This window comes from Sorghum bicolor, chromosome 6 (genome assembly GCF_000003195.3).
Source record: "Sorghum bicolor cultivar BTx623 chromosome 6, Sorghum_bicolor_NCBIv3, whole genome shotgun sequence".
NCBI classification, from domain to species: Eukaryota; Viridiplantae; Streptophyta; class Magnoliopsida; order Poales; family Poaceae; genus Sorghum; species Sorghum bicolor.
Genome location: NC_012875.2, coordinates 53,628,728 through 53,679,262, shown reverse-complemented (window position 1 = coordinate 53,679,262; position 50,535 = coordinate 53,628,728). Strand labels below are relative to the sequence as shown.

Genomic DNA, 50,535 nt, shown 5'->3' with positions numbered 1-50,535 from the left:
ACCGTTGCATTTTGCACCTTACCGGCCAGAGTTTGAACCCTTTCGAAGGTGGATTTGTTGGCCGGAAGAGGCACAATTTATCTACGTGTTGAAAAAAAAATCACCACATCTGACTCACGCAAAAGCATATGTCTAAGGCCAGTCTACTCTCACGGGAAACTACGGTACTGCTATGTATGGGTGGGATATAGGTTCGGAGGTTTTCTCAACCTACGTGAGAAGGTCCTCTTCTTAAGTATAATGTCTGGGTTGTCTTATCTATCCCCGCGGATCGACTTTATTTTTTATGTATAGAATGAGTGTGTGTTGTGGTAGAGAGAGCTAGATCACGAGTTTGATATCTCGACTCGAAGACAATGCAAAATTATCCACATCTAAATCATTACAGTAGGCCATGCATGGTCTCATTCGCTGCTGCGACTCACTCTGTCAAGAAATGTACTTAGTATCTTTAACATCGAGATTTTATCCACAAATGCAAATATTTGTAGCATAATCAATTCATTCTCATCTATCGTAATTGAATTGGGGGGGGGGGGGCAGTTTCATTTGTGTGGTAATCATATTTTGCTTCAATACAAATTTTGGTAAATTTTAGTGCAAGCAAATCATTTTTTATATATACCAGAGAAAAGATAGGCATTGTTACAACTCCATAATCTTGGTGATAGATTGAGCGCCATCACAATTATTTTGTCATATGATCACTGATCAGTGAAGATTTAGGTAAACAAGAGGCACGCACGGGACGACGGTGCTACTGCAAATCCCTCCTCCATCGGTAACGTGCTGCTGTACTAGCCAAGCACTGTACCAACCACACGTACACGTAACCGATCCACTAACTTGCTAGCTACTATACTGTGCATTTACAAAAGTTGATTGCCACAATTTTCTTAAAGTAGGAAACTAAAGCAACACCTATACGATTGCATATTAGTGGGCTATACAAGCTTCTTTTCCTTTCTATTTCTAGGTAGCTTGCGTCGCGCGCTTAATTACCAAACATGACATAATCAAATTGGGGAAAGCTAGCTCAACCTTTTCTTGGCACTAGAGTCATAATATGACTTCTATCAACGCATAGTCGCTTGTGTTGCTCCACGTAGGCGTCGTCCACCTCCTAAACTCATGAGCATATGACGTGGCATATGACTTTTGTCAATGCATCGTCGCTTGTGTTGCTCCACGTAGCCAACGTCCACCCCTGAACCAATGACACGTGCCAGGGCGACTCTGCTGGCCGTGTGTGATGTATATATGTCGAGATTGGGGTATATTATGACGATAAGAATGTTTGTAGTTCCGATAAAAGGAAAAGGCACACAGATATTAGTTTTTCTTAGTCAGAGCACCTAACCTAAACGATTAGTGCAGTTTTTTTTTCTCTGGACCGAATGACGAGAATCATGAGAGATGTAGCAACCGCAACCGCAATCACTAAAATGCAGAGCTTGTGCGCTTACCGAACTAATAAGCTAATCCGATCAGAGAGCCTAAACCGAACTAAGCTAATCCGACAGCCTAAAAGACTTTCCGAAGGACACTAGTGATCGAGTGTCGCTGCATACAGTAAATTGCCACGAGTCCACGTTTTCTTTTTTATTTCGTCATTTGTTCGGTTTGCATCATCTCATCTCCGACCGGACCTTAGCCATACCGTTGTTAATTTTTTTTTGAGTTAAATGCACCTTAGATCAGCTGATTCCTTGTGATAGAACTTGCCTATTCGAGTTCAACATAAGGTTCGTATTTTTCTAGATTTATTTTAAGATTTAATGGCGCTATATTTTCAGTGGTAAGTGACGTGCCCGTCGACAGTGAGACGCCTGTGATGACTTTATATCGATCTCGAAAATTGCCGATCCAACTCAGTTCTTCGGAGGTACTCATAGTAGTAGGTTGTGCGTGCTTACATTTATAGAGACGAGTGTGTACTCGTGTTTATGAGCGTCTGTATCTGTAACTAGGTCTCGTAAGAAAAAGATGTCCATTATTGTGAGAAGAATTTAGTTAGGTTTATCTACTTTGAAAGTGGATTTTTTCGTTCATAATTTTATATGTCGTATCACTAAGTCCATATCTGTGTTCTACTCAAAGGTCTTGTTTACTTCCACCCAAAAACTTAAATTTTTCAAGACTTTTCATCACATCAAATCTTTAGACACATGAATGAAGTACTCCCTCTGTCCCTGAAAGCTTCAATTCCTAGAATCTGTGTCAGTCAAACTTGTTTAACTTTGACCAACTTTATAGAAAAAAACATCAATATGTATAACATAAAATGAGTATCTTATGAAAATATATTCAATGATAAATCTAATGGTATTAATTTGGTACTATAAATCTTAGTGTTTTTTTTCTATAAATTTGGTCAAAGTTTTAAAAGTTTGACTTAGGACAACTCTATAAGTTGCAGCTTTCAGGGACGGAGGGAGTATTAAATATAGACGAAAATAAAAACTAATTGCACAGTTTGGTCGGAATTGACAAGACGAATCTTTTGAAACTAGTTAGTCTATAGTTAGATAATAATTACCACAAATAAACGAAAGTGCTACATTGTCGCGAATTTTTTCCTTCGGGAACACAAGACCAAAATCTAAAAACTTTTCAAAATTCTCATCACATCAATCTTACGATACATGCATGGAGAATTAATATAGATAAAAACAATAACTAATTACGCTAGATGAATATTTTAAATCTAATTAGTTTATAATTAAATAATAATTATTAAATACAAATGAAAATGCTACGACCCAACAAATAAACAAGGTCTGACATGGTTTGCTGAAGTCAAGCGGTGCATGCATGGCACGGAAGTCGAGCTTGAGGTGACCAGGACCAGGAACACGTGTCGAGCACCACGGTGCTCCATGGCAGGTTCCGTTTGAATCGAGGCATGGAGCTCATCCCTCTCTCGCCCATGGCGGCGTGCGAGCGTGGCAGTGTCGGCTCTCGCTCGTAGCGGCCTATGCACGAGGCGGAATAGCTGCTCGCCTGCGGGCCACGATGACGTGCGGGCAAGGCAGAGCACCGCTTCTCGTCTGCGGCAACGTGCACGCGCTCGCCGTCTTGGGCCCTCGCGGTTCCGTTCGCTTATCCCTCACCGCCTTGGAGCCATCTGCAACTTCACGCGGTTCCGTTCGCTTATCCCTCACCGCCTTGGAGCCATCTGCAACTTCACGCGGTTCCGTTCGCTTAGGCCCTGTTTAATTTCCCACCCAAAATTTTTTCGTCCATCCCATCGAATCTTTAGACACATACATGGAACATTAAATATACATAAAAAAATAAACTAATTACACAGTTTAATTGAAAAACGTGAGACGAATCTTTTAAGCCTAATTACTCCATGATTAACCTTAAGTGCTACAGTAACTCACGTGTGCTATTGATAAATTAATTATGCTTAATAGATTTGTCTTGTAGTTTCCTTATGAGCTATGTAATTTGTTTTTTTATAAGTTTCTAAAAACTCCTCCCGACATCCTTCCGACACATCCGATGTGACACCCAAAAAATTTTCATCTCCAATCTAAACAGGGCCTTATCTTAGACTCGCTCTGTCAAAAAAAAATATCGCTTTTAGACATCTTGTTTGATCATCCGTTTTATTTAAAAATTTTACATAAATATTATATATTTTGTTAAAATTTATTTTATCATTAGAGATACTTTACTAACGATTTATTTATTTTATAATTTATCTAAAATTTTTGAATAAGACGAACGGTCAAACAAGATTTCTAAAAGTCAAAAACGTCATTCTTTTTAGGACAGAGGGACTAAGCTCAATTTTGTGTGTTAGTCAGCAGTATTTTTCTTCATCAATAAATTAAAGAATAATATTTCAGTCATAACTTTTAGCTTTTACAACCAAAACTTTCGGAAAGAAAATCTAAAGGTTTTTGGTAACGTAGGGCCGTGTTTGGGTCTCGGTGTAACTGCACACGCCACAGTTGTGACCGCACCGCGAGTTTGGCGGACGAATATAGTGTGCTTGGCAGGCTGTGGCACAAAAATAAACTAGCGCATGCGATTGCTGCCAAATACTAAATCTCAGGTGAACAGCGGCACGAGTGTTTGGCCGCGGCAGCGTGCCACACTTGCGGTGCAGCGACCTGCAGCGCGCGTTGGACGAGGACGATCGTTGCCTCGAGTTGGACTGCATCCACAAGCTCGGGCACTCGCCGGCGAGCTCGGGCAGCGCCAGGGGACGACGATGCGGCCATGCGGGTGCCTTGGGCGGGTTCCGTAGTTAGGTTTGGTTCGCCATGCCAACCATGCATTGACCGAACTAGTCAAAAAAAAAAACATGCATTGACCGTAACTGTACTGTCTATTATTCCTGTTGGTTTTTATGAAACCGTGCATGTGCATGTATATACTGCATATTTGCGTACATCGAACATCGAAGCTGCGGCGCTTTGCCGCTTTCAGATTTGTGCGCCTCCTCGCCTTGCACGACGTACCGCGCGTGGCCTAACATCATCAGGCTCCAGTCTCCACTACCCGCTATATATACGCGTGACTCGTCCAGATTTTTCCACACACTCCAAAGCAAAAGCAGAAGAAGAGCTGAGCATGCATCATCAGAGCCTAGCCTGCTGATGAACTAGGGCTCTCTAGCTAGTCTCTACTGAGTTCCTCGCTCCAAACACGTCTACCTGCATCCCTCCCTCCTATCTATCCTACTACACTCTGCGCGGTGCCGGTGAGGCGCCCCTTACACGCGACAGCAGACAGGCAGACAGGTACGGTGCAACGGGATAACTAAAGCACAACAAAGATATCGTCCATGGAGATGGCCGCGGCGGCGAAGGGGCCAGCTAGTGCCCCGGAGTGGCGGGTGACGGTGCCGGAGGGCGCCTCGGCGGTGGCGGTGGAGCACGAGGCCTGCCGGGCCGCGCGGGCGTGGGCGTGGCTGGTCTCGTGCGCGCTCGCGTTCAGGGACAGGGTGCTCGGGTTCGGCAGGCGTGTCTGGAGGATCGGCGCCGACGACCCCAGGAGGGCAGTGCACGGCCTCAAGGTCGGCCTCGCCCTCACGCTGGTCTCCGTGTTCTACTACACCAGGCCCCTCTACGACGGCGTCGGCGGCGCCGCCATGTGGGCCGTCCTCACCGTCGTCGTCGTCTTCGAGTACACTGTCGGTAAGTTAATTTAGCTGCACGTACGTCGACCGCATCCCATGCTATGCACGGAATTAGCGTTTGCTGCACTGCTAACGTATTGTACTCGAATGCATGCATCCATGCAGGTGGCTGTGTGTACAAGGGGTTCAACCGAGCCTTCGCCACGGCCAGTGCCGGTGTCATCGCGCTTGGCGTGCATTGGATCGCCAGCAAGACCGATGAAAAGTTTCAGCCGTTCATCAGAAGTGGCTCAGTTTTTGTGCTTGGTACGTACCAAATTAGAGCCCGTATGTGCGTGTGAATTGCAAAGTGCACTTAATTTGTATGAGTTATGCATGAGTTTATGACTAACATAGCAGTGCGAAACCTGTTGTACTCACTCACAGCTGCGATGGCGACGTTCTCTCGCTTCATCCCGACGGTGAAGGCGCGGTTCGACTACGGCGTCACCATATTCATCCTGACCTACAGCCTGGTGGCCGTGTCGGGCTACCGCGTGGACGCGCTCGTGGCGATGGCGCAGCAGCGGGTGTGCACCATCGCCATCGGCGTCTCCATGTGCGTCGCGATCTGCGCGCTCATCTGCCCCGTGTGGGCCGGCCAGGAGCTGCACCGCGCCACCGTGCGCAACATGGACAAGCTCGCGGACGCCGTCGAGGCCTGCGTCCAGGACTACTTCGTCGCCGCCGGGGAGCAGGCGAACAAGCAGCAGCAGTCCTCGAAGAAGGCGGCGGAGGGGTACAAGTGCGTGCTCAACTCCAAGGCGTCCGAGGACTCGCAGGCCAACCTGGCGCGGTGGGAGCCCGCGCACGGCAGGTTCGCCTTCCGCCACCCGTACGGCCAGTACAGGAACGTCGGCGCCGCCATGCGCCACTGCGCCTACTGCGTGGAGGCCCTGCGCGGCTGCGTCCGCTCGGCGGAGACCCAGGCGGCGGCGCCCTGTCACGCCAGGCGGCACCTGGCCGGCGCGTGCGCGCGGGTGGCGGCGCGGTGCGCGACGGCGCTCAGGGCGGCGTCGAGCTCCGTGGACACGATGACGACGTCGCGGGGCCTGGACTTGGCCGTGGTGGAGATGAACGCCGCCGTGGAGGAGCTGCAGGCCGACCTGAGGTCGCTCCCGTCCAGGCTGCTTCTTGCCGATGCAACGACTACGGCGGAGCCCGCGGCGCCGATGGTGGGCGCGGCGCAGCTGTTCACGATCACCTCGCTGCTGATTGAGGTGTCCCTGAGGATCGAGGGCGTCGCGGACGCCGTCGACATGCTGGCGAACCTCGCCAACTTCGAGTCAGCAGACGACGAAAACGAAAAGCCCGCGAAAAACGTGATCAAAGAGTCGGAAGGGAATGGGACGATGAAGACGCTTGAGCAGGCCTAATCGAATCGGATTGCGCCAGAATTCAGTCCACTACCGGTAAATGAAGATGACGATGAGTCGAGCCCACTGGCCAGATTATCATACTGGCCCGATCTGATGAGTCACACACCCTTGAAAACAATCCTCATGTTTCGAATGCATTCAACATTCAAACGAGACCTAACATGAAGGGAATCACATACGGACTCTGATTGAGAATAGGAGAATAGTATTGTCCTCATTCATCATGGTTTTGGGGATAAGATCATCATTTCTCATCATTCCTTAAGCTTGCTTGTTTGTAAAGGATGAAGCGATGGCAGATCTACACATTTCATTTCCCGCAACCAAACAAGTTGTGGTTAGCTTCAGATTTAATTAACATTGGTTTATCAACAATCTAATCCTGAAAACCTAACATGGTGGAAAAAGGCTGCTTTTGGGGAATGGAAAATGCTTGATAATCTGCTGAAAAGCTCATCATAGCACTGACCCAGCACACCGCTATGCATGGCTCAAATTATTAACGCTCTCTTAGTAATATAAATTCTAATCATGAAGTCAGCAACCTAGCCTAATGACTTAATGTAGCACATGTAAAACGAAAAACCTTGGAAAGTTTAATCTTTGCATTCCATAGTTTATCAAGATTTGGGAGCTCCTGAGCGGCATAAGCCAAATGAAAGGTTACCAGATTCTCGGTATGCTTTTTGTTGCATTACAGCAATGCGAAGCACTGGAACTCTACGCCGACGAATGAATTCTTACCTGAAAAGAATGTAAAGTCCCTGAAACCGACTTCAATGGTAGGCCTGGTTTAGTTCACCCAAAACCAAAAAGTTTTCAAGATTCTACGTCACATCGAATCTTTCCGCGTATGCATAAAGCATTAAATATAGATAAAAATAAAAACCAATCGAACAGTTTACCTGTAAATCACGAGACAAATTTTTTTGATCCTAGTTAGTCCATAATTGAACAATATTTACCATAAACAAACGAAAATGCTACAGTAGCGAAATCCAAAATCTTTTGGCATCTAAACAAGGCACGTTATTCTTATAGTCAGGATGTCAGGACACACCTGAAAAATCACAGGGACCCCGATCCCATCACCAAGTCTGACGGCGGAGACGGGAGAATGACCAAAAATGTTTGGTCAGACAATTTTTTCAAAACAAAAGTTTGGTCGGACGACAGACAGGCGAATGAAAGTGGAACCGCCATATAAGCAGCTTCTATTACAAAGTCAGCAAAATGGGAGGCTAAGGGCCTTGTTTAGATACACTCAAAAACCCAAAACTTTACAAGATTTCCTATCACATCGAATATTGCGGCACATGCATGAAACATTAAATATAGATAAAAAATAACTAATTACATAGTTTAACTGTAAATCACGAGACGAATCTTTTAAGTCTAGTTGCTCCATGATTGGATAATGTTTATTAAATAAAAACGAAAGTGTTACGGTGTTAAAATCCAAAAAGATTTTGGATCTAAACAAGGCCTAAGTGATCTGCGCATTTTGTGTGATCGATTATGTAGAATATCTAGCTAATTAAGTCGCACTGTCGCAAGATACTCCATGTGCTCTTCATTCTGATCTTTGATTCTGCCGAACACCGATGGTTTCTTGGCTATTGTTTACATTCAGTCAACAATCAGCTAGTTGAGTGACCTTGCCTACGTATACGAAAAAAGTTATTATAGGAAAATACTGTTCTTTATTGTCGTCATTCCGTTGGCGACAACATTGACGTCCAATTGTAGATCTCAGACAAAACGGTATCTAAACAATTCTACTTTCCAAATTATATTTCATTTTAGTTTTGACCTAAATTAAATTGCTCTAAAATTTGTTTTGTGAAGGGAAAGGGATACGTCGACAAATTACACATGAAAAAACTGAAATAAATATTAAAATATTATATCTAAATTTTTTCATCATCTTCACACTGTCGTTATGCCGAATCCAATGACCAATCCTAAAATATTAGATATGTCGCGAGATACAACACTACGGAACAAGTCCAAAATGCATCTGAATGGATGGAGGAATATTGACAGTTGCATCGTTGGAAACACACATAAGATGCAGATTCATCACCTCGAGATCTTGATTTCCTCTCTGTGACCATCGACGATGAGGATAAAGACCACAAATTGGTCATCTGCCATTGAAATCGTCACCTACAATCATCGCAATCACTAAAGTCATCCCAAGATACACGATCCCAACCGAAAAAACATTCAATTTTGCTAGAAATTTTATTTGGATTCAATCCTAAGACACTAGAAAAAACACGGGGAAAAAGGATGGGTCCCCTCTCCTTCTGGCGGCCCTAAACAACACGATGGTGATGAGGCGATGGCGTGGAGTCTAAACTTTGTTAAATTGCTCTAAGTTTATCTAAGTTTTTAGAAAAAATGTAACGTCATCTACGAAGTACAAACATATATACACTATCAAAGACGTATTTAATAAAAATAATAATATGAAAACACTTTGATATTGTAGATGATGATAGTTCAAAGTAAATAACTTTGATTTAAAGGATAAATATAAAAGTGAAGTATAATTTAGAATGAACGGAGTATAAAGAAAAAAGGGCCATTATGTTGGCTTTCACATGAACAGGACCATGACCAAACATGTAAATACATGTACCTAATGCACGTGCTAGCTCCGAGTGGGTTTGCTAGAGATAGGGTAACACGTTAAGCGTCTGAACAGTAATCTTACTATTATTAATTAAGGGTTTCATGTTATTTTATGAGACGTGTTAAGAAAAAAACTAAATTCTAAAATTTTCATGATAACATGCATTGATTCTACCCCTTTAAACAATTATCCTCCTTTGTTATTATTGTAGTTGTGACCATCTTTTCTACCACTAGTATTAAAAAAACACCCTTTACTTGTTGACATCTTTGTTTTCAAATTCAACAAAGTGGGCCTAAATTCAAAATCTACGGGTTGTAGACCCGACGGGGAGCAGATCTCCTCTTCCGTATCCTCGCACCGAGGGTCTTTGGGTTGGGCAACCCAAAACAAGGCAGGTCGAGGTTAGGGTCAGGTTTTGATTCTCCAAGCAGCTTGCTCAAAAGCCCACCATACTAGCATAACTAAGGGGGTGTTTGGTTAGAGTTGTTAACAAGTATCGTAATATTTTTATTTTATTTGATAATTAGTGTCTAAATTAATTTCTAGTTGTGTTTTTAGTTTCGTAAATATTCTATATTTAATACTTTGTATATGTGTCCAAACATTCGATGTGACAGACGATAACTGTAGGCCTACCTATGCGATCGACTCCTCTCCGGCTCTCCTGTCATCACGCACGCCCAATAGGCACAATGTTGTTCGCCGGTTTGCCACCGCCCCTGCTGCCCTTCGTTGGTCCGCCGCCCCTACGACGGTCCTCCACCGGTCCGCTGTCTCCCGCCCCCGCCGCCTCTGCGTCCGTGCCAGTTAAGGATGGCAACGGGGCGGATTCGGATCGGGTGAAGTCTTTGTGCACCCAAACCCGAAACCTGAAATCGAAACCCTAAACCGCATCGAACACCGATTCGAATGATAATCTATCTCCGGAACCAAACCCGCGGATACCCAAAACCTGAATGGGTACCCGAAACCCGTTTTCTATGGCAACATAGTAATAGCAATAAAGACTTTCTATAAACATATACATGATATATACACATATATTTACATGTGTAAACAAGAGGCAATAAAAAATAAATATTTTTTTATAAGTTAGCTTGGAATAATTTTAATAATCTAAATAAAAAGTTATTATTAACATATTATAAAATATGAAATTTAACTATAATGATTTATTTCGGATATCTATTAGATATCCACGGGTGGAAAACCAAATCCGAAACTAAACCTAAGCCTTGTTTAGTTCTTAAAAAATTTTGCAAAATTTTTCAGATTTTTCGTCACATTAAATCTTTAGACGCATGCATGAAGTATTAAATATATACGAAAATAAAAACTAATTGCACAGTTTGGTCGGAATTGACGAGACAAATTTTTTGAGTCTATTAGTATATGATTGGATAATATTTGTCAAATACAAATGAAAATGATACTATTCCTATTTTGCAAAATTTTTTGAAACTAAACAAGACCTCAATAAGTTTCGGGGCTCCGAATTTGAAAACTGTGGATGAAAAATCATTCCAAACCAAAACCCGCAAGAACCAAAAACCTGCTGACCCGAAACTGCCCGCTCCCATCCTTACTGCCAGTTCGGTCGTCCTCCCTGCTCCGACGCTCCGACGCGGCTCAAATTCATAGGCCGAGTTGACGCGGGCCTCGGAACGATCTGGGCCGCACTCAACTGCGCCGAAAGTCTGAAACGAACCCGCGAACAGTCGGTGGGCTCGCTCCCGTTCGAAATTCATTTCCCAATTCTCGCAGGCCTGCCTCCCTCTCTCTCATCACTTCACCAGCCGTCCACTCCCTCGCCGGCGCACCTCGCCGGCGCCTGCCACCACCAGTGCACGGCCACCCCTATCTTCGTCTCCTTTGCTCCCCCAACCTTCGTTCTGCGCTCGGAACGTTGGATGTGTGCTGCACCAAATCACGCGGGAGGGCAGTAAACCCTAGCTACGCCCTCCCGGGATGGAGGCGGGCGCCTCCAGCCTCTCGACGCTGCTCTCCACCTTGCGCGTAGACGGGCCCTGTACGCCGCCGGGAACATGGGAGTCGGTCGTCCCTGAGAGCGGCGTCGCTCGCGTCTCAGACCTCAGAGAACGCCGTCGCCTGCAGCCGATCTACGAGCTTGCATCGGTTACTGTGAGTGAAATCTACCTCTCACCTACTTTGGTTGTAATTTTGAAAATTCAGTGAGAGTATGGGTAAACAGATAGCTTGGGGAACTTTGTTCCAGGAAATATTATGCTGCATTTAACATTTTAGCTTTTGGATCCGCAACTTCTTATCTGAAACTCTGTACCTGTGCCATTTTTTTTTCTTTTTTTGGAGGGTGGGTGGGGTTGGGGGGGGGGGATCAGTTATGTTACAGTTTCATGTATGAGTAACAATATATTTCATATTAGGCCGCTGATAAGTGTGAGGATCATTTTTGTTGTGCAGGATGATGCTTTGGTTCATCTGGCCTTGCATGCGCTGTATGGTGTCAAATCATCTTTAGATGAGATTGAGGAGCTTTCAGCGCTGTTTTCCTCAAATCCGGCTGACAGGACTTCTAACCGTGTCACAAATGTGTGGTTGCGTTCCTCGAGCACCACATCCGTGGGGAGTATTCTCAAATCTTTACGCTCTACGGGTCTTGCGGTCTTCTTTCTTCACAAGTTTGTGCACTTTTACCTCTTCCAAAGCCGAGAAATGAATTGTGCAAGTAGAGAAGTTCACGGACAGGAAGATTCTGATGATAAAGACATTGAGCAGCATCGGCCTTACAGTCTAGTAAACCAAGCATTTGCAGCAGCAGTTAATAAGGTCCTCGAAGGCTATTTCTGTTCTTTGAATACTTTACCAGCATCAATTAGGCTTAGGCGTTCAGCGGGCCAGTCTGGCATACCTTTGAAGATTTCAGATGGAATGAGTTGTAAATCCACTTCAGAAGTCACTCTTCTGGAAATTTATCTACACACTGAGGAGTTAAGAAGGCATGTTAAATCCCTTGGAAATATTTGTTTCCCTAAGTTTGCAGGTGTTACATTGTGCCAGGAGGGTTTGAATACTGATGCAAATGTGGAGTTTGAGAATTTCCCACGGGGCACCGATTTGCTTTCCTATTTGTATGTCCATATTCGTGTAAGACATCATCTTACGATTTAGGTTTTGAACACTTCATTTATCTAATAATCATCTAACTTCTAAAGGAAATTCCTAGCTCTGCGCTACTGTATGATTTATCAGTTCCTAATGTCTTGTATTCACGTATATTTGTAATAATGTCTTAGATCTACACGTGTTAATTAATATATTTCCCATGGAGTGTACATTCATACTGTATGTTTGTAGGTTTAGTTACTAGACGTCTTGTGTTCTAAAAATGTAACCATATTGTCAGGTAGACCTGATTGGCCTGAGTTTTTCTTATCTGAAGTGCACTCTAGCTCCTGTTACATATGCCCAAAGTGGAGCAGGCATTTTCAAAGGGAATCTACTGAGTGCCTACTTTTATTACTCTGAAGTGCCCCAAGCTCTTATCTTTTTGTGATGGTTGGCAAATATATTAGTAGCTATCTCTTTCATTTATAATAAGCAAGGCAAGATGTTCAATGCTTGTTTAGATAGCTCCTCAATTTGTTGTCATTATAATGAAACTAGATTTGATAGTGCTAGCATAATACATCTCCTTCCTTGGGTGTGACACTTCTCCCCAAGATCATACTTTTTTATTGGGTTCTGTATAGTTGCATGTCTGATGTTATCATGCCCTCCTGCGAATATGCAATTGCTTAGTTGGTTTCCACCAAATTGAGTGCTTTTTTGTGTATACTTGATGACCACAAATTTCCCCTTCTTTGCCACAAAGATCTTATTGTGATGTCTTGTTCATCTTGTACATATGACATACTAGGTAAGATGCTGAATGATTTTTTTCCTCATTTTGTTTCATCTGAATTTTAGGATGCTGATCCAGTTCACTATGGTCTTCTGAAGTATCTTTTCATACGTTCCTGTGAGCCATACTTTAACTTCATTAAGTCATGGATTTACCGAGCTTCTGTTGATGACCCATATGAGGAATTTCTCATTACACAAACTGAAAGTAAGGGTGCTCAAGGAGTCTCTTCTGATGTAACAGATGAATTTACCCTCTTTCCCTTAAAGGTAAAATGTTACTTCGTTGGGTGAAGCTTCAAGTATAAAAATCTATAGTTAAATTTTTCCCTCTGTTAATAGAATATATTGTTACATCAGAATCGAAAAATATTACCAATTATTCTGTGCAAACCAGTCCATAATTACTGTTATTTAATTTAGTATACTCGTTTGAATTATGTCTAATGTCATTTTATCATGCTCTGCTGTCAGCAGGGAAGAAATCATGTATCTGCTCCATGTTTTCTAAAGGAGATATGCCATCCTCTTTTGCGTACTGGGCAGCAGCTTCAAGTGCTCTTGAACCTTCTAAAGTCGTGCAATCTGTCTGCTACTGGAGGGGATGCTTATCCCTCTCATAATATCATTCATATGGAGGGGGTTCTCCCATGGTTTGATACACCAATTGAGTCTTCAATGAATTCATTTACGTTCTCAAAAAGCAGCGTGGAGGCAGTAACATGCAAAAGGAATGCTATGTACAAGTCGATGACGGATAAGCTCCAACATTTTTTCTCTAATGTTGAGGTCTTGTCACATTAACTGAATTACACTCTGCTTTTTGTCTCCAACATCTACTTCTCTGATTTTTGCTCTAACAGAAGCAATAATACTTGCTTTCCCAAAAGTCATGCTGATTCTTTGTTGGGAGTTGTTTTCATTCACCTTCTATTCCTCATAACCTTTGCTTCTGTTTGCAAATATGCTTTCAGGTGATTCCTTTTGATACTGCATCAAACTTCCTACATAAGCGGACAGACCTTCTGGATACATCAATTTCAGATGCTGAGCTGTTCTATGGGGACAGCGACACTGCACTACCTTGCAATATGTATGCCTCTGTTTGTGGATTTATTTGTAGTGCACAGATTGCACAGGAAATAGTTAGCCCTTCCCCCACCCCCACCCACCCATTTTCCCTTGTCTCAAAAAAAACAAGGCCTCAAATTCGCCCCCCCCCTTCCGATTCATATTTGAGTCGTTCTATGTACATAGTACATGTTGTATACAGTATACTCATGCCAATATGTGCACAATGGATGCTGCAAGTCAATCCCTTGTTGTACTCTGATTTTTTTCTTCTTATGTTAGGGCTGCAGATGAAATAGATAATGATGCTTCTTTGAATTCCGATAAATCTTCAGATAAAGAGGATCCCTTGGAATCTTCAGAGTGCTCTTCTTACACCTCTATAGATGACACAGAAATTGAGAGTTTTACAGCTTGTGAAAAATTGTCCAGTTCCATGTTCTCATTATACTGTACAAGCACAGATGAAGCAAAATGCTCCTTGGTAACCAAGAAGCTGCTTTCTTCCCAAGCCAGTTCAGTTCACCACGGAATAAATTGTGCCATCCCAATTGATGAGTGTGAGAAAGATGAAAGCTTGAGTTGCCAACATGTTCCTGTACACTCACAGAATACTAAGCATACTGCGTTGCCTGATGGTTTAGAACTGGATTATCAGTATAGTCAGTTTTCCCCGTTTCACAGGTTTATGAAGAGAACCAGTTCCACATCTGAAAACATTGATTCAGTTGGGGAGTTCTTATATACTGATCATAAAAGGTCAGTAGAGAAAGTATCACATGGTACTGCAGTTTATCCATTACATTCTGAATCAGGGCCTACTAAACTATCAAATAGCAAAAACAGTGGGAAGTTTGGTAATATAAATCAGCCATGGAATACCAGTATTCCTTACAATCTCAGTTTGAACCCCATACTGAAGAATGCAGCTTGTTACCATATGGAGAATGCCGTGCAACGGAAAAGCAAGAACCAATCACTTGCCAGCTTTGATTTTGAGTCAGTCATGGATCCATGTGAAGTATATTGTGCAAGGAGGCCATCCTGCCTTGATGAGTCTGTAAATGGAGCAGCAACAGTTGTACATCCCAGTACTCAGCCTTATGAACAGCCTGATTGTTCTACCAAGCTTCTTCAAGGTCATACAAGAAGTCAGGCATCCCTTACTTCCTCAGGAGAAATGTCAACAAGAGACAGTCTCCACAAAAATGCTTCTGGTGGGGCATTCTGGGAGAGATCATTACTATATGATGATAAATCAAAAGAAAAACCAGCTGTGGACTTTAGTTCACAGTTTGATATGCCCCTTGATATAGTTATCGACAAGTGCATTATGCAAGAAGTTTTGCTTCAGTATCCTTTTAGCTTTCCTAATCAATAAATCATTAGCTTTTGGGTGTTTTCATTATCAATTGTTATGTTTCATCCTCTCAAGTCATTCTACAATGTCGGAAAAGGCTTACTGGCTTAAGAGTTTTGGCATCTGTGCTACTGTATTTGTATTTATTATGCAGTTGTCTCTGAGCCTTTAAGGAGATCTGGAACTTTTTCTTCAGTTCTGTTCTTCAGGCATTTGTAGTGCGGATAGTTCCAAGTGTTGTTAGTTTGTGAGCTTTAAAGAGCGATGCAGAACATCAGATACTCAATTTTCTTGAACACTAGGTTTTGATTTGTTATCTCTAATTGCTCTTTGTCTAATTTGGTCCAGTTGCCATTTATTAAGTAGTATATATACCTTCTGTTTTACCATTGGTCAACTGCTTCTGTTAGTGAGAAATTTACATATCAAGCTCTTGATAAATGATACTATAATTTTAATGTTTTTCTGAAAATATTGTCGGTGATTTTTATCCTGTTGCCCAACTCATAGAGATTTGGATCTGGGAATGCCCAGAGGGCAGCTTGGCCCTTGGCCGCTTGGATTGAATCAAAATTGTGATAACAGGGATACAATAGAGGGAGGGGGGTCTGCCACTTATATAGCAATGTGGTCAGCCACCCACTCCAGAATATGCTATAGCAAAAGTAAAGATGCCTGCTCCAAACTTGGATGCCAAGGCACTGCTACTACTAATGCAGAAATTAAGATACATAGCAATTAGGCTTAACTAACATTCTCCCCCTAAGCCTAATGCTGGTTGATCTGCTCCAGTCCAATCCTCCTCCTCATCTCCTGAAACTTGGCCTTTCCCAGAGACTTGGTGAGTATGTCTGCAAGCTGATCAGTAGTAGGGATGTGGCTGGCCTTGATACTTCCATCTTCCAGGCAGTCTCTGATGAAGTGGTACTTGATTCTTATGTGCTTGCTTCTGTCGTGGAAGACTGGGTTCTTGGCCAGAGCTAAAGCAGACTTGCTGTCCACCTTCAACTCCACCACATCAACTTCTTTGCCCAGCAGCTCCCCGAGCAGTCTGGACAACCATAGTGCTTGAGTTGCAGCAGAGGCAGTAGCAATGTATTCTGCCTCGCAGCTTGACAAGGCCACCACTCTCTGCTTGATTGACTGCCAGCTGACCAGACAATCGCCCAAGAAGAACATAGTCCCACTGGTGCTCTTGCTTGTATCGATGTCACCGGCGAGGTCGCTGTCACAGTAGCCGATGAAGCGCGCTGTTCCAGGAGCCCTCTTGTAGTGAAGACCATACTCCAGAGTCCCAGCAACGTAGCGGAGGATGCGCTTCACCGCCTGCAGATGCTCCACCGTGGGCCGCTCCATGAACCGGCTCACGTACCCGACGGCAAACGCCAAGTCCGGCCGGGTATGCACGAGGTACCGGAGGCTGCCGACAAGCCGCCGGTAGTGCGTGGAGTCCACCTCCTCAGCCTTGCTCTCCCTGCTCAGGCGAAGCTTCTCTTCCATGGGCGTCTGCGCCGGATTGCAGCCAACCATCTCGCCGAGCTCGAGGATCCGCTTGGCATAGTGAGTCTGGCGGAGAGTGATGCCCCTGGCATCCTGACGCACCTCGACGCCGAGATAGAAGCAGAGTAAGCCAAGGTCGCTCATGTCGAACCTTTCCTTCATCTGCGCCTTGAAGCTCTTGACCTCCTCCTCCTCAGCGCCGGTGATGATGAGGTCGTCGACGTACACCCCGACGAGCAGGACAGAGCGTCCGCTGCCCCGCCGATACACAGCCGCCTCGTGCGCGCTCTGGGTGAAGCCCATCGCCTTCAGGGTGGCGTCCCGCTTCGCGTTCCAGGCGCGCGGTGCCTGCCGCAAGCCGTACAGAGCCTTGCGCAGGCGGTACACCTTGCCTTCTTCTCCGGCGACGGCGAAGCCCGGTGGCTGGCGCACGTATACCTCCTCCTTGAGGTCGCCGTTCAGGAAGGCGGACTTCACGTCCATGTGATGCACCGACCACCCTTCCTCAGCCGCCAGCGCGAGGAGGACGCGCACTGACTCCATGCACGCCACGGGGGCGAACGCGTCGTCGTAGTCGACGCCCTCCTGCTGGACGAAGCCCCGCGCCACCGGTCGAGCCTTGTGCTTGATCATCGAGCCCTTCTCGTCCTTCTTGAGCTTGAAGACCCATTTCAGGGTGATCGGGCGATGACCAGCAGGCAATTCGACAAGCTCCCAGGTCTTGTTCCTCTCCACCGACTCGATCTCCTGCTTCATGGCGGCCTCCCACGCCGGATCACCTCGTGCCTCCACGTGGTTGATGGGCTCGCCAGCGTGCGTGAGGTGGAGCTGGGCGAAGAGGCGCGGCGCCAGGTCTGGAGGAGACACATCTCCCAGGATGTTGGTCATCTTGCGGTACCGGAGGGGCTCGTCGTCGTAGAAGGCGTCCAAGCGATCCTCGTCATCCTCCAGTGGCGTCGCGAGCTCGACTTGGGGCTGATCGGTGGTCGGAGTAGTGGTCGGAGATGGTGTCGCAGCAGCTCCAGGACTGCTCCCGTTCTCCCCCGGAGCTGGTGAGCTTGATGGCGTTGTCGGAGATGCTGAAGTGGTCGGAGTGGTCGGAGATGGTGTAGGCGCGGCTGGAGCAACTGCGGTGGTCGGAGTGGTCGAAGCAGAAGAGGTTGTTGAGGATTCGCCTCGTGCTCCTTCCTTCCCGCTGAACACCGCGTACTCGATGACGAACTCCGTGTTCACTGGAGCTGCGTCCTCTCCAGCCTTCACCCAGTCCCAGCCGCGGCTCTCGTCGAAGATGACATCCCGTGACACGCGCACTCGCTGCGTCGCCGGGTCGAGCACGCGGTACGCCTTGGCACCGTCGGCGTACCCGATGAAGATGCCGGGGCGACTCCGATCATCCAACTTCTTCAGCTGGGTAAGGTCCTTGGTGTATGCCACACACCCGAACGTGCGCAGGTGACCCACCGCCGGCGTCTTGCCGTGCCATGCCTCGTAAGGCGTCTTGCCCTGCAAGCTCCTGGTAGGCGCTCGGTTCAGGAGATGGACAGCAGTCACCACTGCCTCCCCCCAATACCGAGCCGGAAGGCACCTCTGCTTCAGCAGCGCACGAGCCATGGCCACCACCGTCTGGTTCCGGCGCTCCACGACTCCGTTCTGCTGCGGCGAGTAGGGGGTGGTGTAGTGGCGCTCGATTCCTTCATCGACGCAGTAGGCCGCAAACTCCATGGCGGTGAATTCGCGACCGTTGTCGGTGCGCAGCACCTGGAGCTTGCGTCCGCTCCCCTTCTCAGCTACAGCTTGGAGATGTTTGATGGCGTCCGCGGCGGCGTCCTTGGTGGTCAGCAGTGCCACCCACATGTACCGCGTGGCGTCGTCGACGAGCAGCAGGAAGTAGCGTCTACCGCCCGGAGTCGCCGGCGTGATTGGGCCGCAGAGATCGCCGTGGACGAGCTTGAGCGGCTCCTGCGCGCGGTACTCAGCCTCCGCCGGGAACGGGGCTCGACGATGCTTGGCGAGGACGCACGTGTCGCAGAACTGCCCGACGTGGGTGATCGCCGGCAATCCGCGCACCATGTCGTTCTTGGACAGCTGCCGGAGAGCGTCGAAGTGGAGATGACCGTAGCGCTCGTGCCAGCGCCATGCCGCATCATCCTTGCGTGCGGCGAGGCAGAGTGGCTTGGCCTGGTTCAGATGCAGGACATAGAGGCGGTTAGCACCGCAGGACGCCGTGCTCGATCTCCACCTTTGACCCCCCCTCGTCCAGTTGGCCGAGGCTCATGATCGAATTCCTGAGCGCTGGGATGAAGTAGACGCCGTGGAGCACCCGGTGCTCCCCGTTCTTTGCTTCGAAGATGATGGACCCGACGCCATGGATCTCCACCTTCGACTCGTCGCCGAACCTCACCGATCCTCTGGCAGAAGTGTCCAGGTCGGTGAAGAGCTCGCGTCGGCCGGTCATGTGGTGGGTTGCACCGCTGTCCAGGTACCATCCGTCGCGCACGGGGTTCTTCAAGCTCGAGGCAGCCGTTCTTGGCGCAGAAGATTGAAGCTTGGGCCTTGCTGCAGCTCCCTTGTGCGTCGAGCTCCAGGAAGCCATGCGCGAGGAAGGCGGCAGCGTCCTCATCCACTTGGGCGACGTTGGCGGCGCCACCGCGCTCTCGGTTGCGTCGGGGATGAGGACAGTCTCGGGCCCAGTGGCCTGCTTGATGGCAGTTGAGGCAGAGGTCGTCGCGATTCGCCTTGCGCTCGCCGTCCGCACCTCCTGCCTTGTCCGCCTGCGCCCCTCCGCCACCGGCTCCGCCTCCGTCGCGATCGCCGCGCGGCTTGTTCTTCTTGCCACCGCGAGGTCGCCGTCGCTTGTCCTTGGACGGCCCGGCTGCTTCCTCCTTCTTCTTGTCGAAGGCCCGCCACTGTTCGGCGGTGTACAGAAGCTTGCCGCCGGCGTTGGCGGATTCGAGGTCGTCCGCCAGCTCTCGGTCCTGGACCGACTTGAGCCGGCCGGTGACGTCCTCGATGGTGAGCGCGTCGAAGTCGAGCAGAGTCTCGATCGAGTTCACGATCTGCCTGTACCTCTTCGGCATGCACCGGAGGAGCTTCTCGACGGTGCGTTCTTCGGTGAGGTCGGTGTCGCCGTTCAGCTTCATCTGCTCCATCAGACTGCTGAGGCGCACGGCGAAGTCCTCGACATGTTCGCCGGGCTGAAAGGCGAGGCCTTCCCACTCCCCGCGAAGGCGCTGCAGCGTCGCGCGGCGTACCCGGTCACCGCCGACTCTGCGCAGCGCGATGGCGTCCCACGCCAGCTTCGCCGTCCTCTTGTTGGCGATGGAGGCCGCGATGTCGAGCGGGACAGCGGCGCACAGAGCCTCCAAGGCCCGGCGATCCTCCTCATACGTGACGCCACCGAGGTAAACTGCATCCCAAAGATGTCGAGCTTGGAGCTTTACCTTCATCAGGAGGCTCCACTCGTGGTAGTTGCTCTTGGTGAGCATCGGCCACGGCGTCCCGGCCCCGGAGTCGCAGTAGACCATCTGCGGCACCGGCGAACGCCCGCGACGACCACGGCGCCGCTCAGGAGACGGCGACTGGCGGCGGCGCTCGGGAGTGCGCGATCGCGATCCCGCGGAGACCGCGTCCTCCTGCTCCAGCTCCCGGCGTAGGGCGGCCGCGGCGTCAACTGCGGCCTGCGCCGCTGCTGCTGCCTGCTGGGCCGTGACGGCCGCGGCCGCCGCCGCTGCCTCTGCGGCAGCAAGGCGCGTCCTGCGGTCATCTCCCCCTGCGCCGAAGGCTCCAACGCCCCGCTGCTCCACCGTGGATGCCACAGCAGCTGCTGCTGCGGCGGCGGCGGCTGCCCGGACGCGAGCACTCTCGGTGGACATGGCTCTCTCTCTGGGTAAACCCTAAGGCTCTGATACCAATTGTTGCCCAACTCATAGAGATTTGGATCTGGGAATGCCCAGAGGGCAGCTTGGCCCTTGACCGCTTGGATTGAATCAAAATTGTGATAACAGGGATACAATAGAGGGAGGGGGGTCTGCCACTTATATAGCAATGTGGTCAGCCACCCACTCCAGAATATGCTATAGCAAAAGTAAAGATGCCTGCTCCAAACTTGGATGCCAAGGCACCGCTACTACTAATGCAGAAATTAAGATACATAGCAATTAGGCTTAACTAACATATCCTAATCATAACCACTCAAAATGCATCTAAGTTTTCTTCCAATTTTACCCTTTCTTCCTTAACTTTAAAAGGTATAAATATGTTAGCAGCTTCACGATGAAGTTGCTTGAGGAAGGTTTTGATCTTTGTGCACATCTGCTAGCTCTGCGGCGGTACCATTTCATGGAAATAGCTGACTGGGCAGATTCCTTTATTGCTTCAATTTATCATAAGGTAATGTTTGTCTAACCTTAGTATTTGAGCCATAGGTCATGTGTTTTTGTTAATCTGTACAAGTCTTCTCAAATTTGAACTTTCTCCGTGCAGAAATTGTCATTTGTTAAATCTGAGCAGAAAAGATCAGAGATCCAAGGGCTTATGGACTTGGCTTTGCAGAAATCATCTTGTGATTCTGATCCTTATAAGGAAAGATTGTTTATATACATGAGGGAGCCACCCGTTGATTCTTTTGATGCCTCTGCATGTGGTAATAATTTCATCTGGGATGTCTCTATGACTCTACCTACTATATCTGCAGCTTGTTTACTAAAGTTCTACTTCTGAGATTGTTAACTGCCTGATTCTTTACTGCCAGGTCTTGATTTGCTGGATGATATCTTGTTGGGTTATAAAGCTGAATGGCCAGTGAATATTGTCATTACAGATGACACACTTAAAATATATGCTGAAATATTCTGTTATCTTCTTCAAGTCAGGTTTGCAGTGTTTTCACTGACTGAAGTATGGAGATTTCTAAAGGTATCTTTTCTCCATTGATGTTTCATCCACAGCATTTCATTCATTTAGATGTACATGCTATGAGAACTTCGACTTCTGTTATTATTTCCTGTGGACTGAACCAATTTTGTTAGTGCCCAGTGTTCATGGAAAGTACCATTGTTGACTGATCCTGAGCTAAATTTTCTTATCAAGTAGCTACAGCAAGCAGTTTCTTTTCTCTAGTTCTCATTATAGATCTTGGTAATGCGGCACTTCTTTGGTATGTATGTGAATATATGACTCTCTTGCTACATTATCACAGGAGTTGACACAGTTCATCAGTCGCTCCAGCAATAGCAGACCTGATGTGTTGAAGAAATTGAATTTTGTAATGAAAGTGAGGTACTCACATTGTGAATCTTTCTAAAACTTTGGCACCCATCACCGACCTTATATTCCTGTTATCAGTTTTATGCTGTCACTGAAGTGTTAGGAATAAAATACTTTTTCCTAGATTGTTTGATAAATTGTTGATTCTTATCTTGCTTCTGGAATTCCTTTGGAAATGGAATATACAAGGCATGTTCATATCATAGTAAAGTTGATATAAAGTTCATATCCAATTAGGCAATTATCCATTCAGTTGCATATGTAGTAGTAGATATAGATATTTGATTTGCAATTGTGTAAACTAATTTTAGTAAGTCAACAAAGCATACTGGATCTTGCTCATCCTGTTGGCTCATTTCTAATTTCTTGTACTGTGCCCATGAATAGCATTTTTACCTATAATGAACAGTCATGTGGCTTTATTTTGGTTTCTGGCATTAACTGTCTGTCTTTTCTTTCTGTTGTATGACTTTATTTAGGCATAAACTTTATCACTTTCTATCAACACTACAGCAGTATCTCCATTGCCATTTATCTGATATATCGTGGCGCCGTTTTCAACATTCCCTTAAAAATCAGGTATAGTATTTCAATCACTATTCTTGTAAAACTTCACCCTGAGAGGAATTAATATGCTTTGTTAGGCTTCCTTTCTTATTTTTTCTGTTACATTAAATACACTTATCACTTACGAATTAAACTATGGCTACTAATATTCTGTTATTGCTTAGGTGAGGGATATACTGGACCTGGAGTATGTGCATATGTGTTATATTACTGATGCACTTGACATGTGAGTGAAACCTTAAAAAAATATTTGTAATTTGCGATACTGACTATGTACTTAAGTATACCGTTTGTTCAAATGAATGGGAACAACATCAATGTGCAAAACTGGCATTTATTTCTGCTTTATCTGTTTAGTGGTGTAATTCATTGCCATCAGTATAATATAAATAATAATAAAATCACCTGACTGTTAAAGTTTTGGCTTGTCATTTTTGCAGTTGGTTACATAGGTGAGTATATGGAGTATGGACCTACTTCTTTCATGTATGAGTTAGGGTAATAAATAGATTTATAGATGGCATGGGAAACACGAGTATTTAATTGAGTATCCAGACTAAAAGATTGTGTTTAACTCATCAAAAGAAGCTTATTTTCTCTATCTCATTTCTCGTTTTTCTTATCTGTGTGTATCATCCTATTTAGATTTAATGTGGATATCTCCATGAGTAATTAAATTTGGGTATGTAGAAACAAAGTAGATTTGCCAAAGAAAATTTTCACAAGATTGCACCTCTACTTGGTCTTATAAATATGCAACTATAATTCATGACCAGAATTCTGTCCCGGAGACCATATGCCTATGTCCACAATGACACTTACTGTGATCGAGGTGCTTTTTTCCCCCTCGAACAAGTAGGAGAGCTGTGTATCTTTGTATTAAGAAGAAAATAGGGCAAGAACCCTTGCAACACACACCTTCTAAGAGTACATTCGCACCCTAATTGTGATTGGAGTGTTTTCAAGTCGGTAAGTCAAGCCTAGACACCCTGGCACTGACTAGACAACTAGGTCGACTACTCGGGTCACTAGAAAGACTAGTCGGTGGCAGAGGCACAAAGAATAGCACAAATATAGATTAAATATTCCAGAGTAAGTAGCAGTGTAGCACTAACAAAGTAGCAAGTCAAGCAAACTATCATAGCAGCACATGCAGAGCACATTATCACATTAAACTGAAATGGGATAAAATTCCAAGGCTAACTCATTGAGGTCAAGTCATCCATGCCTAAATTGAGCTACCAGTCATGATTGGCCATAGAGTAGTCATATGACTGGTGAACTAGTCACTCTAGTCGAGTTTCTGCACCAAGTTAATGCCCACCAACTGAGTGGCGAATTGTCGACTAATCACAATTAGTTGGACGACTTAATAATACTGGATTGGACTGGATGGAGTATGCTTTACAACGTGGCAATTGTTGTCTGATTGGTTGATGTGTTTGTTTTTAAACTTATCATGACGTATTTGTGTTCGTTGATAACTGATCATGACATGTTTTTTCAGATGTTTCTTATCTGATGAGTCAAAACAAGTTGCCACGATAATCAAAAGCATGCTGCAACTGGCTTTGGAGTTAAGATTATGCTTCCAGAGTCTTGGTGATACTTGTGATTTATCAGTAAATCAACTAAGTAATCTGCAATACCTTATAAACTTCTCTCAGGTATTCTCTCAGTTTCATACAAGCAATGTAGTTTGATTTACGCCTTGATTCAGCCTTTCAACTCCAGCATGCAAATTGAAAAGCGTCCAACCCATCTGGTGATATATATGTGTAGCCTTTCAACTCCTGGATGTCCTATATGTTCAGAGTGGCTTGGGGTTGGTATCCCTGTTAGTTAATAAGCCACTGCCCTTAAATGCTGATATAGAACTGGCAGTTTGGTCATCGTTAGTTGACAATGGAATCCCTTTGTTCTGTCACATTGTCTGAAACTTAACAGTTTGATTTTTCTTAGTTGCTAAGATCCGCTTTTGTTGATTGTTCACTGTTATCTGCAGCAGTAGTTTAGAGGATCTCCACTGCCTCCAAATCTCACCTTGCCACAAGTATTATCTGCTAATAGGCTTTTTAGCGCCCTTTGGTCACTGTATGCTTTTCAATGCAGGTGGATGTAATTAGAACAAAGTTTGAGGGCAACATGAAAGATTTGTATATTTTGCATTCAAAATCTTCGAAATATGGGGAGCTTGGCCTTTCCCGTTTCTGGGGGTATCTGAACTACAATGAGTATCATTCTACGAAAATCAGTACAGATATGGGCAGCTTCTATTTTTGATAAGGACATCTTAAGACTGAACTAAGGTTTGCCTTTATCTTTGGGGACTAGCTGACCTTTTAAACCGTTGGTGAGATCATTGTGTATTTGTTTGTTTCATGGTAGTGATGAGAGGTGCATCACTTTGTTTTGGGTCTTCTGGAATCAGTTCAGCTTTTTGAGCTACCCATGACGGGAATTATTGCTTGTTTGTGCTGGTTATAGTGCCCCTTAACGCATCTGCAAGTCAAGAGGTACACGATGCTGAGTGCCGAGAGTTCTCCTTTTAAATTGTCCCTTGTATTGGTTTTGGCGAACTAAAGAGAACTATGGTTCTGACACGCCATATACTTTGGAGATGCATGTATGTACTAATGGTGTATCTCAAATTTACAATCAAAATAGGAAATCACGTGACTTGACTATCATACAATGCTAATGTTGTTTCTGTGGATTTAGGTTTGGAGTGAATGTATGTACTATGTAGTTCTTTGAAAGGTGATAATTTTGTATAGCCCATGTAATCTTGATTCTTGACACGTTACACTAGGTAAATGGAAGGTGATGATCGTCTCTGGTCTCATTTATAGTTTTATGCTTATATATTTGTACTCCACCATCCTGAAATATAAGGAATTTTCAGTTGTTCAAACGATATCAATTGAGCTTCATTATATACATTATGAAATTTATTTTCATAATTATCTATTTGATGTGGTAGTTGATAATACTTTTCTCTATAAACCTGATCAAATTTAGTAGGTTTTGACTTGGTACAACTAAAAATCTCCCATGTCATTTCAGGACTGAGGGATACCACTGTTCGCATTTACGTATGCACATCGAGGTCAACACGCTCGTACTCTACGACCATACGACTAGGTCATGCCACTCAAGCGATGACATATACTACTCTTTTACTCGCAAGAAAGCTACATCTCTATCTCTGGGAAATCACTCTGATATCGATCACGAAAACACAGAAAACAAAAGCCGCTGACAGAAGGTACATCCACCAAACTGCATTTTCCATCACTCAAACGCGCCTGTGTCGCATCTAGCGTGTAGCATTAGACATGTCATGTCAATATATCATCGTCTAGGGCAAATGACCAAACACGGGAGCGCTGGCTGGGTGCCACGAAACACAATTTCAATTTGTAATGACCAGCGCGCACGGCGTGTCAGCGACAGCCGGCCCGGATGTCCCTCTCGGATGAACAAGCCGCTGTGACGCGCGACGAAGCTCAGGCGTGCACCGCATATGCATCCCTCCCAATTCGTCCAGCCCTATATATATAACTACATATTATTGTATATATATCTGCAAGTTGCCAATGTACCGCACGGGGCTTTTGACAGATGACATACACTAGCTAGGCTCCAAAAGGGCATCCCATGTAGTAGCTTCACAATGTGTTATTGGATCACAAGGAAGTTTAGTTATGGTTTCCAACTACAGCTGGAGAAAGTAAAGCTTGGCGCCATGTGTGTTATGTATATTCAGTTTTGACTAAGCTGTATAAATAAAGCTAGCAAAAGTGCACAAATGTCCTCTCTGGATCTGTCTGCAATTTTGAATCTGCACATCAAACTGCAACCAAATCACATGCGTCGTCTAAAACTGCAACCAAATAAAAAGCTAGCAGGAATATATGTGTCTTCTTAATTTCATAGTTTGTTATTACTCATGCTTAAACTGCAACCAAGCTACATGGGACCACGCAATGAATTGATTCCAGAGCAGGTACAACACCAGCTTGTATGGTTCGCCTACAAATAAAACTGATTTGGACTTTAACAACTTTCTCCCCAATCTTTAGATCTGATCATGTGGCTGATAGACATAGTACAGCATCATGTACCTATATAGCTATAAGCAGCATATAATCTAGCGCACACCACTGGTGGATTCTGGAAACTTATCTCTTCTTGGGGAATCAAATCACATGATGAGACTGACATATGGACACCTTTGATACGACAGAGATGCTTACAGAATATAGCTAAGATGGCTTGTGGTTGGGAACTCGGGATAGACCACAGACGTAAGGAAAAAAATGCAGTACTATCATGTAAGCGAAACAAAACAATATGACTGAAGAAATTGGTGGCTTCAAAAATGGATATAATATGTAATGTTATGAACCAATGTTAATAGCTCTGCTATCATCATTACCGGATTCACATACCATATATCATATATGGTATAGCACTTTTATCATAAACAGCAAGGTTTTCAGGCTATTTTCTCTGAAGAAAAGATGAGCTAGCTAGCAGTGAGCATGCATGAATATAATATGTCTGCACATCCCACACTCCTTTAGAATGAAGCAACTCTGGTTGGCTTCGGATAATCAACAAGCATATTTATACAGCAGTCAATAATACCTTTTGAGTAGATATGATGGATAAATATGAGCATAACGACTGTTGTAGTACTGCTAGAAATCCTAGTTTACAAGCAATGCTAGCTTAGCTTGATGAAGTATTATGGCTCCACTATGGGTTAAGTCGTCTAGTTGAATTTTCACTAGACAGAGATCGAAAACACAGCAGATCATGCAGATCCTCTGCCACGGTTTCGGCAAGGCCCCAAAACATCAGAAAGATGAGCTAACTAATCCCCTTTTTTTGCGAGTGAGAAAGATGAGCTAACCTTGTTCTACTTGCTTCAGATTAAGAACCATTCAGCATGATCAGAACTCTTACCAAGCTCTCTGGATCTTTTTTTCAGAATGAAGAATACATGAGTGATATTGGTTCGGCTCACATCACATCCAAAATCCGACGACAGACTCGAAGCAAGAAGGACATGAGCCGAAACAATACCACGCCATGTCGTCTTCTTCCTCCTGCATCTGCATCCTCCCTGCCGGCCGCCATAGACCTCTGAAACTGTGTTGTTCTCTGCTGATGCCAAAGCAGCCATGGCATGGCTATTTAATAGCGAGGGGGTGGCGCCAGGGTGAAGCCACGTATTAGCGCTCCGCACCCTTTCCTTTCTACTACCGGCAAACTACAGTTAGCTCCTGGATCTGCCAAAAAAAAAATAATGATCCGGGGACCAATTGGATTGCTGGTCACTGCGCTTGTGATCCCCAGCCTCCAATTTTCTTCTGCTGCATTGCTTATTCTATCCCTCTGTGCTGTACTAGGCTACTACTAGCTTCATTTGGGCTCCGGGTAGCCCTTCACTCTAGCTACTGATGTAGGCGTGTGCCTTTATAGAGCTCTAGCTATAAATCTTAATAAAGCTACTAATTTAAAAGGACTCTAGTGAATCAGCACATAATCTTAGGGGAAATGTTTTAGCTTTAGCGCCCGTTTATTTATGTTCCTTGACTTGATGGAACAACTTTTGGAAATCGTCTGCCTGACTGGCTGACTGCCTGCATGGCCTCATCATCCTTTGACACCCCACCAACAGCTGATACTTGTGGGAAGTTCTCTTTTCTTTTTCCCTAATGGTGGCAATGGGCGATGTGGTAAGTGAGCCGGTACTCTCGTCAGAGATCCACATGAGCTCATCGACGATTTCACATTCAGAGTTCACATATATACCTACCTAAATAAACACCAACTGCCATGGCTATGATCTGTGCATCCTCTGGACTCTGGAGCTACCAACTAGTGGCGTTCCTTATGTGAAGGGATCAAGGAACATATCTCTTGCCGCTAATCCGCTATCTTGCTCACGGGGACGGACGTAGGTAATGCATGCAGACATGAGCAATGGCCAGATTCAGATAGCAATGTACCAACCAATGTCCACATGGATGGAAACTGGGATGGTGGTCCTTGGGGACGACGATCAATTGCTGCTTCATATCATACCTGCAGTACTCAAAACCCTGCGTCGACGATCGATTCTTGCTATAGCTAGCTCAGTGCCGAACTGCTGATGGCAGCATGACAGCATGATGATCATTGAAAAACAGAAAATGCAATTCTTGCTACACTGGACGTACAGTACGAGTGTCACGCGACAAACCAGGGCAGGGAATCAGCAAGAATCCGGGGACAAGCACCCATATGCTTTATTTATACTAATGTTATATATGCAGCACCATCATTATTGGAGAGTAGCTGTGATGTGAGGACGGAACCCTGCACACATCGTTGCGTTTATCCGCTGGGTCTTCTGGCCAATCTGGAGCATGCCCTTTGGGATTAGAAATTCACGCTGCCGGGATGCGCTTCAGTCACCCGATCTTCCCGTTGACAACCGAATGAACTGCTCCTCTTCTCACGTGCGGATGTACGTGAGCCGGCCGGTACGCAGAGTCAGACGAAGAAAACGGGTGGAGAACCACGCCAGCGAGGAGGAAGAACGACACAGGCATGGAGCTGGTGGCCGTGATGCATAGTCAATGGCCAATGGCTCCCGATGGGAATCGTTGCCACTTTGGCGAGGAGGAGGAAGAAGAACGAGTCATTGTTCCTATTTGCTTGATCACCTTACTTTGAGGTTGTTCGCTTAAGTTTATCTGCTGGATTTTGTCTCATAATAAATCAGCGAATAATACTTTCAAATATGTTTTTCTACAAGCGAACAAACTCAGGTAAGGCGATCGTGACTGGTCACAACTGGCAGGTGGCAACTGCCCTCGCCGTTCACAAGGATGGATTAAAAACCGGTCACGAGTACGACTAGTCCTTTTGGTGCTTAGAAGTTTTAGATTCTGGATCGGTACGAATTGTTTTGTAAGCGTGGTTAGTATGGTCCAATGGTTGCCCTACTCTACGCCCTAAAAGGATCTTGTTGTTGACCTGTCTCTTGGCCGGCATGGGTGTACAACGCATGTGAGGGTGGTAGTCCTCCGTAGACTTGTACTCGATCCATTGCAAATTGTAAGTCGTTTGACTTTTTTAATATCAAGTTTGACCACTCATCTTATTCAAAGTTTTGTACAAAATATCATTTTTTTTTTGTTGTGTATTGGTTTATTAATAAAAGTTCTTCAAGAATGACTTAAATTTAACTATATTTGCACAAATTTTTTGAATAAAACGAGTGGTCAAACTTGGGGTAAAAAAAGTCAAACGACTTACAATTTAGGATGGAGGGAGTACTATATACTACCGTCCTCTATCCCAAATTAGGTACATCTAGATACACGATATAAATATGTCTAGATAAATAATGGTTATTTGTATTAAAAAAACCAAAATAATATATAAATTACGATTCAGGTTTTCTTGTAATACCTTAATATGTGGGACCGATTGCTCGTAGTGCGACTGATGTCAAGGGTCTAGACTCCATAGTATGGTGATGGTTTCCAGACCAAAGTACTCCATATCGTCGACTTATGGCGCAATGTTCATCGGGTTAACTAAACCATTCGGTGCCAGCCTCATCCGAACTCTCGAGCGCCATCGACTGATGTCAAGGGTCTAGACTCTCTTCTTTTTCATTCACTTGACTGACGGCGATGCCAGCCAGATAAAAACCATCTTGCAGAGAACTTGGCAAGCCTGAAAGCCCATTGGGCCAGAAACGCTAACAAGTAGGAGTACACGTTGGTACAGTCACGGCCCAACAAAAGCACATTGGTCCGCATCAGCGAACGGGAGGTACCAGGTTTCCCACCGCACTTCCGCAGGGTCCGCCGTCCGCGAAAGCCTGATCACCGCCGCGCGGCGCTGCAGAACCCTAGACCCCCCAACCGACCCACCGCCCCTTCTCGTCGACATGGCCGACGCCCCCGACCAGCCCCCCTACGGCGACGAGCACCGGACGGAAGGCGGCCCCCGACGCACCTACACGCCGTACAAGACGGAGGGTCTCAGCGCCCTCTCGCCCCGCGCGCTCTACGACTTGCCGACCTCGCCGGAGCTGCTGTTCCACGAGGAGCAGCGCAAGGGCCGCACCTGGGGCGAGAACCTCACCTTGTACACCGGCTGCGGCTACCTCGCTGGCTGCACGTCCGGGGCGGCCGTCGGGCTGCGCCGCGCCGCGGCCGAGTCCCAGCGCGGCGAGTCCGCCAAGCTCCGCGCCAGCCGCGCGCTCACCCAGTGCGGCGCCGTCGGCCGCGCGTACGGGATCCGGCTCGGCATCATCGGCCTGCTCTTCGCGGGGGTCGAGAGTGGCGCATCCGGGCTCCGCGGCGCCGAAGACTGGAAGAACACCGTCGCTGCCGGGCTTGGGGCTGGCTTGCTCTATCGGGCGGCGGCCGGTCCGCGCTCTGCGGTCATTGGTTGCGTCGTCGGAGGACTCATGGCCGGAGCAGCCGTCGCCGGGAATCAAGTTCTCGAGAGATACGTGCCTGATCTGGCTTTATAAACCACAACCACAACGCTGCTTAGCAAGCATTGCTAGGTTTAAATCTGGCGTTTTCAGGCTACTTGTAATAATTAGTTTAGTTCTACGCTTATGGCATCTGTACAAATTTCAAACCTCTGTCCTTAATTAGCTAATGGTGCTGTTTACTTATGGATATGTATCCAAAATCGAATTGAGAATGGTTGAATTAATGGTGCTTTGATGCTTCTATATATGACATATCTAATCATTGTTTACGTAATGCTTTGTGCATGATGAAGAATTGAATTGCTGCTGTATCGGTTTCTGTCCTGCATCAGCTAATGGTGCTAATGCTGATTTATGGATATATGTGTTAAAATCGTATTGAGAATGGTTGAGTTAATGGTGCTTTGAGACTCAAACTGAGTGCTTTGATGCCTCTATATATCTAAAATCATTGTTACCTTGAATGCTTTATGGATGATGAAGAATTGAGGCTGTTGTATCGTTTATTTATTATTTAACAATACAGGGTACTGTTGTTATTTCTTAGTGGTTTTTAACTAGTGTGGATGTTAATTCTATATCACTGCAAAGGGCTTGTATACCTTTCCTGCAAATGTAAGAATATGCATTATTGGAATCAGATACCCCTGATATCCTTGTTGGTTGTGGCATTTTCTTGAAGCATTGCATGTCTAGTTTTATTCTTGTTGGGAAACTAGCTGCATAATGCTATCTGTGTTTGGGGCAAGGCACCTGAAAAATTCGTTAACCTTTTCTTAGGGCACAATTTTAGTTTTTCAGTCAAATGCGAGATTGGTGTATATGTTACTTGTTTTTGTTTTGTCCTGGATCATTCGTTAACCTTCACTTAGTGTACAAATTTGGTTTTTGTTTTCAGTCAAATGTTGGATTGGTGTGTCTGTTTTTTTTTTGGGGTCCAGCGTTTGCCATTATTAGTGATTAGGATTATTTTGCTTATAGAATGCGTACACATTTCCAAGCTTTGTTGCTGATGACTATATTATTGAGTGGCAAGCGTACTGAATTAACTGCTTGTGCGTGTTGATTTATGGATATATCAAGCTGGTAGTACTTATACAAGTTAATAAATCTTGCTTTGAGATTCAAACTGAAAAGCCATGATGCTCTCCATATTACAAATTGTGGATTACGCAAAATGTTTTAAGGATGATGCAGGATTAAATTGCTTCTGTATTGTTAGTATCATTTTTAAAAAAAAAACAAATATTGTCAGTATCTTAAAGCATGGTGAATTGTGGTTACTTCTGAAATATTTGGATTATTGTTGGCTGTTAATGCTGCACAACTGTAGCATGTGTTTGTCTACCTTCCTGCTGTTGCAAGAATTATAGGAATTGGATATCCCTGTTATTCCTTGTTCAGTAAATCAACTGACAAGACATTTTTCTTGATGTGGCAATTCTAGTTTTATTCTTATTATATTTCAGACAGTTCATGCTATACATGTTCAAGGTAAGGCATATTAATTGTTAAATTGGATGGTACAGGTTCTATGAAGCTTGAAATTTGTTATTATGCCTTGCTTCTTGCATTATCTGGCAGTGTTCGATATTTGCTTGATCCAACTATTCTTCGATATGGGTATATTGCATTTCACCCTCTTTCTCCTGGTAAACTCATTTTATTCAAACGTATTTGTTTACTTTGTGTGTGTGTGTGTGTGTGTGGCATGATGCCTTCTGGTTAGCTAGTTACTACCTAGATTTTGATTTGATACTGGTGGTATATATGAGATCACGCCGAAACACCGGATGGTTGTTGCCTGCCTCCCAGAAATTTTGCTAATTATTTCTTTATTTAATCCTTGTCAGAAACTCACAGAATGACCTATAACTTCAAATCTGAATGAATCAAGCATTTCTGGACTGTTTGGTTGCTAGCCACAGTTTGCCACACTTTACCTTAGTCAAGTTTAACCAAGTTGGCAAGTGTTTGGTTGACAACTAAGTTTAGGCATGATTCTTTTGGGCTCCACATGTCATAGAGTTAAAAAGTGTGGCAAGATTCCTTTAGGCATGGCAAAGTGTGGCAACCAATTTGCTAGCCACACTTTTTGTGGCTTGCCACACTTGCCTAAAGTTAGTTGTGGTAGATTATGGCTAGCAACCAAACATCAAACAACTTCCATACTTTCTGCCAACACATCCACTGTATTTATTTGGTCTAAAAAAAATTGTTGAGATTTTGCTGAACTTTCTGTGTGCAGCCCGATAATTCATTGGGATATTTTTCTTTTTTATTAGATTTATAAACAGCAGCTACTACATGCTATCTTTTGTCGTGTAATACTGTTTCTCAAAACGTATTACACTATTTCTCAAAAATTGTAGATGCACACCATCTGATGCTTTTGTGACTGCAAAGTTGAATGATCTAAAGAAAAGATGTAGGTGATATGTGAATGAGCACAGCCCTGCTTTCACTATTCTTTGTTGAAGCAAGTGTTAAACTCTCTTAGGTACGCCGTGCTTGGGCTAGGCTCAACTCAGTGCGGGACTATCAATTGTTGATTAGACGACGGCATCCTGTCTACACCAGCAGGTCGATGATAGCAATTATTTGAAGCCCTGTTTGTAAATGCTACGATGAAGTTGAAGGGGCCGAACAGACGGTGATACTGATACAGTTACAGTTTTAGGGCCTCTGGCTACACAGGATGTTGCATTTCATCGGCCCTCACGCCCACGGGCCTTGTCTCTAGTACTCGGCGGTGAGCCGGTGACCTTTGCTAAAGAAAAAAAGGTACTCGGTGGTGGAGTTGCTTTGTTTCAGGTTCTGCTGCTGTTACATGCTTACAGCTTTGCAAAATCACTGCTCGTTGGTCAAGAAACTGAAGAACCTCAACTGCAGGATTGAGAAAACTCCATGTGACAAAACAACAAATGCATGCCACATTGCTGAATTAACTGCAGGGCTCTGAATTCCCAGGCAGCCTATTATGATGAGAACTGATGGAAGTTTGGTCAGAGTGATGAGTGGGCATGGCATTTTGCTGTTCCATGGCACTGGAGCCACGGCACTGGCAGCCTATTATGATGAGAACAAATTCCATGGCACTGGAGCCACGGCGCGCAGCAAATGGCCGGCACTACAGCATTTCCACTGCTTACTTAGGCCTTTCAGTTGAGGGGCTTGTCTAATCAAAGGAATGAGTTGGTAATCGATGCAGGATTAACGAGAAGAGGAGGGGGCAAAGGCATGATTGCTCCTCCACTATGGCCATTTGACAGCGAGACAGGTCCCTGTGGCAAGGTCAGTGCTGAAAGCCCAGCCAGAGCCGTGCCAGTTCTTGGCGCCTAGCTCCTCGTCACCTTTTCAGTGCCCTTCAATGTCAAAGCTCAGAAAGCTTGTGGGGTTTGATCTGATCATGGCCGACTGTTTGCGCCCCGCAACTTTCTCCAGCCACTGTTTCCACCATGCATACTCCAATTGCCAGTCCACAAAGCATGGCATGATGTTCAACTGTTGACGCCGGCCGAAGGGGGCCGCCGCAGCAGGCTGTGTGTGCTCGATGGCTTCTGCTCCGTGCGCCGTGCTTCTCCCTCTGGCCTCTGCGACGCTGCGAGCCTACTGCCAAGCTCATCATGGTAATAATTTGTACTACTGTTCGTGCAGCAGAAATTGACAATCTTCGCGGCTTTTGTTGGAGATTTTCTTTTTGTTTGCCTTTTGAAAAATCCCATCTTTACTCATCTTTTTTACAAAGCTCCATGAGAATATGAGATTCGCATGGAGTAGGAGTACTGCTCCTCTTCAATTCCATGCATTCTCTCTGGGCCGGAATGAAATGCTGTGGCAATGGGTCAATTTTTGTCTACTCTTTTGACTAGGAAATCAGTGGTCCATCCTGACAGAGGCTTGCAGCTTGCTTTCCCTCTTTTTGGAGCACCTTTCCCTCTACTCCTACTGCACACGCGCGGTTGCTCAGAATCACGCGGTGGGGCGCGCCGGAGGTACAGTACATGTCTTGACTGCTTCATCCTTAATCATGCTGCTGGAGCTTGCTGTTGGTTGCTTCTCCCTCCTCTGATCTCGCAAGAAAATTGACAGGGCTAGATGAATAGGATCTTGTCTGAAGCATCCAATGGTGAATGCATGCGTTTATTCCTTTCATTTCAGGCCTTGTTTAGTTCACCCTGAAAACCAAAAAGTTTTCAAGATTCTCCGTCACATCGAATCTTGTGGCAAATGCATGAAACATTAAATATAGACGAAAACAAAAACTAATTATACAGTTTATCTGGAAATCACGAGACGAATCTTTTGATTCTAGTTAGTCCATAATTGGATAATATTTGTCACAAACAAACAAAAGTGCTACAGTTCCGAAAAGTTTTCACTTTTCGGAACTAAACAAGGGCTCATATCCCTATTGCTTGAGCATACTTTGTTCTACTCCTAGGAGCGATCATGGCATTTCAGATGGAGGCGGCCTGGTTACACGGGAGGATGCTATGCATCCAAAAGGCCGATGAGGGCAGGAGGCTGGAGGCACCCCAGCGAGCACAGGGACTGTTGCATCCAAAAGGCCTATCACCTCTGTATATTCTTTGGTTGCTCTCAAGGGAGAAATGCAGTGGCGATTTTTGGGAAAAGAGAATCTCCTCAGTTGAGGATATTCTTTGCAGCTGCAGGAGCTGTCGATGTCAGCAGTAGTGAGTACATATACTGTACTCCATAGGAACAACATTAGCAGTTGCAGTCTACCACTCCTACATTTGCCTTTTCTGACCTGTACTCCATGGAAATGGAATAAAAAGGGTACCCTCTTTCCAGTTTGTGGACTTCGGCTCAAACATGATCCACAGGAAAGAGAAAACCACAACCTGGTGTTGCCAAGTTCTTGATCCCTACTCCTAGAAAGTCAGTAGTCATCTTTGACATGATCAAACAAAAGGAGGAGGAGGCAAAGATGGTTGGCCGCAAGAATCTCACTTTTTCCTGTTCTTTGGTGCTCAAGCCTGAAGCTGAAAGCAACAGTACGGCAATGCCACAATGGTACTAGTCTGAATCTGAAAGGAGCCTGCCTGGTGACTTTGCCGCCACTTACACATACTAGCTAGAGCTAGAGGTAACATCATATTAGCTTAGCTAGAAGTAACATGCTATGATTTGATTCTAAGGTCATCATCCTACTACCAACTTGGCATTAGCTACTAAACTTTCTAACACGGCCATGATGCTGCCAGGAACATCCAAAACAAACGCGGCGATCACCAACGCGAAGCAGCCGGTCAGATCGGGTCGATCGATGTACAGAATCCAGAAGTGGAGTGATCTAGGATCCACAGATGGACAGCGAAAGCTCCAGGCTAACACCCGGTCCGACAAAGCAGCCTGAATGGCCGGAGCAGTCGCTGGAGCTCCTCCTCTCCGGCGAGGCCATGAGGATGCAGCTGCTCTCGCCGCTTGGCGAGGAGGCTGCTGTCATGGCACGGGCGCATCTTGGGTCCAGACCAAGGGACAGCGAGAGTGAGCACTGCTCGGATGGCTCGTCCTTGGCTGCAATGCTGAAGCTACTGAAGAGGGGGCATCCGCTTCCGTCCTCTTTGTTGGAGGCATCCTGCTGAATCAGCGCAGAACCAAGATGGCGTGCTTCTGGTCGGCGTATCTGCTAAAATGCAATGAAATTGCAATTACAGTATATACTACATAGACTGATAGATAAGTACAGTATATATTGCATAAAAGTAAGTACTCCTGCAGTAACCGTAAAACCCGTTTATATGTACTCCTACACCATAAAGATTTTTAACCCTGTTGGAACTCTTTTCCTCTTTGCACTATGCTATCCTGTCTATCCACAGGATCCGGGCAGCCTCGATACTCAAGTGTGTGGAAGCAGGACGTGCAGTTTTCAGAAAATTTCAGTCAGGGCGCTACCATCATCGTGAGAGGCATGGATCTGAACACTGCAGAAGCCACTGCAACATGCCGCTACAGTAAGGTGAGAAGTAAATGCCTGAACCAATGCTAAACAACAGACAGATTTCAAGAGCAGGTTTTCACGTTTGGTGTATGCCAATGCTACAGGATCTCGTTTGGTGTATGCCAATGCTACAAAACATGCAGGTATTCACGGGCCTACTAGCGTCTGTACACGTAGCCAGAAACCCGAGGTGATACCTGTGCCGACGATCCTACATCAATGTTGTGTATCTTCTACAAAACATGCGCCAAAGATACGGCAGTCCTGCAGGAGGATCTGGGATGTGCAAGTGTGCATATGCATTGGTTGATCTTAGATGTGTATTATTAGATTGGCTGGTTGACCTATACTCAAGGCGAGAAGTGGGGCCCACCGGTGAACACACTTTGTGCAAAAAAATTCTGCACAAAATAACTATTGGAAAACAAAAAAAAATATTGCAAGATAGGAGTAATAAGGATGTAAAGAGTTGGGGTGTGAAAGCAAACGGGTTAAGACAAGGAAAGATTCATCTTCTTTTGATAAATAAACCTTTTGGCAATATCTCTTTTTCTACTATAACTTTTACTTTTTTAGCTGATGTACCTTAAAGGGGTCAGATTCTTGCACCAAACATCCCATGGCTTGGAGGTTGGAAGGCGTAGCAGCAGCAATGGTCGCAGGAGCATCAGCAGCAGCGTCCCTCCTCTGCCATCTGATGAGGCCCTCCTCCTTTATTCTCCTGCCCATGGAGGCCATGGCTTGCATGTAATCATCGATGCAGTACAGGCCCCCAGCAGCAGCTGCAGTAGTCCTCGCATCACTGACTCCATGGCTTCCCTGCATGCTCTCGTCGTACCCCATCCGGACCCTGTTCATGCATCCATAGAGTAGACGACCAAGACCACCATGAGCATGAAAAAAAAAACAGAGAGAGCAAATGGACAGACACCATGGGAAAAGGCGCTTTGGTTTTGCGTCAAGATTAGGGCCTTGAAAAGCTTGTCTTCCTTTTAACTTGAACACGTTTTCATTCAAAGAGGAGAGCTAGGGGAAAAGGTGTTTGCAGGCCAAACCTTTTCAAAGGTGGTGGTGGGCACAGGAACTCCTCCTCCTTGGGACCTTGCTCATCACCGGTGCATGAGTGCCTCCTTTGCATCCCTGGGCCTGATGATCGATGGTGCCATGAAACAAAGGTGTTTGGCTTTCCATTAGCAAAATCTATCTAAAGTGTGCAGTAGTATACTATACTTGGTGTTTGGCTTTCCCAACAAAGAGGATTGCAAGGTAAGGTACTCATGACACATGAGAAGGGAATCTGGGGGTTGCTAGGAGTAGTTGGCAAGTGCAGTGAGCATGTGGAGAACTGAGCTAAGAGACGAGTCACACAAACCACAAGGCTATGTGATATCTTCTTTAAAAAAACAAATAAATTATATATAAAATATTTTGGAATGTTCAGTTTACTGTTGCAGGACACATTTGTTTGTCCCTGAATACTGAATAAATAATCCAGCGTTGACATGTAAATAAAATTATTAAAAAATACGACCAAGGAAAAAAGAAACAAAGAAAGAATTCAGTAGTGGAAGAAGCCAGCAAACGAGGGCTCGTTTCATCTCTCACCTCCTCTTCCTGCGCCAAGCCTCGCAGCTCTGTGCATCTGTTCATCAGAAAAGCAAATGGAGTAATCAGAACTCAGAAGCTTTCACTCTATTTGCGCACGGTTGCTCCAACGGGAAAACAAACACAAACAGCCATTGCCTGCAGGTGCGAAGGAATGGATGAAGAAGAGAAACTAACCTGGAGATGGCTCTTGACATGAGATATGGTAAGCTCCTTGACGCCCATGAACTGGAGAATGAGCTTGGGCGTAGCCTCTGCAATTTACACCAACAAAGACGGCAATTAGCTAGGCTGTTGAAAACGCTACTAAAAGTAGGCCAGTAGCACACAACACAACTAAATATTTTCTCTACAAGAAAGAAGGCAACCAGTTTTAGATCCGACAGGCAACAAATCACTAAATAATTCTGCTGAATCTCTCAAGGGCAATGTTACTACATGATGAGGGGATGAAGCGGCCGGCGGAGGAAGGAGAACGTACTGTGTTGGCCGCCGAGGCAGTCTATGGCCTGCAGGAAGCTACGGTGGAGGTCGGCGCTCCACCTCATCCGGGGCTCCTTGGACCGGATGTACCGCCTCGCTACAGCACCATTCCTGCCGCCGCCGCCGCTGCCCATCTCTTGGATCGCCAGCAACGACGACGGGTCCTCACCTCCCTGGATGGTGTGGATGGAGCTCTCACCGTCACCGCACCGGGCCCTAGCAAGGAGACGCTGCACGCAGGTGGTAGAGGAAAGAACCAAACTTCCCCTTTTGTTCCCTCTTCCCGGCTCCTAGTCCTCAACTCCACCCTTGCTCTCTGACTTCGCCTTATATGTAGCCTGCCCAGAGCGCCCAGAGCTGCTGCACCGGCAAGCAGCCTGTCACTGGTAGCGCTCTCTCTCTCTCTCTCTCTCTCTCTGAGAGCTGAAGATACAATTTTTTTTATGGTTAGATGCAAGATGTTGCGAATGAGAAAGAGCAAGGCTTAGTCCTTGTTTAGATACACCCAAAAATCCAAAACTTTACAATATTTCCTATCACATCGAATCTTGTGGCACATGTATGGAACATTAAATGTGGATAAAAAAGATAACTAATTGCACAGTTTAATTGTAAATCACGAGACGGGTCTTTTAAGTCTAGTTGCTCCATGATTGGATAATGTTTGTCAAATAAAAACGAAAGTGCTATAGTGTCAAAATCCAAAAAATTTTGAATCTAAACAAGGCCTTAACCAAAATATTTTCAAGATTTCCTATAATCTTACGCCACATGTATGGAGTATTAAATAATTGCACAGTTTACCTGTAAATCACGAGATGAATCTTTTAAACATAGTTACTTTATAATTAAATAATATTTATCAAATAAAAACGAAAATATTAGGCCCAAGCTGCAGGTGCCCTTCCTCCTCGCAGCGTAGCTACACCGTGTCTCTCTCGCTCGCTCCCTCCTCAAAAGGCGAGGCGAGAGAAGCTAGAGGGCGCAGCTCGGCCGCGCATAGCTTCCTGTCTGCTACACTACGTACGCGCTGGTGGCTACCTGTCCAAAATCTCTTATCGTTGCACCTGACGCGGATTAGCGAGGCACCAACGGAACGGCGAGTGCGTCCCTGCTGCTCTCACGAGGAGATACCGTTACGGCCATGCAAGTATTATACTGGGCTGTAAGCTGGCTAAATGTTGAGGTAGAGTAGAGAGAGGAGAAGCGGGCTGTAAGCTTACAGCCAGTCTAGGCACAAAAATCAAGAAACTTTGTGAGAGAGATAAGCGGACTATGTATTAATAGTGAATAGCTAACTATTGTATGGCTGGGCTGGGAGAATGCTGAAAAAAACCTTACCGCCAGCAAGTGGGCTGTATTATTAAACTTGCTCTCACTAACTGGATTTAGATCTTGTTTAGTTCGCGATTTTTTTTTGAATTTGGTTATTATAGTATTTTTGTTTTATTTAGTAATTAGTATCTAATTATAGATTAATTAAGCTTAAAAAGTTTGTTTTATAATTACATAAAAATGTTTAATTAATTAATTTTTAATCTTGCATATGTTAAAGATTGGATGTGATTGAGAAGAAAAGATTTTTTTTGGAAATTAGCCTTAATGACTGCGGCCTTGTTTAGTTCACCTAAAAACAAAAAAACTTTTCAAGATTCCCTGTCACATCAAATCTTGCGGCACATGCATAGAGTATTAAATATAGATAAAAATAAAAACTAATTACACAGTTTGTCTGTAAATCACGAGATGAATCATTTAAGCCTAGTTACTCCATAATTAGACAATATTATCAAATAAAAATGAAATTGCTACAGTGCCAAAAAAAATTTGGGAAATAAACAAGGCCTACGCTAAGAGATTACGGACAGATGGTGGAGCCTGAGGCCGTACCGCCATGCCACCGCCATGCCATGGAGAATTGGGATAAAGCAAAGCGTCTTTACGAGTGAAAAGACGGCATGCAGCAGGTTCCTTCACTTCCGGCATGGACTGCCGCCTGCTGGAGTACGCGTATCGTATCTCGCAGAACTGCAGGAGTTATGGAGGCTCAAGGTCAATGCTGGCAACGATCTTATTCTCAATCTTGATGAGACTCGACCCATTTCCTTAATCCTTAAGGTAAAGTAGTAGTTTCTATGAACATGAACCCCTCCACACACATACCACAGGGTATTTGACATTTGATTTTCTTTTTTTAATAAAGGATATTTGATACTCCCTCTATTCTAAATTATAAGTCATTTCAAAAATCTTTGATGATCAAAATATTTTAAGTTTAACCAAATTTATATGATAAGATAATAATATTTATGATACCAACTAAGTATAGTTAGGTTTTTATTAATTATATTTTCATAGCATATCTATTTGATCTCATAAATCTTTATAATTATTTTTATGATTTTAGTCAAATTTAAGAAGATTTAATTTTCTAAAATTCTTGAAATAACTTATAATTTAAGATGAAGATAGTACCATCTAATATAGTAAATGTCAAACATGTGAACTAATGAATACCCACTCCATCCTAAAATAGATAACTTTATACCATTTAATTTTTATTCCATTGCGTATTTTTTCTTTTCATAAAACACCTTCCACTTTTCGTCCCTAATTGGTATTTTGGTCTTTTAGTTTTAGCGTTGGTATTTGTGAAAGATTCCAAAGCGTGTTGTTAAGTTTGACTAAGATAAAAAAATATTTATATCTTCAAATAAATTTGTTAGGGAAATATATCCGAGATCTATCTAATAATAATAATTATATACCATAAATATTAATATATTTTTTATATATTTGATTAAAGTTGAGTATGTTTTATTTCTGAGAACAATAGATAGAAAGGAACGGGGAGATTAATTCACTATCAAGCAAATATAAGCCAGTCTCAATGCATGTTTCATGGGAGTGTCATGCACATTAAATAGGGTGCCACATAAGCAAAATTGCTGACTTGGTAGAGTCATTAAATGAAGGAGTTTCATCAGATGAGAGAGGAGTTTCATCCCTATGAAACTCTTGTGACTCGGTTACCTAGTTTATAGTCTTGGTAACTGTGTCATGAAACTATGCATTGAGACTGGCCTAAAGAGAACTGATAGCTATTGTCACTTATATTTCAAACAGCACATGACTAAGGGCTTGTTTAGTTCCAAAAAATGTTGCAAAATTTTTCAGATTCCTTGTCATATCGAATTCTGTGGCACATACATAGAGCATTAAATATAGATAAAAGAAATAATTAATTGCACAGTTTACCTGTAATTTGTGAGATGAATCTTTTAAGCCTACTTAGTCCATAATTAGACAATATTTGTCAAATAGAAACGAAAGTGCTACAATGTTCATTTTGTAAAAAAAAAATTGGAACTAAACAAGGCTAGCAACAATAGAAGCACATGTCTATTTTTGAAAATTGTTTCGCTAGGGGTCTTTTTGCAAAAAAAGTTTCAAAAAGGGCCAAATCGCAAAAATTTCACCACATATCACACAAGTATATTTTTCTCTCTCCGTGCAAAATAAACATGGAGCTGAGAAAAACCATCATTTGTGGCTCATATAGCACGGAACCAGAGTCCAAAAGAGCCTGGCGAGTATAAACATTGCCAAACTAGCCCGAAGAAGCCATGTTTATGAATCATGTGGCTTTAGCATAGCATGAACCCAGAACGAGGGAGGCCGACCAAGAAACCTTACGACATGCTTGCTATGGCTTTGGCTTCAGCTTCAATAGTAGCTTCGATGGGAGGATACATATCAAAAATCTTACGAGAACTGAGACTATTTACGAAACTAAAAACATAGCTAGAGAATAATTGACGAGATAATTTGTTTCAGCCTAATTAGTCTATAATTAGACACTAATTGTCATAGTTACAAATATGCTATAGTGTTAAACTTTAGCACCTTCAACTAAACATCCTCTTAGTTTATCGGCATTTTCCAGGTACCCTAGTCTCCGCTATCCAAACAGGAAGATCAAAGTGTTAGCAGTGCTGTGGGACTGGGAGTGGTGGAATTCAAAAGAGAAAGGGCGACAGTGCGGTGACAGGTGAACAAATGGAAGGGGACAAAAAGGATGCACTGGTCCAGCCACCCCCAGAGGTCCAAATACTAGAAGGCAAGGGCAAGCAAGTCGTGCCATGCCACAGCGAACTGATCGAAACAGCTGAGAACAAAAACCCCATCCTCCTCCGTCCGGCACCAGAAGAGCAGGCGGCATAGCCTCCGGCCAAACATACCAGTCCCGCTACGCGCGCGGCTACGCCCTGACGCCCAACCCCAGCCACGCACGGCCAGCCTTTGACCCCATCACGCCGTCCGACCGGCGACAGCGACATGCACACACCGCATGGACGATGGTAGTAGTGATCTGAAGTCGTATCGATCGTAACAGGACAGTGCAGGCGTATGCGTACGCGTGATGCGTGTACGCGCCTTCAGAAGACCACCACAGAATCTCTGGGCGCCGGATTTGTCAAATGCCAAATCGATGTCACACACACACACACACACCGGCCGCTTGCTTTGCTAGCTCTAGCCCTAGCTTGGCTGCTGCTGCGGAGTGCTAGGCTTCGCCACTGCCGGTGCTATAGCTGCTGCTAGCTGCGCGCGCGACTAGTCGACTGCTGTCCCCTGCTGCTGCCTGGAGTAGCGCGCTAGCTCTACAAGGAGTACACTGGTCACCGCGGGCGCCTACACGCCTCCTTTTTCCTTGTTTGGCCACGCACAGCAGGCGGCACAGCCTACCCAGCCCGGCCAGCTACCCCGTAGTAGTACTACATCTGTACATGTCCATGCATGCTGCATGCCAATGACATATTGGCATGTGCATGCATGCAGCCCCGGATTGGCATGCATGCATGCAGCCATGGCTGGCTAGTACTCTCTACATGTCAAATTATAAGTCATTTCAACAATTTTTGGAGAGTCAAATTTTTTTAAGTTTGACCAAATTTATATTATAAAATAATTATTATTATGGTACTAACTAAATATCATTAGATTCTTTTTTAATTGTATTTTCATAGTATACATTACAAATCTTAGTGTTTTTCTTTATAATTTTGGTCAAACGTAAAAATGCTTTAACTCTCCAAAACTATTGAAATGACTTACAATTTGGGATGGAGAGAGTAGTATGCAGCAGCCACTATACTACATACGTAGTCCGGTCACATGCATTGCAGCACTCAAATCGTAAAAGTTCTCACTCCTTAAGGCTTTTTTTACATTCAAAAAGTTTTTGTATTTTGACATTATAGCATTTTTATTTTTATTTGACAAACATTTTTGAATAATAGAGTAACCAGGCTTAAAAGAATTATCTCGAAAATTATAGATAAACTGTGTAATTAATTTTTAATTTCATTTATATTTAATGCTCTATGCATTTGCCGCAAGATTCGATGTGACGAGAAATTTTGAAAAGTTTTTGGTTTTTTGAGGTGAACTAAACAAGACTAAAAAAACAATGCTATAGCAATAAATAAATAAAAAATAAAAACAATCCTAGAGCAGTGCTAAGTTAAATAACTTTTAAGTTTTAACTAAATTTATATAAAATGGTAGTATTAATATTTGTTATGCTAAATACATATTATTTGATTCGTCATGATTTGTATTTTTATGTACCTTTTCTATTTGGAGGCATACATGTTAGTAGTATTTTGTATAAATTCAGTTAAATCTAGGATAATTTAATTTTAATCAGATCTAATTTTGTATTTTTTTGGTACGAAGGTGGACATTTAGAATACGCTGTACTTTTTTATACCACGTGTGAGGACCTTTTTTTTAACTTTGTCAGCTACTCCCTTCGTCCCAAAAAGTGTATCGTTTTAGAATTTCAGACATCTTATTTAATCATCCTTCTTATTCAAAATTTTTACATAAATATTATATATTTTGTTAAGACCTATTTTATCATTAGAGATACTTTATTAATGATTTATTTATTTTATAACTTACATAAATTTTTTGAATAAGACGAACAGTCAAACACGATTTCTAAAAGTCAAAAACATCACTCTTTTTTTTTGGGGACGGAGGGAGTTTATACCTTAGGCCCTGTTTAGTTACTCACCCAAAAAATTTCCATCTATACCATCAAATCTTTGGACACATGTATGGAACATTAAATGTAGATAAAAAAAATAAACTAATTACACAGTTTGGTTGAAAATCGCGAGACGAATCTTTTAAGCCGAGTTACTCCATGATTAGCCTTAAGTGCTACAGTAACCCACATGTGCTAACGATAGATTAATTATGGTCTTGTAGTTTTCTGACGAGCTATGTAATTTATTTTTTTATTAGTTTCTAAAAATCCTTTCCGACATCTTTTCGACACATTCGATGTGACATACAAAAAATTTCCATTCTCAATCTAAACGGGGCCTGTGGGGTACAACATCTGCTCGACGAGATGCGACCACGCAGAGGCTACTTTTTATACACTACGGAGTACGAATACTCCTTAGGTCTTGTTTAGTTCCAAAAAATTTTGCAAAACAGTTACTGTAACACTTTCGTTTGTTTGTAAAAAATATTGTCCAATCATGAATTAGCTAGGCTCAAAAGATCCGTCCCATCAATTCCGACCAAACTATACAATTAGTTTTTATTTTCGTCTATATTTAATACTCTATGCATGCGTCTAAAGATTCGATGTGACGGAGAATCTAAAAAATTTTGCAAAATTTTTTGGGAACTAAACAAGGCCTTAGTAGCATCACGTGCCTAGACTTGTATGTATAGTAGTATAGTACATCGATCGTACACTCGTTTGTACCTGCTTTAGCCGTCAGTACGTGTTTCCGCTTCACAAATACATATATATACGCACATGACCAGCTGCACGTACAATTTCAACAGTGACAAAAGAGAGATACAGCTGCAGGCAATGGCAAGCGCGTCTCTTTACTATGGAGGGTACAAATTTTATACATACGGCTGGTATTTGCATTTATTTGTTGCGTCCTACAGGCTACAAGAATCGTCCCTGCAGGCTCCGTACATGCATGGCCAAGTGCAGTGCTGCTGGTCAATTTGCGTGGTTAGTTTTTATTTTGATCTATATTTAATATTATATGCATATTGAAAAGTTTTTGGTTTCTATTGTAAAACTAAACAAGGCCTAAGTCTTGTATGTTTAAGCTTATCAACTAAATTTATCAGGTATTTAATAGTGTTTTCTATGACAATAAATCAATATAGATGATTTGCGCGTATCCTAATTCCAGTTTAACTATCACAATTGGTCCTCTTGGACACGGTACATTCGTGTGTCCTACACCTCTGATTTATTTTACCATACAAGTAATATTCGCAGCCAGTTATTGAACTTAACATGAATATCATCTCGATCGGTCTTTATACTTTGAAAATACAAATTTTACTCCTTAAACATGCTTAGATTAAACGAGCCTAGACAGCTTTGTACGTGCATATTTTGATGCCGACCTAACTTGTGGGGTGCACATGTCAGGTGTATTTTTTTTCTCTATTTCTCATCTCCCACAGGCCACACATGATATATGGCGATGACCGAGTACTAAGACTGTTGGACTCCAACAGTTCCGATCCAAAAAGAAGAGGCATTTCATGTTTTAGGTCGCCCACAGTTAAAGGGTCACGGATCCAAAACAGCACTTCTCCAACAAGCGACGCAAACGAGCAGCCGAGCGTCGTCCACCTCGCCGGGTTGGGCCACATCGCGCCGCCACAGACGCACCTCGCACGAGCTGGAGCTGGCAACTCCTCCGGCTTCGACCTCACCATCCACACGCTCACGCTGCTCTTCTCTGGCTGCTCTACCTGTTCCTCCTCACGCTGGACTCGCGGCTGTCCTAGTGCTGCCGCTGCCGCAAAGGAGGACGTGGGGCCCTTGCTCGCGGAAGGGAGGCGGAGCGCGTGGCACGCGGCGCCAGTGGAGGCGGTCGAGGCGCTATGGTGTTGCAGGCATGCAGGAGCACGACACCGGTGTCGAGGTTGCGGCAACCATAGCAGCGGAGGGGTCGCCCTCGCCGACGCCTGCAAGCGTGGTCCTCAGGTGCAGATCTTGGGCTCTGGTTGTCTGCTTCCTGTGGTGGGCCCGACGTCTCTGCGTGGAGACGCAAAAGGACCGAGCGAAGACGTATTTTTAGGTTCTACCTCAGCCTGGACGCAAAATGGGTTGCAGGTTTGCCTCCTCCATTGGAGCACGTTTTGACTGATAAAAACACTGTGTGCAGCGCATTTTGTGTTTGGGTTACGTTATGCGTCCGCCGTTGGAGTCAGTCTAAGGGGTGTGAGGGGCTGGGCAAGGAAAAGAGGAGTGGCGTATATGAGCTCCACATGTCAGGTCCATGCCAAAACACATTCAACATTGCCATGTAGGCATATATGAAGCAGGTTAGGCCGTAGACACAATTGGACCTAGCTAATGGGGTGTTTGGTTGAGGTTGGTAAAGTTTAACATGTATTGTAGCACTTTCGCTTTATTTAAAAAAATATTTTTCAATCATAGACTAATTAGGCTCAAAAGATTCGTCTCGCAAATCACTCTCTAGCTGTGTTTTTAGTTTCGTAAATAGTCTATATTTAGTACTCCATACATGTGTCTAAACATTCAATATGACGGACGGTAAATTTTACCAGAGAAAACCAAACACCCCCTATGACTTGAAACTATGTTTGGTTGCTAAACAAAAAGCATTTTGAAGGTAAAGAGATAGCATGATGGCACCCGTACTAATTCATCAGCTGTGAATTTTGCTCTTTCATTCACACTGGACTTGTTTACTTCTACCCAAAAACTTAAAATTTTTCAAGATTTCCCATCACATCAAATCTTTAGACGTATGCATGGAGTATTAAATATAAACAAAAATAAAAACTAATTACACAGTTTGGTCGAAATTTATGAGATGAATCATTTGAGTCTAGTTAGTTCATGGTTGGACAATATTTACCACAAACAAACAAAAGTGCTACAGTGTCATGAAATTTTTTTCCTTAGGAACTAAACACGGCCTTGCACGCCTCCAGTTTTGGCTCTGTCGCGAAATTTTTTACTTCAGAAACTAAACGCTGTCTAATAGGATGTGTGATGGATGGTACGACTTATTTATAATATAGAGGTAGCTTGTGGCTGTGATGAACCTACTAGGCCTTTGAATCTACTCTATCAGTCCTTAAATAAATAAACTTTTAGGTCTTGTTTAGTTTCTAAAAATTTTCAAGATTCCCCATCACATCGAATCTTTGGACGTATACATAGAGTATTAAATATAGATAAAAAATAAGTAATTAAATTTTTTTATAATTTATGAGACAAATATTTTGAGCCTAATTAATCTATGGTTGGACAATCTTACTATTGCAATTTAGAGGCCCCAATCGAGGCACCACGTTAATTCTCACTAGACGCATTAGGAAAAAAGATAAATCATTGAAATTCTCACAATAATCAGAAACATCCGCCATTTAATTTAGTAGACTCTAATCATTATCACGAATATTAGCCATTGGATCTATTATCGTTCATTAAAAATTTATCCACCACTGTGATTATGAAAAATACATAAAATAACCCCCCTGATTTTACATGTAAATTACCCACATGTGCCATTACAAAAGGATAACTCAAAATAACCCCCTATATTTGTATATAAATTACCCAAATATGATATTGTGAAAAATAATTCCAAATAGCGCCCCTAAATTTGCATCTAAATTACCCACCTTAGCCATTATGAAACATAATTTAAGATAATCCCCTAAGAGCAACTCCAAGAGAGTTGATAAAAATAAATGGCTAAATTCAAGATTTAGCTAACCTCTAAAATAGAAAATCATGCAAAAAAAACAAAGATCTCCAACAGTCTTTCGGCAAATCATATGGCTAGCGGGACATGCAAGCTATATTTACCATGTGAAAACTCCAGGATAGATGACTTGCTATTTTAGCAAACTAAATACAATAGCTGTTGGACTCTCTTTTCTATCCCAAAATAGCCAAATATAGAATACATAACATGGATGGCTCTTCTCTTGGAGTTGCTCTAACATTGTGCCTAAATTACCCAACTTTGTAAATTACGCACATCTACCATTGTAAAAAAACATTACCCAAATTCACCATTATTATAGATAATTTAAAACTTCTAATGATTTTATAAATTTTCCAACTTTATTATTATGAAAGATAATACAAAGTAATGTTCTAAGTTTATATTTAACCTATCTATATATGTCTTCGTGAAATTAAGGTAGTACCTTTGTATTTGTATGTACTATTATGTCTACATAGTATCTACTATGTTAGAAATAAACAAAGAGAAAACATACAATTTAATATAAAATAATTTTTTATCAGTTAGATGTACTCTGATCCCTTTATTTGAAATTATAAGACGTTTTGAGTTTTCTAAATATATAGCTTTTGATACACATAAACAATCTACATATATTGAAAAAAATATATCTAGACAAACCAAAATGTCTAATAATTTACGCCTTGTCTAGTTCACCCCAAAAACCAAAATCTTTTCAAGATTCCCCGTCACATCGAATCTTACGCCACATGCATGGAGTATTAAATATAGACGAAAATAAAAACTAATTGCACAGTTTATCTGTAAATCACGAGATGAATCTTTTAAGCCTAGTTACTCTACGATTGGATAATGTTTGTCAAATAAAAACGAAAGTGCTATAGTTCCGAAAACTTTTCAGTTTCTGTAACTAAACAAGGAGTTAGAATGAAGAGATTATTAAACAATATATAATACTTATATCTCCTCAAATTCTACCTCATGCGATAGCATGGGTTGATGGACTAGTAATTACCAAATACAAACGAAAATGCTACAATGGCCAAATTCAAAAAAAAATCATGAACTAAACAAGGCCCTAGGGTTGTACTGAGTCAAAACATTTTTTAAGCTTGACCGCATATATAGATAAAACACTAATAATGCTTCAATGCTTGTGACATAAGATTAGGTAGAACATTAAATTTATTTGTACACTATAGTTTTTTGGATCATATATATTAGTACTCATTTCTTTGTAACTGGTTAATTCAACTTAAGAATATTTGTCTTAAGATAACTTTAGAAGTTGACTTATCAGAGACAAATGGGTTGATTTATTCCTATGGGATGGAG

The 50,535-nt window shown here is 43.7% G+C and overlaps 3 protein-coding genes and 1 pseudogene across 3 annotated transcripts; 3 read left to right on the top strand and 1 right to left on the bottom strand.

The window, feature by feature from the left end:
* LOC8057598 (aluminum-activated malate transporter 10) lies at nucleotides 4,574–6,849 on the top strand. The gene is made up of 3 exons (XM_002448309.2): nucleotides 4,574–5,156; nucleotides 5,264–5,404; nucleotides 5,525–6,849. The coding sequence occupies exons 1-3, from the start codon at nucleotides 4,805–4,807 to the stop codon at nucleotides 6,511–6,513; spliced, it is 1,482 nt and encodes a 493-aa protein (XP_002448354.1). The 5' UTR covers nucleotides 4,574–4,804; the 3' UTR covers nucleotides 6,514–6,849.
* Nucleotides 10,881–25,668, top strand: LOC8057596. Its single transcript, XM_021463098.1, has 14 exons — nucleotides 10,881–11,302; nucleotides 11,603–12,286; nucleotides 13,109–13,312; nucleotides 13,517–13,831; nucleotides 14,017–14,135; nucleotides 14,396–15,466; nucleotides 21,221–21,362; nucleotides 21,456–21,615; nucleotides 21,724–21,887; nucleotides 22,171–22,250; nucleotides 22,718–22,817; nucleotides 22,970–23,031; nucleotides 24,313–24,472; nucleotides 24,918–25,668. Exons 1-14 carry the CDS (start codon nucleotides 11,129–11,131, stop codon nucleotides 25,086–25,088), a joined length of 3,606 nt encoding a protein of 1,201 aa, XP_021318773.1. The 5' UTR covers nucleotides 10,881–11,128; the 3' UTR covers nucleotides 25,089–25,668.
* On the top strand, nucleotides 30,630–31,597 carry LOC8056611 (mitochondrial import inner membrane translocase subunit TIM23-2). The gene has a single exon (XM_002448306.2). The coding sequence runs from the start codon at nucleotides 30,766–30,768 to the stop codon at nucleotides 31,354–31,356; it is 591 nt and encodes a 196-aa protein (XP_002448351.1). The 5' UTR covers nucleotides 30,630–30,765; the 3' UTR covers nucleotides 31,357–31,597.
* On the bottom strand, nucleotides 36,279–39,790 carry LOC8057595 (annotated as a pseudogene).

Bases quoted from the DNA above. Each gene is read 5' to 3' on its own strand.
- LOC8057596 (XM_021463098.1), top strand. From the start codon at position 11,129: ATGGAGGCGGGCGCCTCCAGCCTCTCGACGCTGCTCTCCACCTTGCGC. The intron at 11,303-11,602 runs GTGAGTGAAATC...TTTGTTGTGCAG, and splicing joins ACGAGCTTGCATCGGTTACT to GATGATGCTTTGGTTCATCT. The intron at 21,363-21,455 runs GTAATGTTTGTC...TTCTCCGTGCAG, and splicing joins TTGCTTCAATTTATCATAAG to AAATTGTCATTTGTTAAATC.
- LOC8056611 (XM_002448306.2), top strand. From the start codon at position 30,766: ATGGCCGACGCCCCCGACCAGCCCCCCTACGGCGACGAGCACCGGACG.
- LOC8057598 (XM_002448309.2), top strand. From the start codon at position 4,805: ATGGAGATGGCCGCGGCGGCGAAGGGGCCAGCTAGTGCCCCGGAGTGG. The intron at 5,157-5,263 runs GTAAGTTAATTT...GCATCCATGCAG, and splicing joins CGTCTTCGAGTACACTGTCG to GTGGCTGTGTGTACAAGGGG. The intron at 5,405-5,524 runs GTACGTACCAAA...ACTCACTCACAG, and splicing joins TGGCTCAGTTTTTGTGCTTG to CTGCGATGGCGACGTTCTCT.